Source organism: Pempheris klunzingeri, chromosome 12, assembly GCF_042242105.1.
Source record: "Pempheris klunzingeri isolate RE-2024b chromosome 12, fPemKlu1.hap1, whole genome shotgun sequence".
Lineage (NCBI taxonomy): Eukaryota > Metazoa > Chordata > Actinopteri > Acropomatiformes > Pempheridae > Pempheris > Pempheris klunzingeri.
Window position 1 is genome coordinate 8,597,684 of NC_092023.1, and position 53,704 is coordinate 8,651,387.

The 53,704-nt window shown below is 41.6% G+C and overlaps 3 protein-coding genes across 4 annotated transcripts; 2 read left to right on the top strand and 1 right to left on the bottom strand.

Annotated features, from left to right (window-relative positions):
- The first annotated feature begins 302 nt into the window (after positions 1–302).
- LOC139210884 (monocarboxylate transporter 9-like) lies at positions 303–8,042 on the top strand. Of its 2 annotated transcripts, none has more exons than XM_070841077.1 (6): positions 303–495; positions 1,294–1,551; positions 3,176–3,319; positions 4,317–4,412; positions 5,260–6,138; positions 6,393–8,042. In XM_070841077.1, the coding sequence occupies exons 2-6, from the start codon at positions 1,353–1,355 to the stop codon at positions 6,575–6,577; spliced, it is 1,503 nt and encodes a 500-aa protein (XP_070697178.1). In that variant the 5' UTR covers positions 303–495; positions 1,294–1,352; the 3' UTR covers positions 6,578–8,042. The 2 variants fall into 2 exon arrangements, with proteins under 2 accessions (XP_070697178.1, XP_070697177.1); XM_070841076.1 differs by lacking the exon at positions 303–495 and adding an exon at positions 1,056–1,154.
- A 1,518-nt stretch (positions 8,043–9,560) lies between these two features.
- Positions 9,561–27,411, top strand: LOC139211299 (protein FAM13A-like). Its single transcript, XM_070841590.1, has 21 exons — positions 9,561–9,572; positions 9,757–9,958; positions 10,137–10,346; positions 11,610–11,790; positions 13,428–13,602; positions 13,986–14,107; positions 18,391–18,615; positions 18,849–18,963; positions 19,300–19,397; positions 20,124–20,181; positions 20,763–20,846; positions 22,406–22,613; positions 23,490–23,739; positions 23,985–24,117; positions 24,528–24,609; positions 25,446–25,681; positions 25,770–25,853; positions 25,961–26,065; positions 26,331–26,545; positions 26,731–26,832; positions 27,285–27,411. Exons 1-21 carry the CDS (start codon positions 9,561–9,563, stop codon positions 27,409–27,411), a joined length of 3,024 nt encoding a protein of 1,007 aa, XP_070697691.1.
- LOC139210859 (phytanoyl-CoA hydroxylase-interacting protein-like) lies at positions 26,916–42,666 on the bottom strand. Its single transcript, XM_070841040.1, has 5 exons — positions 42,395–42,666; positions 34,951–35,147; positions 33,284–33,458; positions 32,221–32,338; positions 26,916–29,801 (listed from the first exon to the last, which is right to left on the bottom strand). The coding sequence occupies exons 1-5, from the start codon at positions 42,498–42,500 to the stop codon at positions 29,258–29,260; spliced, it is 1,140 nt and encodes a 379-aa protein (XP_070697141.1). The 5' UTR covers positions 42,501–42,666; the 3' UTR covers positions 26,916–29,257.
- Between the last annotated feature and the right edge of the window lie 11,038 nt (positions 42,667–53,704).

The window sequence follows — 53,704 nt, forward strand, 5'->3', positions numbered from 1 at the left end:
CGTGTGTGTCTGTTTGTGTGTTTGTTTGCGTGCATGTTTGTGTTTGTGTTTGTGTGTGCAGGCTCCTTTTTGAGTTCACTTAAAATAAGAGAAAATGAAAAACAGATCATTTGACACATAAACCCACAGCCGTCACATCTCTGAGCCTTTGTGCGCTCCAGGCGCGCAAGAGGAAACAGCGCTTTTCCTCCTGTAGCTGCGCTCAGGCTGCTGCTGGACCAGCAAGAACAGCTTTGAACCGGTTTGGTCGCCGGCTACAAAGCCATAAGAAACGGATGCACAATGCGCATTGTTGATGCTCAGCGCTGTCTCAACACACGGACATCACTGACTGCAGCTCAGATAGACACACAGTCCACGTACGAGGCTTTCTTGTTGATGTCATTCGCAGACATTCTGTAAGAAGGCATTTTGATAGGGGAAACCATCCTACATGGAAAGTTCCCGTTCACCGCGCAGCTCTGCAGGGCTGCTGCTGTTTTTGTAGATGCTGAGGTGAGTGGCGCGTGCATGCTTTTACCAGAATAACAAGCCAAGTGTTGATTTTTTTTGCGATGATTTTGAAATTTGATGAGAAGATCCAGTTTTTTTTGTTATTGGCGAGTGCAGAGAATCACGCATTGGCCTGTGGGGCATTCAGGGGTTTGCTTCAGGATATTTTTTTTTGGTCATAGATTATAATGAAAAGGTATCAGATTCACTGTCAGCACGCTCTGAGCATGCTTTGTGAGCACAGAAATCCGAGGAGCTTTGCGCCAACTTTCTGCCCCACTTTGAAAGCATCGTTGTAAACAAAGTGTGAGCGACGGGACGTAAAGCTGTCACGGTGATGTATAAAGTTGCTCTGACATCATTAATAATGGAAGGCTGCAAAACTTCAGATCAGCACAAGAGAGGAGCCTCTCCCGTGGGTCTGTAATGGAACAGAGCTGAATCATGGAAGAGTCAGGTTAAAGGTGCGGGTGGGGGGGGGGGGGGGGGGGGGGTAAATTTTCTTTACTTTCTCCTCCTCCTCCAAGGTGTGGTTATACAGACAGGAACAAAAGGCACTGTTGCCAATGGGTAAGTTGCAGTCAGTCAGTGTTCAGGACCTCACACAGGTGACCCAGGCCAAGTGCTGCGGCAGCCTTCACTACATCCAGGCTCTCCGTAAGGTATATTATAGAAGCTATTTTAGGCCCAGCTTAAAAATACTGTCATGGGAAATAACTGACGTGTGTCCCTCTTGTCATCGTCTGGCTTAATTTGCACTCAAGCTTGCGACTGTAATGTTTGTTGTTATGTCCCCACCAGGAACCTCACTTCTGTCAAGGCTGAAGCGGATCCCAGCGGGCAACAGTAACATCAGCACCATGACTCCATCTACTAAAGTGCTGGACGGAGGCTGGGGATGGGTGATTGTTGTGGCCTCCTTCATGGCCCAGCTGCTGGCCTATGGATCACCCCAGTCAGTGGGCGTCCTGTACCCTGAGTGGCTGCATGCCTTCCAGGAAGGCAAGGGCATGACGGCCTGGGTGGGCTCCCTTGTGGCTGGAGTGGGACTGATTGCCAGTGAGTAGCGCACAGTGTAATAATTTAATAATCCTTGCCATGGGCCCGCATTAGGATTAAAGAGCCAAAATAATGCCAGTTGAATTAGATAATTGGGCTTGCTGTGAAGTTTTGTGTCCTATTAGGAGATGGAAAGATGTTGCTTTAGATTATTGTTGAGCATGAGCAGTAAATTGATGTTTTGGGACTACGTATCATTATGGGCGATATATTTCCTGACAGGATTAATTACTATATCTACTTCGTACTTTCTCTCTCTCTCTCTATCTATCTATCTGGTAGATAAAGAGAGAGAGAGAGTGTGTACTTAGAGAGAGTACTAAGCAAATATAGTAATTCATATATTATTAATAATACTTTATATAATAATTAAAATTAGATGTATTGCCCGTGTAGATACACACAAAATATATAACCATGGAATGGCTATAGGTGTTAAAGTGTTCTCCTTATGTAATGGGGAGAAAAGGCGACGCTGTGATTACGATGAGCAATTTGTGGCTCCCTTGGCGGAGTTGCTGTTATTGATTTTCTAGGAGAGCAAAGCAAGTGCAAGTCATCCATGCTATGAATGTTGGAAGATCACTTAGCCCTTAATCTAACCACAGTGGGAAGGAAAGAAAGACAGATGGAGAGACAGATAGGGACAGAAACACAGAGGCTTAACAAATATTGTGTTTTTTGAGCAAGACTGTGTATATAAACTTACTTGAAACCCACCAGAAATGAAAGAGAAAAGCAGAAGAGGCTGAAAGTGAGGCAGCATAGTGAAGGCTGGCGCGTGAATGTAAGAATGATATGTTATAAGAAACAAAAACAAACAAACAAAAAAAACGCTAAAACTCAGTAACCTTTCCGTAACGTCTGGAAATTCTTATAAAGCTCTGTTCTACAACTGTGTTGAGCAAACAGGATCAGTGACAGATAGCGGTCTTGGATGATATTTCCGTCTAAGGCAGAGCTCACCCGCCAGCCGGGCCTCTTGCTTGCTGTCGTGTTTCGCAAAGGGTTGAGGTGAAAATCATGACTGCACAGATCTGGCCCTGGGCCTGGCCGAGTCCTGGACACATATCCCAGCTGTCAGACAGCTGCAGCATTGCAGTTCCTGCTACACCACAGCAGTGTCTTCCCCAGTTTAGAGAGGAAGGAAACAGTAAATGTCACATGATGAGTAAGTCAAACAACCTCAGAATATAGCAGTAGTCAGCAAGCACTGAAGAAAAACACTGTGCCTTGGGTTTCATTGCACTCAGTATATACAGCATGTACTGTAGCCCTGTGAAGGGACGGATTAAACCATTAAATACATGATACTGTCAGACAGTGAGGAATAAGCAGATTGTTCCAACTTTAAAACTAATTGAAGTGGCAATTAAATGAAACTGGGTTTTGACGAGTTAAAGTATTAACCGAAGAGCTTTAGAGGAAACGTTAACACTGAACCCTTTAAGATTCTTATGAGTGATGTGACAACAAGTCCGACAGGTTGCCAGCTTGAGCCTAATGTGATGTGGCAGTGGCCTGGTCTGATGCAGCAGCGCTTAAGCAGCAAAACATCACTATTCTTTGCTTCTTTAATAGTTTTGTTCCTCTGACACTCACTCCCCCCCCTCCCTCCCCCCAGGTCCTGTCTGCAGTGCATGTGTGGACAACTTTGGGGCCCGTCCTGTGACCATCTTCAGTGGTGTAATGGTGGCGGGCGGCCTGATGCTCAGTGCCTTTGCTCCAAATGTCCAGTTCCTCATCTTCTCCTATGGGATTGTGGTTGGTAAGGAAACACCTGATGATAACCTTGCAGAGCACCTTCCTGTGTATTTTATACAGTAATCTAGTTATACAGCCCTTGTAAAGTAAATACAGTACACAGCCTGGCGACGTAATTCGCCTGACTGTCAAAGAGACAGACAAGGTACAGGCTTTAGTCCTTGACAGAGTGGGAAATTTTTTTTTTTGATGTTGCCGTGGTCATGGGAGTTAACTAAGCTTCTTATCCTTGTAACATATGACATCCTCAGAACACATTGTATAATCATTTGAAAGAGGCAGGGGCACCTATCAAGTCCAACTATTATGCAACATCAGAGGCTGGCTGAATCGTAAATGGCCAGTTAATGAATACCTCTGCCACTTAAAGCAGGTACTGTAGAATCACACTGAGACAGTGCTCGCGTTTGAGCATTGCACCAAGGGTTTGACATCGCTGTTTGTATTTATTAGCAATGTTGACAGAATAATAACTTAATGACATAGCCTGATCCCCACGTGACCCTTTATTGCCTTAGCACCCTGAGCAGTGTGTGCCTGTGTGGGCCCAACACCACCTGTTATTGCGCATTAAGTGACAGCTCAGCCATGCTTAATCCTGGTAAACCCCTCGCAGTCAGCACTGCCTGCGCTGTAAGCTGTGCCTGAGAGTCCATGCATATTTGAAGAGAGTCATTTATTTTTAGAGATGCCCTTAGATGATGTTTGTGACTGTACTGCACATGCATGTGCAGCTTGTTTACTTACTCATCGTTGTGATTTTTTTATTTTTTCCTGGAATACACAGAGCACAACATAGTAGTTGAAGTATTGTATGACCTGAAACTAGTAATCTAATATGCACATTTCAAGAATTTGGAAGAAATGTATCACCTTTTCCTGATGTGTGCTGTGAAACTCTCATTTGTGTGTATTTTTGGAAGTGAAAAGCTTTTGCCCCCTTTCACCTGAGCGAACAGTAATTCACCTTCCATCTGTCCTTGTCCTTTCTCCTACCATAGGCCTGGGTTGTGGTCTGGTCTACGCAGCCACGCTGACAATCACCTGTCAATATTTTGACAAGAGACGCGGCCTTGCCCTCGGCATTGTCACCACAGGTACTGCCGCCCCCCCCTCTGAGCTCACTGGGTGCACACCAGTTCTCCATGCTCACTTCTTTCATGTATGAGCTGCTGGGAGCCTTGGGATGCTGAGGTAAACATTTGTAGTGTAGTGTAGCGGGCAGAGTTCTATTTTTGGTAGGGATGTGGACTGGTGAGCAGTGACTAGATCTGGGTTTGGCTGAGAGTCAAATCTCCAATGGTAATGGTTTGGGAAGGTTGACAGTAGACTCTGAAGCTATGTCAGACAGAATTGCCATCAATGAGTAGAGTTGCTCAAGTTTATTGCTCAAAGTTTATTTCTAAGTTTAAATCAGGCCATTGAGCTGTCTGACAGTCTAAATACTTAAGTGTAATTAAACATCCCATGAAAATCTTGTTCATGCTGACCTCTAATGGTTATACCAATAATGTAAATGTGTAAGCCAGGGCGTTGTAACCGATGCAGCAGAGCCAATGTCTGACCTCATCCATCAGTGATGCTAAGTGTGGCCAGACATGAAACTTTCAACCAGAGAGGGCAGTAAAACAGTGGTTATATGCATTTTGTTATGAAGTTATTAAAGCCACTGTGTATAATTTTTAAAAAATCTGACTTTGGCACCCTCCAGTGGCAGTATCAAAAAAGACAAATACAACCAGAAGCATATGAGACGAATGATCAAAAGGATCACACAGACTGCACCAGTTTCCATCAAGATGAAGTATAAATATAAACTCATCATCAAAATAATTTTAAAGGTGTTGTACTCACATAAGATTCTACACATGGTGGCTTATGTTTGTATTGAGCCGTCACTTACTTTCATAAATACTGAATTTCTCTTTTCCTCTGCTCACCCAGGTACAAGTGTTGGAGCTTTCATCTATGCCTCCGCTCAGAATGAGCTGATTGTGTTGTACGGCCTGGATGGCTGCCTGCTAATCATCGGAGCCGTAGCACTAAACCTCATGGCCTGCGCCGGCTTCATGAGGCCCCTAAACATGCCAGGGTACTACCTCAAGCAGAAGGCCGCCCTGGAGCGCAACACAGAGGAGCAGCTTTTCGAAAAGCCCCCATTGGATGACCTGAAGATCACAACGGGCTCCACAGCAACCACTCCGGAGAAAACTCTGATGGTGAAGGAGTTGCTCATCACCATCGATTCCAAGGACTTGGCTATCCAGACAGAGAAGAAGAAAGGCAGCTTTCTGTCTGGGTTGGCCATCATGAAAGTCATCAAGAAGAAGCAGCAGGCTTACTCCAAGTACATGCACTCCATGCATGAGATCCTGCAGGACCAAGCCATGGTGGCCTTCTGTATAGCTGTCTTCCTGTTCAGCTTGGGGGCATTCCCTCCTGTGCTCTTTATAGAGGATGTGGCGCAAAGTGAGGGACTCATCGAAGAAGTTAGCGTTATTCCCCTGGTATCAATAGGGGCCATCGCCACTTGTGTGGGTAAACTAGTGCTGGGGATCCTGGTGGACATCAGGTGGATCAACGGCATCTATCTGTATGCCTTCACCATGTTTGCAGGAGGCATCTCACTGCTCCTTATCCCTGTCACTAAGACTTATTTGGGACTACAGATCCTGTCTGCCGTCCTGGGTTTCTTCTCTGGAAACTGGTCTCTCACCTCCTACATTACCACTAAGATTGTCGGCTTGGACAGACTGACACAAGCCCACGGCATCCTCATGTTCTTTGGGGGTTTTGGGATCATGCTGGGACCCCCTGTTGTAGGTAGGTTTGTAAGCTACACCGGCTGTTATTGGTTAAATAGAGGAGTTACAGGCATTTTTATTTTGCGTGGAGATAAACCCTGATGTAAGGTCGTGTTTTCAGAGACATTTCAAGTATCAAAATGTTAACTCAGACAGGCAGACAGAGCAAGGAAAAGGGCACGTCAACTTCAGTAAGGAAAGGGCTTGTCATTATTTAGCTGACCGCTGCATCTGCTGACTGAGCTCACAATGTCTGTTTTTCTCACTTTCCAGGGTGGTTCTTTGACTGGACACAGTCATATGACTTGGCGTTCTACTTTAGTGGGAGCTGTGTGGTGGTGGGAGCCTTCATTCTCTTTCTGTTGACCCTTCCCTGCTGGAACAGGAAGCACTCTGAGACGGACAGGCCAGACGTCCATTACACCAGCAACTGCGACAAAGTTGCCTCTGTAGCCTGAATATGAGCACTTTTCATTAGAGTCAAATCTCACCCCTACTGCCCAGCAATTGCCCGCTGATAAACTATTCCTGAACCACCTTTAGGAGGAATTTTTTTTCTTTCTTATATCTGCTGCCAGGTTCTAATATACCAAAACACTTGCCAGAGGTTTTGAAATACAGGCCTTTCCTCTGTACTTAGCCTGCATTTCTCAGGTTCAAACCATATACTGCAGATCTTTGTCAAGGTTTGACTCTGACGCCTGTGTTGATTTTTTTTATTATTGCCTCATTTTACGAGGTCAACTGAACAATATCGTTCAACTCCCCCGATTCTACATTGTGTTTATGTAAACACTGGTTTTCACCTCACTGTAGCTCTGAAACAACAACAACATGGTGCCGTTCATAACACTGGGAAGAAAAACATCTGTAAAAGTGTTGGGTGTTAATTTAACACAATAACAACTCATGCACAAAAAAATCTCCCAGGAATCTTACAAAGGAGGGAGCGCTTTTTGATAATTGTTATTTTAGCAGCACATTTTTATTTTATATTTTGCTTTTAATATATATCCTTATTATACCACTATGTATCTTACCAAAGCAACAATGATAGTCAATGCCTGACAACACTCAATGCCTGTTGGAACAATACAAAAGCCTTGCTTTGTATATAATTTTTGTTTTCAAGTGCATTGACTCGATTTATACTTTTTAAAAAATGGTTTGAGTTCCACATACCTCCTGTTTTTGAATCAGAAGGAGACTTTTTGAATAAGTTATGCTGATTCAAAATCGTCTAAACATTGAAGAGATCCTACTGTGTTTCCAACCTTAACAGCATGTTGATTCTCTTTGTGGCATGATTATCATGACCTCTGCTGGCATTCATTTCGACCAGGCTGGTCCTTTTCAATCATCTTTTGTGTGTATGTGTGTGTGTATATATGTGTGTGTGTGTGTGTACGTTAGTGCGTTTGTGTATGTGTCTGCACAGGCATGTTTACATAGGTGCACAGGTTTGTGTGTGTGTGTGTGTGTGTGTGCATTGTTTGATAAACTTTTGTATTAGCACTAGTTTGTAAAGTACTATGTGCTAGAGACTTTTATATGCACAAAACCGGCCATAGAGCTGTAAAGAATCCTTTTGTTTAAGTTGAAACTTGATTATTGTGAACATAATTGTAATGAAAACATTGCAATAGGCTTTTAGAATCACTTGAATGTTGTTTATTAGACCACTACAAATGTATTTTTGATAGTTCCAGATTCAGGCGTAAGGGTAAATCTGGGACGTTGCTTTTTTTGTTTGTAGAGGACATTTACAAGGTGCAGGTGAGGTACAAATTGTACTGACCTTGAGAAGGCAGTATGTTTGGCTGTCACCTTTTAGCCACTCTAATTTTTTATGCCAGTATTATAATATTTATGTCTTGACTGTTCTATTATTTTATTTAAAGGTGCCAATAAAAGATATTTGGAGTACTGAGTGTTTGTAACGTATTTATCATGGAGTTTGAAACACATTTTGAATCCCAAGTAAGCAATGAATATATCCCATATTAGCAGTGACTGGGCACACTTCATGAAAATATTTTTTAAAAAAGCCTGGCTTTCTCCCAGAGCCCTTCAGGCAGTCTCTTGTAGGTTTAGGCTATTCTGACAATATGTTTACAACGTCTGACTATATTTAAAAGGGCAAAAGAAAAGTGTAAAAGTTTGTAAGTGTAACGTATAATCTAGATTAGAAATTACATTATTAGAAATCATAGTTTTAACAGAAGGCACTGGGATATTCCGCCCAAACTACACAGTGGCCGACTTTTGTGTACATTTTTAGTGAATAGATCCAGTCAGTTTTGATGAAAACATTTTGTTCCAAGAAGATGATATATTGTAGATGCTTCACAGATGGAAAATACACTGTAACAATACAGCATAGTCCAGATAGGAACATGATTGGAATAGTTGGCAGCATAATGGGCTGTTTTATAAGTCATTGATATGATATTATGTGATATTATATTATATTATATTACCAACAATTTACCAACTACCCCCCTCACATTTTTTCAAATGTTTCCATTATTGAAGCAATTGTAGGTAATAAAAACACACTAACCAGTATATTTATCGAAGTGCTCTGTGGATGCCACCGTTAGGATCAGTCGACCAATCCCGAGCCAGTCCGCTTCTCCTGGCAACCCTGCCCCCGGTCACCATGGTTACACAGGTGTCACGTGACTAGCAACATAAACAATTTTCCGGGGAGCTAACGTTATGGTGGGAAGTAAGCTAACCTCTACTCTGCTCCATTTCAACAACTATACTTTCCACTTACTGGAAGCCTTACGGTGAGAGGTGAGGGCGACGGCAGTGACTCTCCGCCGTGTGTCGGACCTTCCGGTAGTTTCTGAGAGTGGAGCATCATGTCGAGGAGGGAAAAATACGTCTGCATCTGAAAAATGGAGAGCTGTGTCAGTCCGCTGAGCTGAAAAATGGGAGCAAGCGCTTCAGTATCGCTCTGTGTGAGTAAAAAATGAGCAATTAGCTGCTGTCTTGTTACATTCTGTGGTGTTTTCGAGGTGATTTCCCGAATCGATTAAGTTGAACTGTGAACTCTTTGTGTAGGGCAGTTTTACCCGCTAATATTAGCTTTGAGGGGCAGTTTGCTAATTCCTCACAAAAGGCTAACATATGTTATAATTATGGAAATGTGGCGTGTTTGGGGGTTATATCTTAGTTAATGCTAGCCGGGTGCCTTTGCTAGTTAACTTAATATTATATTAATTTACATACAATTCCTGGACGTGTCGTTTCATCCAGGATATATTGTGTCCTGATTTATTCATACTTTTATATATTTATATTTTACTTTGTGTTTGAAGTTTATTCTTATTCTTATTCTTTTGGAGCTGTGTGTAGCAAAAAGCAATTTCCCCCTGGGGATTATTAAAGTAATTCTGATTCTGATTCTGATTCTGATTCTGATTCTGAAACATGGATCCTCAAGTAAAGCAGTGGACACCTCTAGATCACATATAAGCATTTTGAAATGGAGGGTTTCAGATGAAGCCCTCACTTGCCACTTTTCTGAAACACCTCTGGTCATCCAGGAATGTGACTGTAGTGAGTTAATGATGAAACTGTTATTTCTGTGTTTTGGTCAGCTGCTGCTTGTCCTCTTTCCATACAGAACGACCCATCTTCAGTGAGGATCCTGAGGCCCAGTGCTAAGGTCAGCCCGGAGCCCATTGCTCCCACCCTGGTTTCAGGGCCCGAACAGGCCGCCAAGTGTGTGTTTGGCGTCCCGTTAGATACACTGAGAGAGGACGGGCAGACGGTCCGTGGAATACCCCTTGTGCTAAGAGACATGGTGGAGTTCCTGGATAAGAATGGTACTTTCGGGACATCCTTGCCAGTATTTTTCTATCCATCTATATGCACTGATACATCTACTGCCCTCTTCTCCCTTGCTTCCCTCTTTCTTTCTCTCACTCTCTCATGCAAAACAGTACTCAAACATCACCTGTGTGTGTGTGCTGACTGAATCTACTTGTTTTTTTATCACCACAGGGATGCACCATAGAGGTCTGTTCCGTCTGTGTGGCTCAGTGGTGCGGACCAGGCAGCTGAGGCAGCGGTGGGACCGTGGAGAGAGGGTGGACCTGGAGCTCGAGCAAGATGTCCCCACTGTGGCCTCGCTGCTCAAACTCTTCTTTCGAGAGCTGCCCACCCCCATAGTTCCCGAACCCCAACGCAAACAGCTGGTTCTGAGCCTCACAGGTATTAAAGCTAATTAAGACATAACTAAATTAGTGTCGTTATTTAATTTTTATTTGGATTTCAGCAAGGCACTGGTGAATCAATCAATATGTCACTATATGTCACCGTGCAAACATTATATTTCTGAGACAAGAGTTGGCAGAGTAGAGAATTTTTGACTATAGGTCTGTTCATGTCAAGCCTCTGCCTGACTGAAGTGTCCCTTTGCAAGAGGTTGAATTCATTACAGATTCAGGATCGATATTCTCGAGCCAATCTTGCATTCCAACTTGTATCTGGAGAAAGACAAGGGCATGCCCCAAAGAATATCGTATTCACAAGGCTGAGGTAATGCTAAAAGTTGCAATTCTGGGCAATAAAACTTTCTTTTTTCAACAGTTGTTAGAGATTCAAGACACTGTTGCATAAACAGAACTTTATGGTGTTGAATATATGTTTTAATTAGAAATACAACTGATTTCTTGTACTACAATTTATCATAAGCAAGATATCCAACAAAAAATCCAAAATAATTGCTACAGAGTCATTTAAATAAATCAATAATAACGGGGGTGTAGACTCTTCCCTTCAAGGCACATTATTGTCATCTGCAGTATGTTACTGTTGTATATGAACAAAAGTATTTTAAACTCAGATGTGTCTAAGCTGTGGGTTAAATATCAAATGATTGAAGCCAGTATGAGAACCTGTGGGATAGTCATTATTCTCATAACAATTTTATTGGCAGTCCTTGTATTTCTTGGTATGTCTCTACCTCTCCAACACTTCTCCTTCTATAATGGGGAGCAAATCTTTGTTTAGACATTAAGGAAGTAGAAATGGAAATGAACAAGGTTGTACATTCCTGAGCATGAATTAATCTCAGTCACCTTTTGTGCTTAATGTGTTCTCCTCACTACCAGAAATAATAGACACAATCAGGGCTTCCAGTATGACTTAATGTAATGATTGTGCTTTGAGTACAAATTAATTATCTCCTCAATATAATGCTGCAGCCACTGACAAATGCCCATCTCAAATTACTAGAGTTCTTAATTAATTATTTAGGGTGAATTTAAATGCTATGTCGTTTTCTGTGTGCATGATAGCTGTTTATATGCATTTTGCTCCTCCTGTATATGGTTTATGGTCTGAAATTTAATGCTATGTTTAGGGGCCAGTAAGACTCTTATGCCCATTATATACTGTATATCCATATATTCCAAAGACTAGTAATTCAATTGCAAGTTAATAAAAACTTTTAATGTTTTTACAAATTTTTAGGATCTGCAGATGAGGCAGAGATGAACCGGTCTCTGAGAGAAAATCTTTGCCACCTCCCTGATGACAACCTCCTTATTTTTTCTTACCTCATCCACTTCCTGTCCAGAGTGGCTGCTCACAGCCAATCAAATCACATGCCTGTGGAAAATCTGGCAACCATCTTTGGGCCTTGTATATTCCAGTAAGTTGCTGCTGTTAATGCCACATTCAAATCCTCTCCAGACCTGTATTGGGACACAAGGTTCCTTCAGTCAAATGAGTACAGTCTGGGCACACTCTGACATTAAGCTTGAGCAGACAATTTAGTGACTGTATAACTTTAACTGTTCTCCTACCTACCATTTTAAAATGTTGGTTTTCACACAGTTTTGAAGAGAGATACAGCTGGAGAGAGTTCTCTGAAAGTATGATCTAAGTGAGAACAATCTAGAGTCAAATGAGAGTGCAAATGTTCATCTCAGAATGACTGGAAGTGAATAGTTATGGTCTCTCTTCAAGATTGTCTTTGTCAGATCCAGATGTAAAAAAACCTCACTTTTCTCTGTTTGTCATGAGAGCAACCGAGTAAGTGTTGCTTTCATGGCACTTCCTCAGCCTCAGCGGTTGTCTGCACCAATACGTCGGAAATGGGTGTGTATCATGGTTGATAACACAGAGCATGGCACACAAAAAAAGACGGACAGATCTAACGGAGGCCATCAGGATTTTGTCGGTTGCTTCTCCCCTCCTGTTTACAGAACTCAGCCATCATTGTAAACAAACGCAATCTCTAGGGAGACGCGCTTACAATTAGTGCTGTGTTGTTTCAGTGTCTGCCATAGTGGAAATTACTTATCATATTCAGTCAACACCCTTTCAACTGCTCCCCGTTCTTTGATCGCCCAGTCTCATGTATGTCACCTCTGTTTTCTCCAAAAGTTGATGGCATGTCAGGGGAATGTAATGTCAGTCACGCCTTAAAGTTTGGCATATAGGGGGAAAATGTCAGATGATTATAGCTACAGGAGGAAGAGTTGGTTTGGGGGGTGTGGTGTTGGCAGCAGAGGCCTGGAAAAAGTTGGGGGTGGGTTTGGGTTGTGGTCGCTGCAGAGAGTTAGAGAATGTCCTGTGCTGTCTGTTTCTGCTTCCACAGACATCAGAAAAACACCACTGGAAGAGAGGAAGGGATTTGCAAAAGAATTCTACTTTATTTTCCTTTTCTCTTCCTTTTTTGCTTTTTCAAACACGTTAATAATTGAAGACGAAAAGGCTTGGGATGACAGACATTGTAGCACATGTTCTTGTCATGCCGCATGTGTGACTGCTTCTTTGGCTGAGCCCCTGTCCCCATAACTCATGCATATCTGTCATCCAAGCCTCTTCCTAAACAGCCTGCTGCCCTCATATGTGTCTGTTATGTAATCCATTTGACAGGCTTCTCCTGTCCTGTCATTCCAAATTGACCTGCCTGCCATGTAAACACACATCTATTAATACTCAAATGTTTCACATTCTCTTCCCGGGTTGGATGCTCTCATAATCTTTCACGTGTATACATTCAGAGACGAAAAACAGTATGGATGATGTAAACAACAGCATGGCACATAGAAAACAGAGCTGGCTTTTTGGTGAGGTCAACTTTGTTCTGAGGTGGTGCTTACCTCTGTAGTGTGAATGTAAGTTAGAAATTGCCAATGTCAAAATGAAGCTTTACAAGCTTATACTGCCAGGCTGCTGTGTATGCTCCTCTGTTATGTTTGTTACGAGGCTTAACCGAGGACCATTTGAAATGCAAAAATAATGATTGTGTTGTCGTTCCTCTTTCTCTTCTTCATGCAGTGTTCCAGCAGGACCCAGGATGCTGGAGGAGCAGAGTGTGTGTAATACCCTGTTGCTCCATCTTCTCAGGCATCAGGAGGTTTTCCTTCCCATCTCAGCCGAGGACACAGTGGCTTCCTCGATCGCCTCCTCCTCGCCTCCTCCTCCTACTCTCTCGGCTCTCTCACATTTTGAGGTGAACCACTTTTTTTTTTTCCTTTCCCATGATATTTCGTCATTGATTCAGTTTCATGGTCTTTTTACTCTTTTTGATTATATCAACATCTCAGGAAGTGATGTTGTTACAGCATTTACCAACAAACAGAACAATTTAATTTATGGGGCCACAGTTTTGAACTCATGTACTATATACAGTGTATATAGCGGCTGTTTAATCCTTTTCTGTGGCATTTCAGTTGGTGCCATTACACCCATTGGCAACAGTTTTGCTTATGTATGACCTTGAAAACAATATTAAATATTTTTTTATGATATTAAAAAGTTGACAATGCAAAAAAAATGCTTTGAAGTCTCTCTATAGCGATGTGTGTCTGTACTCTGTCTTGTTGTCCTTGGTAGGTGCGACCCAGCAGCTGTCCCTCAGAGCACAGTAGTATGGAGAGGTTGGAAGGAGAAACCACCTCAGTCTCTTCGACCAGTGCTTTTAACCAAACAATATGGATGCAATCTCAGCTTAGCAGGTACTGTCATCATCTTAATATCAGTAACTCTGCAACTTCACTAGATGTGGTTTGATTATACACAGGCCTCTCCCTATCTATATATCTGGTCCTGGTGGGAATAATTAGGACCTGACCTTTTTCCCTGTAGCATTTCACTCTACTGTATATTTAGCATCATTTAATCAGTTGTCAGGTTGATGGTTGTATCATTGGTGATAAGGCCGGGATGTGATTCATAGAGAATTAAGGCCAACCTCTGGAGCTCTTTGCACTCATGGGAGTCACAAAGATGTCAAACTGTGTCACTTTGTTTTATCAGTGTTTGACAGTCCCACTTTTTGTATGGGATGGGTCAGTAGGCGCAGGTGACAAGTTGCCGAAAAGAAATTCTTACTTTAAAGGCAGGTGGCAAAACACAGTTGGCTACACAGCAACACCTCCCTGTGACACCCAGTATCTATAGTCAACAGGAAAAGTGCTGTCGCTTATGCAGCTGACTGACCTCTCAGTCTAATGGCAAGTAAAAATAGCATCACAGTTTTGCTGCTTGAAGGAACAGAGAAGTGGAACAATGGCAAACTGGTCACCCAGACAGAATCTACATATTGACGGCCATCTGCTTGTGGGGAACTTTTCCCACTCAGAACTTGGAGGCTATTGTGCTATTTTCCATTTTTAAATTGTGAGCGTGGGTTGCCGCGAGGTTGCAAAGCAGACATTGAATTACATTTATATATTTTCTATTTTTGTCCGCCACTAGTCAGCATGTGATACGGCATTCACGTGCACTTGGTGATTAATTGTGTAGCTCTCACACACGTTTGTGTAAGTATAGCTGTGTGCTGGTATCTTACTTTTTGTTTGAGTGGGAGTTCGGCTTGATACTAGTGAAGATTAAAACACTTGTGTTGTGATTTTAAGCAGACGTGTGTAGTGGCTCTGTGTACTTTGTGATGAGTGGAACTCAGGTTAATGAAGATGTTATGTGAAAACAAACATGAGGTTTCACCAATAAAATTGTTGCCAACTGAAGGCAGACTTAGATGTGAAGGTCACAGAAATATTCAAAGGCAGCATGGCAGCCAGATATCAGGCTGGTCAGACCGTAATTAAACTACCTACGCGTGTCAGTTTAAAGAGGAGTTATTAGATGTAGTTGTTCTGGCCTAACAGGTGACATGAAATGTGGTGTGTGTGTGTGTGTGTGCGTGCGTATTTCCCAGATGACACCCAGGTCTTTGCATATCAGTACACAGGCAGCCACAACCCTCTATTTGTTTAGACAGCTCACACTGATGCACAACATTTAATCCAACCGCCCACCTGCCAAATGACTGTTTTCGTCCGTCAGTTTGCCTCACCCTTTTTAATAAAACCAGATATTAAGGGCAAAATCTCAATGCAGGGCCGACCAAGAAAGGTTCATGTGTATAAAAATGGGGTGTTCTTATGCAGGAATTAGGCACCGTCGGTGTGCGTGCCATCTCGGGTCATGTCATACAACAACGCCTACACGTATTAGAATCTGAGCTGCAAAATGTGTCACACCTGCCGAGAAAGAGTGCCAAGCTTCATGTCAGTTTGTGTGTTCTCACAGCTTCTAAGCATTTGTAGGGTAAATAAATATCAATAATTTTTCATGTAACAGCTTCCCACTCTCATCTGTTTAGCAGGATGCTGCATCATTCCAACTGCCTGTCTTTCTAGATCTGATAAATTTTCATAAATCTTAGGCACACAGCTTTTCACAGCTTGAGGTTTGAAAATGTAGTTTCTTCTTGTATTTATTTAATGTCCTCATGACAAAAGCAGCAGCACAGGATCCAGAACACGTAACCAGATTTCTTATGGTGCCTTTGTTTAAAAAATGTGTGACGTTGGTTTATTTGGCATTAATATATAATATATTTTTTGGTTATTTGCTTCTGCACATCAGACTGGGATTTGTCACCGGGATGTTATGCTTTCACCAAACATGGTCTGGCATTTGCATGCTGCTCCGGCTGGCCACGTCTGGGCCACTATGCTTCCCACTAACGTCACAGTCCATATTGATTCTAGTCTAATTATACCTACAAAGGATATGATTTTTAAACAAGAGTCTGTTTTCTGTCTCTCATCTGTTATACAAGCTAATATTAAAAAAAAACACACAGATTTGATTGTAATAAAAGGATTGTAACAAAGATGTTTATTTCAGTAATATGTTATAATAAATGGCCTTTTCATGCCAGTAATTTCATGTATTCTAAAATGATTAACTTTCAGGTCAAGTCGAGATATATAGGTCAAGAAATATATTTAATATAATGGGGTTTGTTGGTTGATATCTATGTAATGACATTTTTTTAAATTAGTATTGAACCTTTTAGCAGTAATTCTGATTCTGCGTGTCAGTCAGTGTTTAAACTGTGAGTGTTTGAGTGTGAATGTATGCAGCTGTGTACACCCTTGTATTTATTTGTCAGTCTCTCTGGCCTACTTGCACTTATATTATAGTGCTAGAACTGGCATGTTGACCCCAAATACGACAAAGTGCTGCTTGTGTGTGAATTTACATCTGTGTCTGTATGCATGCTTGTACGTAAGAGTGTGTGTGTGTGTGAGCACGGGTAATTGAAAGGGTTGGGTCAGTTCTCTGCCTCGGGGTGTCACTCGTGCTGTTGACCATCAAGTACTCAACATCTGTGCTCTCTTTTCTTTATGTCTTTGGCTTTCTCCGTCCCTCCAAAGCAGCAAGCTGTTCACTGTCGCATTTAATGCCAGACTGCTGTGAGTTTAGTCGTTTTGGCAAAGGATGTTTTCTTGTCTCATCTGCTTCAGCATCAGTGAGAACAACCATGGGTCTACAGTCCTTCACAAGTGAGTGACATAGTGCACGGCAGTCTAAGATCCAGACGGGAAATGTAGTTGTTGTAGAACTGAGGTCAATAATGCATAAAACTATTTATAGCATGTTGTTATATCTCAACAAAGAATTGTGTGGTTTGAGAAGCAGGGGCTTATTTGTGCATCTTGCATGTTAACTTTACAGTGTTTACATTATAGTCACTGTCGTCTGCAGGTCTGGTCTGTCTCTCCTAGTTATCCATGTAAAATTTGGTTTGTTTTTGCTACATCTGACAAAGCTCTATTAAGATGAAGGGTGTGTGAGGAAGGACAACTTGAAGCAGAAAAATAACCCATGTTTTTAATGCAGGCTGCTGTCTGCTTGGGTCATTCTTTGTATCCTAAGCAGCTATCATCAGTTTGGTGCTGCTGCTGTAGTGACCCATCTGCTGTAAGGTTACAGCTGTGGAGTCATTCACCGCTTTAAGCAAAAACGTGACCGATGGGCTGTTTTTGGTTCACGTCCCTGCAAATCAGTTGTTCTTGTTTTTGCTGGGAGCTGCTCATTAGAGCTTCATGAGACGTGCCATAGAGTAGCAATAGATTAAGCACCACGGCTTCGTGACCTGCTGGGTGTTTGTTTTCCAAACTACCTTGTACAGAGGTTTCTCAGGGATTAATTGCTGGATAGATTGCTACAATCAAAATCTGTTACTCTAGATTTTACATGTACTGTATCCCTGATAACATAACATGGATATATCTCAGTGTTTTCCAGCACTATTTTCATAATATTTATTTCATATTCCCATGATTTAATTAGAATTTTTAGTTCTTTATTGTCTATCTATCTATGTACTGTATCCCTGATAACATAACATGGATCCATCTTAGCAGTATCTTTTTTTCCAGTGCTATTTTCAAAATGTTTATTTAATATCCTGCTGATTCAATTTGATTTTTAATTTATTGTCTTCAGGTCTATCTATGAGTATCTTTGTGCCTTTAGAAGTTCCTTGTTATCCTTTCGGTTGCCATGTTGTGAGAATTCCTTTGGCTGGTATTTATCCTCCTGCAGTGTGACATTTGCTTTATAACACCAGTCTTTTCAGCAAGCCCTTTTGTTCCTCAGGAAGACCTCTTTAATAGACTATTCAACCACTTGCCTTCAGGATAAAAGGGCCACAGATCAAGAATTTATCTACTTATAAAAAAAAAACGAAAAATGAAGAGCCCTATAAAAGTCTTTATTAAATTTTGTAGCTGCAGAATAGTAGTTCTTATTAATGGATTGTTATTGATCCATTAAGCATTAGTAGGTGATTTACTAACCATTGATAAAGACATTACTTACAACTTGCACTTATAGCCAAATGTTATCTTTATCCCCCCCCCCCGCCATCTCCTCCCGTGTGTGCACCCCTCTGTCTATCTCTCTCCCCCTTCCCCTTTCTCTCTCTGTCTCTTCATAGCCCTGACATGCTGGTGCAGGGTTGTGAAACCAGCTCTGACGTCAGCGCTGACATTCAGAAGCTGACTCGAGACCAGGAGGCTCCAGAGGAGAGCATTGAGAGTGCAGAGACAAGCTGGGTGCTCTCCTGTCTCACTGACCCAGGGTCAGAGCAACACCCGCATCAGAGCAGACCAGCCCAATACATCCGGGAAGAGCCACCGGAGTTGCAGTGTGCCACACACGGGTGAACGCTTCTTCTGTTTGTTTTTGCGTTCCTTTGTTACACACGGATAATATTTTTATCTTATAAATGATTCGAGAAGGTGATAGCAGCATCACACCTGTTCACAACATTTTGAGAAAATGAGGAACATTCGTGCCTTCACCTACTCTCTCTGGCTTTATTAAAAACTCAAAATGTCAAAAACAGTTTTCATTGATTTCAACATTTAGGAATGTTTTTTTTTTAATCAACAGGACCTTTTCACAGTTCATGATACCATTCACCTCCTTATCGAAACCCATAGAGGAAAAAGACAAGGTAGAGAATAGAGGGACACCTTCCTCACCCATCAAAGACGACTGTTCAACAGTAGGCATTGTTGATTTTCACGCTTCTTAAAAAAATCTCACATTCTTTGTTTCTTTGTTTTTTTCTTTTCTTTCACATTTTTCTGTCTTCAGCTGTTGGCACTCAACATCTCTAGCTGTGAATATCATTCACTGACAAATGTTTCTATTGTTTGTCACTTTTATTTCTAAATCTGTAAAAATGTGGTAAATGCCTGTATGTGCTGCAAAACACATCATGTTGAGCGTGTAATGTTACATGAAGTAACAAAGCACAATTATGCTTTTAAAATTTAAAATCATTGAGCTCATTCGGGGTGTGGAAGGTGATATAACATGGACCAAATTGTTTTTTCAGGCTTCCACAGGTGCAGGACAGACATCTTTTTTTTCAGACTGCTGCATAACAAATGAATCACAGAGCAAAACCCAAACACAGACTCAGTGCACAGAGAGGTGAGAGGAAGATTTCTGCGCAAAGACAACACAAGATGACATTTTGTTACAGCTGTGTTTCCTTGCTTTGATCCTGCTTTGCACCGTTTCTTACAACAGAAACCATTTGTTCATGGGTCTCGACAGACAGCATCCAAGGGGAATAGAAACGCCTCTTCACGCTTTGTTAAATAAGCTATTTTAAATTTTAACTGAGATTCAAACACAGCCTCAAATCAAAGAGAAGAACCATTAACAAAACTGTCTGTTAGTAATTTTGGAGCAGTGTTTGAGAAGTAGGTTATCGGGGCAGTTTGCTGCTCACAGTCATGGTTTTGATATGATTCGAGTCCGAATAACACTGACTCGCCACAGGGGCTCACTAACTAGATTTGACGACCTTAGCATGGTGGCACACTGACGCTTTGTTCGCGCTGCCTCCACAGAGCCACCGGACAGGTCATCTCGGTTAATAAATTAGTGTCAGACATGAATCAGCCATAACCTTAATGACAGTCTGGCCTCAAAGCTACACACAGTGCTGGGCAGTCCTGCCTGTGAGCAGATTTGATATAGTATTGATTATGAATACAGACAGAGCACAATGTGTGTTGAAGTCACATGGACTGTGAAACAGGGGGAGAAACGGTGCTGTCATATCTTTCTTTTCTTTTTTTTTTTTTCTTTAACAAATACTTAATATGACTTTTTGTACTTGCCAGTTATTGATAGAATTTTGTTTTTCAGCATCCGTTGCTGCCCGGAGTACAACACAGGACACAAAGCCACTGTGTCTGAGTCGAAGGTAAACAGGCCTTTGTGAAGTGTATGGCTGCCATCTCCAAGTTCCTCTTTATTTCTAGCCAGTGAGGATCATTCTCTCAGAGTTTTAGCCTTAGGCTTGTTAGCTAGCAAAATGTAATTCACTAATGCACATAAAAAGACCACCTAGATATCTGTACAATTTAGTCAGTTCACCAAAAATGTTTGATGAAAAAACAAGTTTAAAAATGTCATGAGTGCTTGGTTAAATTCCCAGCACAGGCAGAGGAAAAAGAACATGATAAACCACAATAATAAATTACTTTCTTAAGCAGTAGCTAACAAAATACACTCAGCAAGCCCTTTTTAGATTTGAGGGTCACAAAGTTGGATGATGATACCTTGAAAATAAATTGGTCTTGACTTTTGTCTTTTTACTGTTGATTAAAAACTAACAGGGTCTGTTGAAAAATATAAAAGGAAAGCAATCCATTATCTCTCTTTATGTGTCATTGTAACCTACATTTTTGCGTGCACATTGCTGCGTGCCCACACTGGCATGAATCAGTAAGTGGGATTCGGGAATGAGACTTCATCAGTGCGTATGCTTGTCTCTTCCCTCAGGGAAGAAGAGGAGGAGGAGGAGGAGGATGTGGTGGTTCTCCTGGCAGAGACAATGATTGCAGAGGCAGGAACAACAGCCGTGATGTAAGTTCTCCTTCCCCACAGCCTTTTTAGATGCACAAATTAACACTTTCTTTAGGGTGAGGGTATCTATGACAACAGGGCTACTGATGTCTCCAATGATTTTGTGTGTGTGTGTGAGTGTGTGTGAGTGTGTGTGAGTGTGTGTGAGTGTGCGTGTGTGTGTGCGTGTGTGCGTACCTGTATGTGTATTGCTAGCTGTGAGCCTGCTTGCCTGCGGGTGTTCTGCTTCAGCAATAGCAGCCTCACTCCTTCCCCCTCCCTTCCATCCTTCCACCTCCTCTGTGTGACGCACAAAGCTGTGTTTTTTTTTAAAAATTTTTTTATGAATGAACAGTCGACAAGGGTGAGAAAGGAGAAGCCAATTCCTAATCTGCTGCTGCTGCTGCTGATGATGATGATGATGATGCTGCTGCTGATGCTGATGATGATGATGATGATGCTGAGAATGATGTCAGAGTGCCTAAAGGAAGAACAAAACAATGCTTCAAACCAAACTGCATTATATTCCAACCTTCCCACTGAGCCTACACTGTTTTTGGTGCAGCTCAACTCCAATTTTTTTTTTTATGCTGTATAGCACCATCAGAAATAATTGCGCACACACATACACACATACACACACACACACACACACACACACACACACTCATACAGAGGCAGTTACGTGACTCCCAGCAGCTTCATCAGATAGACTCGGTAGCTCGGTCTGACAACGTTGCCGTGGAAACGCCTCGTCATATACAGTACCTCTCTCCTCCCTTGCGCACATCGCACCACACGCACCGTCATACGCGGTATTCCTGTCGCCCCCCTTCTTCCGTGCATAATGAATAACCCATGTGGAGGCAGTACAGCAGCAGAAGTGACGGGAATGCCGGTCTGAAGGAAAACCATGTGGATTTAGGGACTCCACACTCGCACACCCACAAACGCTCCCATCAGGTGATTCGGGAATCACAGCGATACTGCTAATGGAATTCCAGCATGTCGCTCATCAGGGATCCCATGCTTGATGCTGATGCACGAGAGGAATCTGACTCACTGACTGACAAAAGACAGCGGGATTCTTGTCTAGCTGGTTCAATGCTTTCCTGGCTGACTAGTTTCTAGTCGCACGCAGACCTGAGGAGAGTTACAGAGCTACGCAGCATCTCACATATGCTGTGTGCAACGACCATTACTATCTGTTTTTCTAACTGACAAGGAGCCTCAGACGATCAAAGATTTTCTTTTGTTTCCTGAGAAGTTTGTTCCTCGTACTTCAGCCAGCCCCGAAAGCAGCGTGCTCATTGAGCGTTTTTCTTCCTTTTGAACTTGTTCCTTTTTTCAGGAGGACAAGGCAACCACTTATCACAGCAACTCTCTGCTTAACCACGCTTCAGCACCAGAGTATTTTTTTTCATAGGAGAGAGGAAATGCTTTTACACGACTTCTCGAAATTCCTGAGCAGCATGTGAAACGCTGAAGACTCCCTCCACGCAAACTACGACGGATCTCTCAGACTTCTCCTGTCCCTGCCCGTCTGCATCTCTGAAGCCATGTTCTGCTTCTGTTTTCAGAGCCCCTCCCTCAAGCTACAAGCCCTGGAGGCTGACTTGGGACCCCTGCCGCCACCGGCAGACTCCCAAGCTCAGGAAAACCTACCTACCCAACAACAGCCTCTTTTTGCTGAAGAGCAGAGCCTGTATTTGACCCACAAGCTGCTCCTCCATCCGCCACCGTCACCACCAGCTCAGGATCAGCACATCATGGACTCATCACAGCCGGGTAAGACAACGGCAATGAAATGCTGGTGCACTGAAATGTTAATATTCAAGTTTCCTAACTTCCAATGTTAAATATTTATGTGGAGCTAAGAGGGAAATTATGTTTTAATACTTTCAGCAAACTACGACATAACCCTATCAGTGCACGAGCTGTAGTTCATTCATCCCTATTTGTGCCTTTATTTATGGTATCTAATTCAGCATCCACTTTCATTCAGAGCATCTCCCTGGTTGCTGTAATTCCTTTGGTACATGTTAAATAACAGTCAATAAATCCTGACAGCAAGCTATGAGCTTCATCTTTTCCCAGAGTTGGGTGTGTCTTTTCTTGATATCAGTGAACCAAGCTACGATGCTGTTACTGTTACATCAATGCACAGCCTCCTGTGACCTGAAAAACTGGTAGATTCAGTGTATCTAATGATATGTAATATTTTGGACATTTATTTTTCTTGCCGACCCTCTTTCTGTCCTTGTCTTCTTCCGGCTAAACGTTCGGAGAAACAAATGTTTTTTAACCACCGAGATTATAACTGCTAAAATTAAAACCATTCAGATGAGTTGTTACCATATTTGTCACAGACGGGCCTAATCAAAATTTCCCAGGAAAGTTTTTGCATATAAGTAGCTTGAATATGAAAGAGCTGTTTGTTTGTTTTTTCATCCACCTTCTTTTTTTGTCCCCATCTCTGTCTCTCCCTCCCTTTCTCCTTCCTGTTTTCTTCTCACCTCCCTATTCTACCCTTTACCTCCTTTTCTCACATCTATCTTTCTTAATTTAGTAAAAAAAAAACGATGATTACAAACATTCCGACTCTAAAAGTCACATTTATTAAAGATTTCAGTTAATATTCTGTCCTCCCTCTCTTTCTTACAGTGCACACTCCATCCCCTCGTTCAGCAGAGCCAAGTCCTGTCCTCTCCACTGCCGTTCCTTCCGAGGGGACATCAGGAAATAACACCCCGTCGAGCCCATCAGGCCCTAACACCAGTCCACTCCTCTCTCATTTTGCGACAAACGACTGCCCTGTTCCTTCGCCGCGCTGCCCCAACCTCAGTCACAGCCTGCGCTACAACCTAGACCCTGATGCAGCCCCTTCTCCACCGTGCGCACAGCCCATACGCATGTAAGACAACCGTTTCCTCACTAATTTTGCGTAGGAATAGTGGCTCGCACATGAGATAGTCTTTTTACTCTTGCCATACTGCTGGGCCTCAAATAAGAAGTGCTTTAAACATATGCAGAGTTGAGGATTTCTGAATGGCTACCATGTGATTATTAAATGCATGTTATGAGTATGAGTCCGTCTGTCATAGAACCATATGCAGAATGTAAAGAGTTGAGACATGACATGAGCTTTTCCGTCTCCAGGGCTCGCAGCGGTGTCCATACAGAGCCGGATGAGGGCTCTGTGTCCATCTCAATGCTCAACAGACACATTCACACCCTGAGGAAGAGGATCAGGCGTTTTGAGGAGCGTTTTGAGCAAGAGAAGCACTATAAGGTGAGGGAGGAAACCAGAGCTGCTTGGGCAGCTGGATTCTCAGTTATAATTTGAAGTCATTATTTTATTAGAAGTTATTACCTCAGAGTGTGAAGCTGTTGTGAAGAGTGTTGCCTTTAAGCGATAAGCCAATAATCAGCTCTCCCTGGGTGTGAATTAGCTACTGTTAAGTTCTAAAATGATGCTGTGGAAGCTAACCACAGACATTATACTGGAGTGGATTACACCCTCTACTGGTGAATTGGAAAAATTACTTTTTTTTTTACACAATGCCCAATCCCTAATTAACTGGTCGATAGGGCTGCTACAGAACAAAATAATAATGGTAAAGATTAGCACCCACCAAGGACAAGAGACAAAGTAAATAAAGGCCCCTCTTCTGTCAGTGATGAGAGTTTGTTTTTTTTCAGCCGGCGCACAACGACAAGACAGCACATCCAGAGGTGGCCAGACTGATGAAGGAGCTCATCAAGAGTCGAAAGCAGCTTAAAGGTCAGTTACATAGCCGTCGATACACACTGACACACATGAATTAATGATTACAGGGGCGGAAGAAGTATTCAGATTTTGAGTAAAAGTACAACAATGTAAAAGTACTCCATTACAAGTAAAACCTGCATTTAAAGGCCTCCTAAGGTAAACATACAGGAGTTTATCAGCTTCATTAAGCGATACTGAAAGTATCAAAATCACTCATTCTGCAGAAAATGACTGACATAATATAATATATGACGTTATTAGATTGTTATTGATTCATCGATGCAAACCATTTTTCTGTTGTAGCCAGTCAAGGTGGAGCTAGTGTTAAGTACTTAATACACATTTAGTTTAGTTTAGTGGTTCCCAACCCAGTGATCTGCCCTTTGAAAGGATCACTAGTTAAATTTTAGGAGTGGTGAAATTATTAGTGGTTTAGAAAAGATGAAAAAACAAAGTTCAGCTACAAAAGTCTGTATTCATTTTTGGAGTATAGTTAACTCAAACTGTTAACAGTTTGAACAGATGCAACTGTCTGAGTGGTTCAGTGAGGAAATGACTCTTTGGTGGGCTGCTAACAACTCAGATGTCAGAAATGTGAGATCCAGCTGCAATTAAAATACAATTTATTGTATTTTGTAAGCAAAGCTCTAAGCTTTTATAAGCTGATTTTAATGTAAAATCTTAATCGGAAAAGTAACTTGTCAAATAAAAGTAGCTGAGTAGAAGTTTAAAGTAGAATAGAATGTAAATAGTCAAGTACAAGTAGCTGAAATCTGTACATAAAGTACTTTTACCACTGAATTGTAGCAAAAATACCAATATGTTGACCAACTGCTGTCCTCTGTTAGAGCTGAAGATGAGACAATCTGAAGATGGGGGTCTGAGAGGGCAGAGAGGCTTCAACCCATCAGCTGAAACATGCAGGACCAACATAGACCAGAGGGAGGCAGCACTAACGGGGACTGAGCTGCAGCAACTTAACAACAACAGCAACACCAAGCCAAATGTGGAGGAGACGGTCAACGTTATAACCAACAGGCTAAAGGAAAGACGAAGAGAGCTGGGCCTGCCTGACAGCATTAAGGTCCGTATCTACACAGTTAGTATTGTTATATGGTTGTTATTGTTTTCCAATTACCTGCTAACACTTTTCACTGTGCTTGTATGAGCAGGAGATGTCCCATTTCCAGATGACTATGGAGAAGACCAACCTGCAGAAGTGTTTGCTCTACTTTGAGAGTCTGCATGGACGACCAGTAAGACCAACCTGGATGACTTCCTGTGTGTCGCTCTCATGTTTTAATTTCATGGCCCCGCTTGAGTAATTCTGCTCTCTTTTTTTCTTCTGCCTGTGTGTCTCCAGAGCACCAGACAGGAGCGGACTCTGATGAAACCTTTCTACGATCGATACCGCGTGTTGAAGCAGCTGCTGTTTTCCTCTGCTACAGCAACAGTCATTACAACCATTGTGAGTAAGCATCTAATACTGATTTGTTTTGTTTGTAGAGAGGAATTAGATCTGTAGCACAACACAAACCCACTGTATTTCTATCATGTGGATAAAACTGATCATGGCTTTGAGACCGATACAGGAGATATCACTCTACTGCTCTCTAGTGTTTAGATATGAGAGCTACAACACGCTGTTACATTGCTGCTCTACGCTTTTATATGATTCACCTCCTCATTGTCAGATTTTTGAGCAATTCCTCTACTTGTCTGTGTATACGTAGGAGGAAGAGGACGGCTCAGATGAAGAGCATCCCAAACAACGAAGCCCCAGGCAACAGCCTCTCTGGCTGAAATCTCCCAGGTATTTGTCTTCGGATGAGTCACTGCATCTGCCTTCACTAGAAATGTCAGAAACACCTCTGGTGTCCCCGCTGGAAGAAGTGAAGGGTCTCCAGCCACAGATCATCACCATGGCAACACTACATGAAGCTTCCAGGTGTGTGTGTATAGCATCGATAGTTCTGTGATGTGGTTTTCATTTTATTTCACCACATATAGCAGGGAGTTCAGTTATTTTGCTTTATACCATTTGTTGTCATCCTTAGTTCAAAGTTAATTTAAGTGCACACATTGCCTGACAATTTAAAAGATCGAAGACATTTTTTGATTCTTTCTTCACAGACAAGAATTACTGGATCACCTCAGGATGGCACGATTAGAGAAGCGGAGACTTCACCAAGCGCTCCGAGAGTTTGAGGACCATTTCTACCGGCAGACAGGCAGGTAAAGGTTACACACACACACACACACACACAGCACATCCAAACTACTTGGCTTTTGAATTTTATTTTGTCTTTTAATAAACTTGGAACATTTGGTTTTCAACAATGCCTTGTGAAAAACAAAGAAAAAACATCCACAAAAGAAATTTCATCGTAATGGTACGACAGTGTAATGCACACTCACTTAACGTTAATACAGCACAGAGAGCTCAGGAAAGAGACGAGGAGATAGATGTTTGCTCTGAACTGTACACATCCCATCCTTTGTACTGTACATGTTAATCCTTCAAAGTAAATACAGTAAGTTTTTGATTACAATACACACTGTACAAAGCTATCTGAGTAAGGCAACATAGGGACTATCAACCAGTTATGGAAGCTGCTGCAGGTTGTTTGAAACTACTGAAGTTTTGCCTTTCGTTTGCATCTTTTTCCTCCGTGTATTGTTAACAGGGCTTGTCAGAAGGAGGACCGTGGACCTATGGCGGAGGAGTACTGCCAGTACAAGAACCTCAAAGCGAAGCTCCGTCTACTAGAGGCCCTGCTCAGTAAACAACAGGACTCAACCAAGACCAGTTGAGTTAACTCACAGTGGGACTTTTATCTAACTTAACAGGAATTGATCATTTCTGAAAAAGAAAAAAAAAATCAGGTGAAGTCTGGTCTTGTTTCATGCCATGCTCATTATGTTGATGGACTTCACACAAAGAAAACCGATGGAAATTGGTGACAATCTGAATTCAATGCTGAGCAACTGCAGAGTTTTTATTCCCAAAAAACACATCCCTTGTCATTCATGACGCAACTTATTATAAACCTGATGTAGCAAGTGTATTTTATGTAGCACTAATTTATGTCAAGAATGAAAAGCTGTAACAACTTGATGTTAGGTACATATTAGTAATTTTAGGATTACTGTACGTATATTATGGCACTTTGTTACTTTTTTTTCCCCCTGTGCCAAAATACTATTTTTGGACAGTTTTGTCCATAGTTAATGTGAAAACTGCATTTTTAAAAAGTGCTATCTTGGCAAAAAAAATGGTAAGCTTAAATGCAATCAATGAGACAATCCCGTAGTGTTTGTGCATGTCAGTTTTTTAGTCTTACATTGTGCTATGATATGCATTAATTCATAGTTGATCTAAATTATTCAATTTAGATGTTCACCTTGGAAAATATGTGAACGTTGACATTGTAGTGCAAGTTATATCTGCTGTCAAATTTGTGATTTACCCCCCATTTTGCCTGTATGAAGATAATTCCCCCTAAATGCAGTTGTTGACAATGATCAGAGCTTTTGACATTGTGCACTTCTGGTTTATATAATTTTCTATATATATTAGATATATATATGAATGTATCAATAAAAATAAATATTTTTTCACATTTATTCTGCTAAACACAGTTTATGGTTCTACTTTCTTTCGTTCCACTGACTACAATAAAATAACAGCGACTGTTGCAAAAAAGGTTGCAATGGTAGAGGTACTGACAGCTTTCATACACATGCTGCACAGAACTGCATCATGCTTGTTTTTTTTTTTGTTTTTTTTTTTAAAAGGTTAACAAGTAGTTCACACTTGGTCATCAAAGACTAGTGAATACACATTTTAGAGGCTGTTGCATTAGTACTGTTTAGATTCCACAGCAGTTTCATGTCTGGTTTTTAATACCTTTGGTATAAAGAAAGATGACTCACTGCCACAGCCCTAGAAAATTGTAATACCAGTCTGTGCCACAGGTAGGAGGTAAATTCTACCTGAATGTCTCTACTGTGGATTGAGAACATAACATTTCTAAAATGTCAAACAGTCAAAGTAATTGGAAACAACAAAATGCCTGCCCACACAGACGGTGGACACTCGACCAACAGTATATCAATAATAACAAGGCAAAGGTCATTATTAGCAAAATAAGGGACAACTTATTAAAATAAACAACAGGAAATTGAATAGAAGCAGCCCGTGTTTGTTAGTCTAGTTAAAGGGTTTCGTCAGTATGCCGGTGTTGACTTGCAGGATGGATGAATGGATCTGTGTTGTTGGTTGCAGGTTTAGTTTGCTCAGTTTTATGAATGTTTTCAACATATATATATAGTAACCCTTTTCAGATGAGGAGACAACGGTGCAGGTGTAAGAGTGTGTACCCTTCTCTTTTTTTTCCTCCACTTTTCTTTGGGAATGATGGTCTCTTGAGACTACAGAACGGTGTCAGAGATAGGTTGGTGTGCATGTCTGGGAGCCTACTAAATCTGCTGCTTCATGCATGTGTTGGTCTGCTTCATTAGTACATGTGGACTTCCTGTGTATGTGTGTGTGTGTGTGTGTGTGTGTGTGTGTGTGTGTGTGTGTGTGTGTGTGTGTGTGTGTGTAGAGGTCAGTCACCTCCAGTCCTTCCCTCCCTCTCCTACATTCTGACTTTTCTTAGCGTCCCACACTGATGTTGCAGGTCTTGCAGCTGGGGTCCTTCTTGGCATTTACTGTGGACATACTCATCAGCTGGTGCCCGCTGATCTCAGCCACCGTGCCCCATGCCAGGTCCACAGGCTCTGTGTAGATCACCTCCAGGATGACATCCTGGGCGTGGTGAAACACCAGACTGCCGTCACCCCCTTCATCCTGCTTGCAGGTAAGGAAACGGTTGTTGGTGATGTCGAGCGCAGGAAGCCTCTGCTTACAGAACTCGTCACCCCTGGAGCCCTTTGGCGCCAAGACCAGGATAACATAGTGGTAGGCTGTATACATGCAGTAGAAGTCTCCAAAGTACAGGTTGGTGTCTGGGTTGAAGAGCGCATCGGCCCGAACCTCAACGCGTTGGCGGCCGTAAGGGGAGTCCTGTGGAGGCTTGCCTGTGTTGAACTCTGTGTTGCAGCTGAAGAAAATGCCCTCCAGCTTGCCACTGATGGGTGAGCCGTGACTGCCACTGTTGTCTTTCACTGATGGCAGCATCCGGTTCCCCTGCACCTCCCTGGAGTTTTGAAAAAAAAAAAAGAGAGGTAATGAAATTGGCTATGAACAAATGGCAAATATGTTATCAATTTCACAATCAGTAACAAATCTGCACATTGTTATGTCTGTCGTTTTTATGCTCACCCTCTGCTAATCAAAGGTTTGATTTTGGAAATGCCAGAAGGTGGTAGGAGCATCACTTAATCAAGTTTCATTAAAATATCATCAATAGTGTCTGAGACAGTGTGACACATGGGAAAGAGCTGATTAAATGTTGAAGATGCAGCCCGAGTCTCATAACACACTAAACAGAGTGAACTCTCAGAATAGAGTACATATCTAGTTTCACTATTTCTGGAGCTGTAACCCGTCCAGTTTGAGAGAAAAACATTTACTCATCAGTGTGAAAAACTGCTAGAAAACAAGAGGCAGCTTAAGGAAAGCAAATTAATACATGAAAACTCGTAGCAATGAATGTCTCTGTGGCAGCTGCATATCATCCCCACAGAGTAATTCTGAGCTCCGAAACTCCAATTATGAATTGTAATTATGCCGCTATCACTCCAGAGGTTGTCATTATATCCATAATTGATGCTTTATTGTGGGCATTATGGAATTATTCAGCTCCCTCCCCAGGTCACGAGAGCAGAGGCCTCATCAAGTAGTAACATCAGTACTGTTGCTCCCCACATGATGGTGCAGTTTAACAGAAGTGCTTTCAGCACACTGTAGCAGATGCAACTCAGCAAAAGGGAGAAGTCTATCGAGATGACGTCATGCTGCAAAGCTCCAGCAAAACAGTGCTCACAAGCTTTGGCTTTAATACAGAAATTGCACGCTTTGTTGGGCGTAAAGTATTTCTGCTGAAGGAGGGGAAGGAGAGAAGATATGAGGAGAAAAGAACACACCATAACAGGAGGAGGACTGGACAGAAAGGTGGAAATAAAAAGCATTCGTATCAATCCAGACAAAAGCCAGCACACACTGTAACTGCACAAAGCTACAGTAAACAACGAAAACTGGCGACTCCATTGATATTCCCTCTCTCTCCGTCTGTCACACTCGCCTCTAAGCATCAAAACAGACTTCTGCAGCGTTTGCTGCCACAAGCATCTTTTTTTCTTTTCTTCCGTCTTTCCCTCGACATCCCCTACAACTGTCAGCTATTGTCTGGGCGAGTTACACCAGGCGTGGGCCTTTGCAAAGAAATCACAAGCCAGAGGAAACAAAATGGCTGTATTTTTTTTTTTATTGTATTACTGCAAGAACCAATCTTTGATTACCATTAGTAGAGCTGACTTACAGCAGTTTGACATACATATGTGGATTTATGGAACTTAAACTTGCTTTGTGCAGCTGCACCCTTCAGCTGAATCTCTTTTTTTCTTCAGAGAGGAACACATTAGCCCAAAATGATGTGGTTTCATGCCATTTGCAGACAGACAGGTGCTGCAGTGTTATACAAAAATGTTGTAGGGGGGGCAAGGACAGATGCTTTTCATTGCAATTTCCTCGTCAAAAATATTCCATCAGCATCACAGCAACACTTTATGCAGTGCAGTCCTAGCTTAAAGGTCATATTAGCATCAAGTAACATCACAAGGCTCTAAGGTCAGTAAGGACACCAGATGCTGAAGTTGGTGTGTATAAAAATATCAAGATATCAAAGTAGTTGATGAGAAATTATTTATTCAAAAGTAAAATACTATATGCAGTATTTTATTGTCATTTACACAAATGTAAAGTGATGTTTAAATGACTACATTACCTATAAGTCTACAGACCAGGAAGGTCAGGGTTTTTGGAAATGTGTGTTCAGGCAAGCTAGCCTCTGTGGCAGACACGTGTTGACTCAGTCCACTTATTCTAAAAAGATTCAGAAATGTAATAGTCCAGACTCTCACTTCGTCAAGTATTTTTGAGCTACAAATGCAGAAAGCGCGACAATAAGCTATGCTACATAAATGAGAACTGGATCTTCGATAAATTAAACAAAAAGCCAACCCAGAATGTAAAATCTGTGACATCTCATTTCAATTTCAAATGCAATAATAATCCTAACATACCATGAATAGAAAATGACGGTTGTGAAACCACCAAATTAGATGCAGATTAGATTAATAATAGATCCTCAAAACTGGATAAAAATAAATACTGTGGTGAAACTGGTAAAGCTTGTTAACGTGATTAACTCTGTGAAACACAATCTGGCTAGTGACATTTTCAAAAGCAAAGAAATTGGAGTGAAGTAAAGCAAGAGACAGACAGACAGACAGACATATTTAAAAACAGCCAAAAAAAACACCTAAATAGATGAATTCAGCCATTTTCACATAATTGTGATTGTTTTAAAGTGGTCTCAAAATCAAAGAAAAGATCAAAATGAAACTGAAACTGTGAACACTATATCTCAGTGATAACTCAGGTGGGTTGCCTACCTGGCGTCGTCGAAGTACTCTTTATTCTGGTTCCTGTAGAAGACAGAGAAACGCAGCATCCGGCCGGCGATGACCTCTGCCTTTTCCAACAGCTGGTTTAGGTGCACTGTAGAATAATCTGGCAAACAGACACAGCAAATATCAACATGAAATATCAACAGCAAATATCAACATGAAAATGAATATCAGGAGAATTGAAAAACAATGTACAGATGTCATTAGTAGAGATTCAACTCTTTGATTATAATGGACAACAGTGCCTGTGTGCACTGGCTGGGATGGAACATGGACTGTATATGTGTACTCAAGGACCCATGAGATTCTTCCATCCTTAACCTTCTCATATTCATAGCTTGAAATGACTCAGTGTTTAGACCAAAAACATTTTAGTCCTGTAATGTAATCTCTTTTCCCTCACCGCCGTGGAAGCAGGTCTGCCAAATGGGTGTGGATCTTATCCAAAGCATTGAAATAAGTTCCATAATGATAAAGTCTCTTTCTCCCATTCCAACTTTCCTACAAGCACTTGAGCACACTGAAAATTAAGTGGATTTGGGATGTAGAGGATCAACAACACCATTAAGCATTCTTCCTCATCCATTTCCTCTTACTACACCTTCATCACACACACACACACACACTTCCCCTGTCTGTTGTCCTTCCTCCCATCTCAGCTGCTCCTCCTCATCCCTTTTAAATGATGAGTTCCGCCCTCCGGTCTCCATGCCATCATCTCTTCCTCCTTCTCCCCTCCCCCACTCTAAGCCTCCAGCCAGCAATGTTGAACTCTGTGACCTTTACATCAGAAGATATACAGCACAACTCCCCTCCTTCCTTTAATCCCTTTTTCCCCCTCCTCCATCTTTCCCTCAACTCAGTATAAAAAAAGCCTCCTTTAAATACTGTGCTCGATCCTGTACTTCATTATATTCCTCTCTCATAATGTCCTCTGCTACCGTCCGCTGTAGTTCAGTAGTTCACTTGGTCAAATAGAGGCAAAAATCAAAGGCACCACTGATGTCACACATCTTGGAAATGTATGCACTGGTGGCCCTGTGCTCACCAGCAGTGCAGAACTCGATGATCTCGCTCCACTCGGAGATGGCGTAGTCCCCGTCGGTCTGTTTCGACGCGGTCTGGACGGCCACGGTGTACTCTGTGCGTGGGCTCAGGAACCAGTGGCCCCGGACCGTCATGGGCAGGGGCACTGCTTTGGCCACCAGCTTGGTAGGAACATCCTGGAGGGAGGGAGGAACGGAAAAAGGGGGTGAATGATGAAAGAAGAGATACTCCAGTTATGGTGTTGTTTCAGTCAGACGCAGGGATTTACAGATGCCTGCCTGTAAACTTTCACCTGCACACATTTCTCAGTTTATACCTGCGGCCGCTCTTTTGTTTATTCATGTACGCTATTCTGTACACTACTCAGTCCCTCCTCGAGTCACAGTGAGCCTCAGCAGCTCATTGATTGGACCAGGAGCCACTGCCTAGCAACAGAGTCAGCTCATTAATGCACCAACACAGTTGCTGCACACTAAAATCAAAATACTAGCATAAAGGTAGAAGAGTGGAAAAATGGGAAACACTCAACTACACAGCACCCTGGAAGCTGATGAAACCAGTCTGTAAGATTACCAAACCACATCACTGACTGTCCACTCAAAGAGCTGCAGTCTTCCTGTTGCTGCTGCTTCTGGTGCAATTACTCTCAGGCAGAGAGGGCCATGGGAGTGATACTAGCCTATTAGAGCTCGGAGCAACGGCTCGCTGTGGAATCTTTGAACAAATCCACCTTGAAATGAGTCTTTTTACCTCAAGCATGCAAAGAGCGGTTATCTTGAGGTAAAACATGGTGTCATTCTAGGTCCGAACATCAAGGCTTATTGTACCTCCAGATGTTTATAGCACTGTAATAACCATCTTTGTTACCAATATGACATTACAGAATAATTATGCCCATGAAATATACATTACTTACAAATACATCTACTGTAGTTGTCAAAATTTACCCAAATGATTATATTTACATCGGATTACCCTGTAGAGTCTGTATTTTTTAAACACATTTTAAAATAAAATATATTTGAAGAGCATTTGAAAATACATTTGATACGTTTTGGGACATAAATTCCATGTCAATGTCACTAAACTACTCCACAAAAAGAATAACAATAATACTAAACTGACCTGTTTATCTTTGTACATATACATATGTGAGGAAATCATTATGGCCTGCATTCTCACAATGTTCTACATCAGTCGTTTTTACTTTATTTTGATAGTTTTGGAAACTCAGCATGTTTAACTGGATATTCTGTATACTATTACTGCTACTTTAACATGTGTGTCTTGGTCTGATTATGTTGCCTGTACTTATTGTTTAACAGGTGTTGCCCTGTTGGCCAGGTATCTGCTTAAAAAAAAAAGGGAATTTAATCTCAAGGAGACGTTTACCTGTTAAATAGGAATAAAAGGAATGATAAAATGCTTCTGGACAGTTATCAAGAGAATTATTCATCTTTATAAATTGGGTACTACACCTCGCTATGCTACCAAGACTCATTGTGATTTTCTCACTCACTGAATCACTTCAACACAAAACGCTTCACTCTTGACACATTTCTTCCTTATTTATGAAAGACAGCGAGACTACACAGAGAGGCCTTTCAATGAGTCATCTCACCGTATGTTACCTTTAAAAGTGTTAATCTGTGCTGAATCAAGCGTTACCTTGTGCTTGAACTTGTTTGAGTTTTTGTTCTCCTTCTTGTTCAGGTCGATGAAGTAGTGTGTGATGCGCTCCTTGCTGCGCGCCTCCATGTCCCAGCAGATCTTGAAGGAGTCGCAGGTGATGTTGCTGATCTTGATGTTCTGAGGAACAGGAAGCGCCTCCATCTCGGAGATGCTGCCATCCTGGGATTTACTTCCTGTGAAAAACCATGATGATACAATCGACATCAAATAGAATAAAAAAAATCAAATGAAATGGTTGGTATTTTCTGTAGAGATCCTTTGGGATCGCACATCGTGTTCTGGCCAGTAAAGCTTATTTCAGTTTAATACCTTGAGTATCAGAATCTTAGCTTCAGAGTTGTAAGATATTGATCAATGATTGTAAATCATTTTTATTATCTAAGAAACTTTAAACCATATTAAGTCAGTAGTGCACACCTTTAAATCCTGTATCTATAGCCAGATTTCTTCTTTTTATTCTCTTATTTTTCTTTCTGACTTTAAATCTTACACACTACTGCAGTTTCTCAGTAAATATTCCACAAACGGCACCTACAATAGTACATTCACCATATCACACACACTCTCACACACACAAAGAGCTACCTGCGTTGCCGACTACCATATATGTTGCCATGGAAACACATCAGCCCTTCACCACACACACACACACACACACACACAGCTATTTGCTTTCCAGAACATACGCAGCATTAAATATTTCAAACGCTGCTGATTGAATCTCCTCTCCTCCCAGCAGAGCCCATTTATAAATCGGTAGTAAGAAGAAGAAAAAAAAACTCACACTGCAGGCAATACACATGACTCTGCAACAGTAGCATTAAAATGCTGTGAATGCCTTACAACTTCAGCCATTGGATAAACTTACATAGTGTCAGTTATCATTTCAAACTATTTGGCCATACAGGATGACCACTGCAAAATAATTTTCCATCAAATAAGTTTGTATCAGTCAGGTCTCTGTAGACAACATCTAAATCAAGACATACAACCCAGAGTGCACACTGAGGCCAGTGAAGATGTCAAAACACGACTGAATGAGAGCTTTGTAGAATTAGGATGAATATAGGCTTCACGTCACAGGCGGAGACGCCCACTTGGCATGGCAACAATGTGTTTTCTGTGCACGCTCCGCGCTCTAAACATGAGAGTGAGTAAAATGCAAGACTGAAGAATTTGGGAGTAACACACAGCACGGCTGGACTCAATAGTGAGAAACAATAGCAAAAGCAGCGGAGCATGGAACACCCATCTCCGCTCATCAGCTGAGAGAGAGAGTGCGACATAAAAGAGCAATCCCATAATTGGGCTGTGTGGACTCTCCTGTCTCGCCTCCACACAGCACTCTATCTAACAGAGGAGCATTTGTAGATTGATTGATTTTAGGAAATAGCCGACCAGGAGGTAATTCCAGCTAAAAGCAGCCGCGCCTTAGAATTTTAAACTTAGCTTGGCTCTTTTTTCAAATCATGGCTCATCACTTGTCCTTAAGTAACATCCATAGGAGTCAAATGTATGTTCACCACAACCAGACCAGACTAGACCCCCCACTAGGTTTTGTCCTAATCACTACTCCCTAATCACAACCAGCCGATTAACAAAAATCATCATCTTCAACCTAAAAAGAAAGACCACCTATTTAAAAAGGTGCTTGGGCCACACTGCTGCCCATAATAAATTAAACTAAATATATCTTGTGTATTTGGACTTCAACTGGCTTGAACTAGAAAGGGGGTAAGTGAGTCCTCAGCCTAACTGTACTATGCTTGGCTCTCAGATCTAATGCTGCTCTCCGCTTTTTTTTTTTTTTGTTAAAACATCTCGTCCGGCTGCTGGTCCACATTTAAAGCCCATCTCATTACAAATAAACCCCACTGAGCCGTTGAGTTTGGCTCAGACTGAGATGGCTGACACGAGACACAATAAAACAGACTTTCATCAGAAAATGCTCCAACAAGTCAGCCCGGACCAGACGGTGATGTCAGCACTGCAATGTCCCACCTGAGACTTAATGTTTCTGACCTTTAACAAAAATAAGAAAACGATAACGTCTGTTTCCGTGATATCTGCATCATGGAAAGATGAAACTCACGATCAGGAGGTGAAATCTCGCCAAACATTTTTCAAAATGCTGAAGTGAAGAATTCTTAAAGGCTGAGTGATACAGGCCTTAAAGAACAGACGCGTTTCACATTTAAAAGGTGGCCATTACTGCATATTTGATAGGGATTAATACCATTTATAGGTTTTTCACCTATTTTGTGCCAATTCATGTTCATCCTTCATGATGTTCATCCTGAGCATTCAGTGATCATAAATCATAAAACATAAGCTTTCAGGGCACTCACTGTATCCCGAATCAGAGGCATCACCTCTACCTCAGGGTACCGCCAATATACAACTGTAAACACAAACCAAAACCAAACACTGGAGATGAAAAACCTGCTAACTCAGTTTCTGCGTTGTGCCTGAAGCAGAGTAGCTTCCCTGTCCTCTGCTTTGGAAAGCGTTTAGGTCAACACTGATGTTTTCCTTAAAAACTCGGAAACCCTGTGCAGGTGTTTGCCCTCCCAGCTACTTGTGACTCCACAATGCTGATTCAGCTCCCATTTACTCTAATGCTCCCCTAATTAACCTGCAAATGGAGGCATTAGACTGACAAAGTGAAGCTTTCCAAATGCAGTCAGCAACTGCCTACATGACAATCTTAAGGATGCACAGCTGAGCTAAAAGTGATGTGATCATGGAAAACAAGCTCTGAAGGCAGCAGTTTACAGGAGGGGAAAGACATCTGAGGAAAAGATCATGAGACAAACAGAAACGTGCAACCACCACTGTTCACTGTCAGATAGCCATTCACGAACTTAATACATAAGGTTGAAGAATTGAATTATGACTCAGGGTGCCAACATACGAACAAACTAATGATCAAAATTAATAGACAAATCAACTACAACTTGCTGGCTCTAAATCACATTGCCTGCGGGTAAATACACAGGCTTGTGATAGCCAATGCTAAGCTGTGCTCTGGATCCTCTGGGACTCTGAGAGCACAGGATGAAAGATGGAAAAGTGAAGAGTGAAGGTCAAGCAGCAAGGGAGAGAATAAAACCTTTTACAATGTCACAGGGGAGGCCTGGACTCTTAGTTGGACTTAAATTTACGGTATATGCTAGTATTGTACTTAGTGCTACTGTAGCCAATATTCATTCTCTTGAGTCATAATTACTTGTCTTACTATTTTTTTGCAGCGTGGGGGATTATTGCATCATCATGACCAAGCAAAAATCGGGTCCGGGTTTACGATCTTGAGTACACAGTTCACATGCTGTACACACATGCATAGGGGTTCAAAATGATAAAAGGAGCATTACACATGCTTTAGCGAAGCACCAAAATGCAGGACACAGAACTATCTGCAATATAGCAAAAGGATTAAGCTTCAAAAGATGGAAAGTCTATTCCGCTAAATCTACTTAACCCTGTTTAATGGACCTTATTGGGCATTGCCCTTTTACTCAGCTTGTAGTCAAATGCCACAGTGTGGAATAGCAATAGATGCCGAAGGATCAATAAAAATCTTGTTAACATGCATGCATTGGGTCATCGTAATGGCTCTCTGTGGTAGGATTTGTTCCAGTCACACCTGGGTTGATGCTGTGAATTACTTGTTAGCACGCTTTACCAGTGAGAGAAATGTGATTTGATTTCCATTCAAGGCCATCTAATAGCATAATGTAAATGTATTTTCTCATTGGTGGTTGGTGATAAAAGTGTCCACCACTTCAGACTACGGTGCTCCATTTGAGGGTCCACACATTCGATTTCAAAACAAGTCAACTTTCAGTCAAGGTTACTGCTGAAAAATCAATTCTCCAAGTACTGTTGGCAGTTATGTTATGTGAAAAAGCAACTGGCAGATGATAGTAGCACTGATTGTCTCTGACTGCACTAGTGGGCACTCAGTTCAGACAGACGAGCCTCCTACTTTTTAAGTTGCAGTGTTCGCTCTAAAATTGAACTGTAGACATGAGCTGTGCAACAGACACTCAGCAGGCATTGATGCTCGCCAGCCTTTGAAAATCACGTCTTTTGTTCCTCTCGATGCACAGGCTGGAGGGAGACTGACAGCATAAACAATGCTCTGTTCATCAGGGTCACACAGCCTGCGTTACCTTTTACACATCAATAAGCCCCTGACCAGCAAACAAAGACCTAGTAAAAAGGTTCAGAATTGACCCGTTCCTGTTCTTACAAATCAATTCAATTCAAGACAGATCTGTTTTTCAAAACTTGTCCAAAACCTGAATGAGTCATCATTTTCTCATTTGCATAGAATTTGGATTTCCAAACAAACAGGCTGTTAACGTCTTCAGCTGTGTTTGTTGTGAGACAAGTGTTGAATTACTCTATAGAAGGATTTCAAAGACCAGAAATCAGGCACTGACCAAATTTATTAAAAAAACAGGAAAATTACCATGAAGCAGATTTTCAGAGTCACACTACACTTCAATCAGTCTCAAAGAAAGTTTTGATCTATGTCATACAGTAAAGTCAGTAAAGTCTATTTAATTATGCAAAACTTCTCACACCATCTCTCAGTTCCACTGTGGGTTTGCAGAGATTGAGAAGTAAGCCTTTTGTTTAACAGTTGCAGCACTGCATTTGAGGAAACAATGCCATTGTCAACTAGTAATTGGCAGGCTCAACACCGAGGGAGCTTTTCTTCAACTTGACACAGTTACTTGTGACGTTAAGGCACCTTTAGCAGATTTTAACGGTTTCCTATCAGTCCGTCTGTGTGTCTGTCATGGGCACACACACACACACACAACAAGACTGAGGGTGTCACAGCAAGTATTTTGGGCAGATGGGTCTCAGACAGTGCAGCAGACACACTGCCTGGTTGCATATATGGCAGTCATTCATCTTGGCAACTTAATTGTGTCACCAACCATGGCACAAAGGCCTAGCACGACATGTAGTGTGGATTTCATTACCCCCTTTAAGTCCATCCATTAACTGTGGACATAAAATCAAAATGGTGGTCCGAGTCAGCCTTACAGAGGTTGGTAGCAAATTTGTGTCCAGTTCAACATCATGGAAGCAGCTCTCTGTCTCCCCTGACCTCCACACACCAATTCACAATTTCCCACTTCACATCACTCTTAGCAAAGCATTCTCTACCCCCCTCCCACTAATTCTCATCACCATAACTGAACTGAACCATTAAGTCTGTAACACCCCCTCTAACACATAACACACATAAACAACTTGTATCCCACCATTTCTTTTGTGCATTGAAATGCCCAAACAGTCCTCAGTGTGTGTGAGAGAACGCTTTCCCACAGACAGTGGGCCTACTGAAGCTGCATGCATTTCCATTTGCTAGGTCAGCATAGGCACATAAGCCTCTCATGCAGGCAATTAAATATTAATGGATTTGGGAGATAAATTTAGAAAGCTACGTGGAACTGAAATGAATATGATCCTTGGAGAGAAAAAAATGCGTATTGACCAGATGATACATCAATTTCTAAGAAAGCTAAAAGTAGGCTATGCAGTTTTCTACATATAGGGTGTGGCAGCTAAAGTGTCAACCAGACAATATTCCTGGAGGTCATATTAGTTAACAATCTGCTACATCAAAATTCAGGGGGTGGTCAAAATAACAGGAACACTAATAGAACCCAATCACCACGACAAACCATTCTCAAAATAATTCAAAATTACAAACTTCACTTACTATTACATGCAAATTGTTTCTCATCCCACATCATGAAGCTCAAGTGTGTTGTACACAAGAATGAGCTCATTTATAATCGGCAATATGGGTAGAATATGATGGCATTGGGGTGCATTGTGCAGCAACATTACCTGAACTGGACAGATAAGAATGAACATTTACAGAGCATGAAATATCAGAATTAACAATTCTTAGAAACTACTCAGCTATATGACAACCAACAATTGCTCGGCAGAATCTGCACAGAAGGCAGACCATTGTGGCTGTGTTGCGCCATAAACAGAGCATGTGGGTGTCTCAAGGACACAGAGACACTATTTACACTGGGCAATCTACTTGATAAATAGGAAAGTGGTTGTTGTGCTGCAAAGATCAGGCTTATAAAAAAGGTCCCCGGTAAACCTGCAGCAGGAAGCACAAAGCCGGCACAGGGTCCATTAGAGCACCAGCCTATACACCATTATTAAAATTACAGCTTTAGAATCAGGCCAGCAAAGCACTAAGAGGATATAAACTATGTCCTACTGTATTACATTATGAGGAGCAGCTCTGGCAGATGAGGAAATGAGGCAGTGTGGTACAATGACTGCACTGTGATCAGATGCTGGGGGTCTTAAAGAGGCTCAATGAAAACACACCATTGACTCCAAAAAACCCCAACCAAATCAATTCAGCTAAGAAAAAGGTGTGATCTCATTTTATTGCCATGGACACCAATTTATCTACAATCCTAATTTAAAAAAAATGAACCTCTGTGGTCTGAATTCAGATGTGGGATCAGCTGTGTGTAATTGCACTGATGGGTGTGTAGGGCTGCGCAGCCTGTGCACACACGTGGGTGCAGCCATGTTTGAGCCTCCCATTCTCTCCTGGTGATGACTTGCTTTTTTTCCCTCCCCACCATTAAATTCGCATCAGGGTGAAGCCTGCTCGTGTAAAAAAAAAAAAAAAAAAAGAAGAAAAAAAAAGCCTATCCGTTTTGACATCATAAAACTAGCTCACAGTTGCCCTCTAATCCATAATCTAATGTATATCAACTCTTTGTTTGATGCTAAATATCCAGCAAACTTTTGAATTCAAACTCAACCACAGTCTATCCAGCATGGATGCAGCTGGATGACTTGATGAATTATAAATGTGAACGCAGGGGAGAGTTATTCGGGACTTGAGGATGGATTATATGTATTATTTGTATACATAAAACGTGCAGAATATCACTATGAGCAAGTAAATTGACTGAGGCACCTCCCTGATAAATAGACAAGAGCCAGCGGTTGAAGGCGGGGTGGCTGCCGGTCTCTGTCCACGTCTGTGGTGCTGAAATGAAGCCTGTGCATGTTCATTTTGCAGGAATATACATTTCCTTTGGGCACAGCCCCTCTCTTATGAATGAACAAAACCGTGCTGCCACTGTAAAAAGACACTCAGCTATTCCACACACGCACAAGCGCACCATCCATCCTCCATCCATTCATCCAAAGAACCGGCGGAGCGACCGGCCCCTGCTCCCTTCCAACACACAATAAGGGTACAGCATGCAGCTAAAACCAATGGCATAACAGGCTGTGCGCGTTGCAGCGGAGCCCAATGCACCCACATTGTGCGCAAATGTCTCAACATCCCATAAAAAAAATTAAAAAAAAAAGAAGAAAGAAAAAAAAGATTCCTCCTTACCATCTCGCTCGCATAACTGTATGGCGTCCAAGCTCAGGTCCTTGATCATCCCCTCGCAGGGACTTAATGGACTGGTGATGTTGTGCGCCAAGCCTGGTACCTCCATCTCTGCAGAAGAGTCCGGGTGATGCTGCTGGTGAGATGCCGTCGCTCGTTAAATGTCGTCCGCGGGACTTGCACAGCTGCGAGCTTCCGTGCGCGGCCGCCAAGCAGGGAGAAAAGAAAGAGAAAGAGAAAGAGAGAGACCGGTTTCCAGTCAGTCCCCTGCTCGTTCCGTCGCTCACAGCTCTCCTCTCTGTCTCCTGGGTGGTGCGGTTAGTGGCGCGTCAGCGGAATCGTCACGGGCGCGAACAGCTCAAGCCGCCAGCTCTGGTTTGAGCAACGTGAGACATAGCAGCTTCTGCAGGGGCGCGTTTAAATGTATCAATGATAATCAATCTGTGCGTTTGATTCGATTTCATACGCTCCCCGCGTACGCAGCACTTCTGCACCTTCAGAGCCACAAGTGTGTGTGTGCGCGCGTGTGTGCGTGTGTCCTGTGTGTTATTCCGCCGCGGGACAGTTGAACATGAATAGTTCAGAGGATTAGTGCAGAGACGCTCCGCAAATTCAATGGGTTCTTATGTAACCAGATTAGCCCGGTGTTCCCCCTCTGGTTTAGGTCTCCATCTAAACCATCCACACACTCCTGTTCTTCCCCGTTTCACGTCCAACGTCATCCCAACAGGGGTCTCTCACATGTCCTTATTTGGTGAGGTGTAGCCCTCTCTAGCAGGAGCGCAGGTGCAAGTAGACCACACAATAATGAGCCGAGGGACGACACATAATGAATGAAACAACCTCTGCTTTTCGATTTTCTAGGCGATCCTTCTTGCACCTAATGACACATAATAAAATGTAAAAACCACGTCAGTTCATTGGAAGAGGTCCATAATTTACGCTTGGCTGTCGGGTGTGTGTTTGTAATTATCTCCCCTAGACTGCTCCACCCTTTTTTTTATCAGTGGCTCCCAGGATCAGGGTCGCCAAAGCATGAAAGGTCAAGTGCACTGGTAAACTGTGGCTAAACACACATATAAGGCTGCAGGCGCCTCTTATGACACAGTTTGGCCATCATGGATCATTTTCATTCCTATATTTCCCAAAGCATTAACGTCCCCCTCCTCCTTTCTCCATGGGGGAGCATCAGAGTGAGGCCATGTCACTTTATATTTCTTTTTGTCTCTCTCAGTGTTATGCAAGGAGGCCTGAGGAGAGGCGACAGAGTGTTTATCTATTCGGCGGACAACGACTTCTGCAGCTGCGCCCCTGGGACCCCTGAGTCATGCTGTTCACAACTGCCGCATTACAAGCTACAGTGCGAATCATAGGAGGTAAGCCACCCTAACTCATCTCTGTGTGAGGCGTACTGACACAGCATCATCATCATCATAACCTCTGAAGTTACAACAGTGCATCTTTACGCACAAACAGTTAACTATTTGGTGAGTGTTTTCATGCACATTGGAGGATTAGGAAATGGGGTTATGGCGGGCAGGCGAATTAAAATCCTGGTAAGCTCATAATCACTGTGGCATTCACATTCAGTAGGAAACATATTAGAGGCACCATCGAAGGCCTGAATTTATTCCACGCACAGATATCATAAGGGCAATGCTGCATCTGGATCAAATTTCCTGCCTGGGAAATATATCTCATTAAAAGTGAAGGTCAACATGCTGATCACTCCCTGCAAACACAGAGCCATCTGTGTCTGAGGAGAAGACGCTGCAAGAGTCAGTATCAACAGATGAAGGCGATCTGTCATTTGAAAGCTATTTCCGTATGAAAGTTGTATGTAGCTTTGTGCTTTTAGTGTCTATTATGCGAGCATGGCTTACCAACTGCCCCCCTGGCTGTCTAAAATGGTTTGATTGCTAAAGAGCTTTGCACTGATATTCACAGATTAGCACAGCATCTGTTTAAATGACTCTGTTTCCACTGTAATAACATAAACCAGTAAGTGAGCTCATCAAAAGTCCATGGGCAGTGACTAAAAACATAAACAAAAGGAACTAGAGCTCAGCTAATGAAACGCCAAATTAAAAAAAAAAAAAAAAAAAAGAGCTCATTGTTATGTATGCCATCATCCATTTCTCTGTCGCCCTGTCTCCCTCCCCCCCTCTTCCCATTTCCCCGCTTCGCCTGCTGTGCTTATCTGGTATGGGAGAGGAGGATGAGGCTGACCAATTCTGGAGGGTTCCTTCTCATCCTACTTCCATCCGTCCGCCTTGCCAGCCCTCTCTCCACCCACCCGTATCCCCTCCAGCGAGAGTCATCATGTGTTAGCGTCAGTGTTTCCAGTAGAGCTGCAGGAAGATGAGGGAGAGCGACACTGTGCCCTATGTAACACACACCCAGCCAAGTCCATCCCCCTCACCCACCCACCCTTCCTCTTCTCCTCTTCACCTCCTTTACCTTCGTTCCTCTTTGTATTCACTCTCCCCTCTACCGTCTTGTCTCCTTTTCTCTCACTTTCCCTACATTCTCTCTGCTGTTACTCCACATCTCATAGTGAGCATATTGCTTTGCAATGTCAGTGTGTGTTTGTGTGTGTGCACTATATACCGTAGTGTTCTCTGTACTGGCAGTCCACTCTGATTTGCTCACTCTGCTGTGCTCAGAGCTCAGAGGCCACATGAACACACAGTGACAGATGGAGAAATAGCAGGGAGAGAGGGGTAGCAAGACTAGGAGAAAGCAAGCCAAATTGGTTTTAAATTTATACAAAGGTGGAGACAGGAGTCATCCAAATGCAAATATCTCTCTCATTATATTTACTCCGTGCTTTCTGCATCTCACACACCCACAAACACACACCCTGCGGCCACTTCTCATCTAAGAGGTCAGTTAAAAGCCAGTATATGGAGCACAGGCCACAACATTTTACATTAGCAGAAAACAATACCAAGTCCCGAGGGTTCAGTGAATTTGTGTGTGTGTGTGTGTGTGTGTGTGTGTGTGTGTGCGTGCATGTGTGTGTGCGTCACTGCGTACCACAAACACGTTTGTCTGAGGGAAGCAAATGAAGCGTGTCATTGATTTGCAGTGTGAGCTCTGGCCTCAGCTTGGCTGCAGTTTGATTGATAACCACCAGTCTCTCAGTCTCCAAATGAAATCCTAGTTTATCTGAGCTTTTTGAGAATGAAACATCTTCAGCTTCCATCCTGTTATTACAGCAAAATCGAATGAACAATGAAATTCATTGTTGGCCAACATGCAACAACAAGCCATCGTGTTTTAATCAGGAGAAACTAATTAAAAGCAGGGCTGAAAGAGTTATTAGTATAATGACTTTAATTGAATGAGGGAGCGCAACAAAAGCTTAAAGGAACTGTGTGACATTTTGGGGAAATATGCTTATTTGCTTTATTGCAGAGAGTAAGATGAGGAGGTTCTGTTCCCATGTCTGATTGATAAGTATGTAGCTAGAACCAGCTAACTTAGAACAAATAGCCAGCGGGCTCTGTCTGAAAGAGAGACCACCTTCCTGCCTGCACCTCTTAAGCTCCCTAATTAACATGTTATTTCTTCTCTGTTCAATTGGTACAAAAACCAGTGTGTAAAAATGACAATTTGTGGTTTTAAAGGAGGTTATGTGCCGGACTATTTCTTGGCTGAGACCATAAATATCCAGGAGTCTTGGCTGGTTGCTGGGCCAACCTCTGGGCATAACCTCTGATAAAAACACAACTTGTTGTTTTCATATTTTGGTTTTTGCAAGCAAAAAAGAAAAAAACATGTGAATTAGTGACCTTTAAAAGGTGTTGGTTTTTGCTGCCTGTGGATAGAGCCAGGCTAGCCTTTCCCTCTGTTTCCAGTCTTTATGCTGAGTTAACTGACTTCTAGCTCTAAGGCCATGTTTGGCGCAAAGACTTAATAGTTGTAAAGATTTTCTCATCCGTCGGTTGGCAACAAAGCAGACTTATTCTCTAAAATGATTCCTTTAAGAGATATCATGTGTATGAAAGGTATTTGCCTACCTCGTGTACAATTGTTATCTTTGTCAGGAGCTGTATAGGAACATCCCCCCTCAGAGTCCAGACAGATCTGGATGGATGAAACCCAGAAGGGGACACCTGGGGATCTCATGACTGGATCCAAAGCTGTGATGCTCTCTCACTCTGTTTTTCCAAGTGTGACAGCAACAAGACAATTGGTTAACAGAGGTCAAGGCACACTTGGATTGGTTGAGCTGAACATAATAAATGTCCTCAATCAGCAGATTGAGTTTGAAGGGGAAAAAATACATAAATAAGAGAGAGTACAGCTCTGGAAAGTAGCGTTCCTAGTTGAACTGAGCTTCACGTGCAACTGGACCAACATTTTCCCTCCTAAGAAAATATGCCTATACGGTTAGATCCAAAATATTGTTTTGGTCTGGCTTATCCTGGAAAATAAATTGTTCATTACATCCATATTTGAAGCTATTAAAACTTTGAGAGACAAGTTAATGAATGTAATAGAAAAATAACATTTTTGGTCTGAGGTTGAAAGAGCTTTGTGGCCTCATTTCTTAGAAACAGAACATTACAAAAGGAAAAGCCATAAATAATGTTTGAATTCAGTATTAAGATGTTCAGAGAACGGCAATAAGTCAATGACAGTCAGTTTCCAACATTAATTGCGTTGTCACTGCACAATCTCATGCTGCAATCATGTTACTGGATGCACTAAGAGCCTCAGCTATGCAAACCATAAGAAAATGTTCCGCCTTAGAGAGACTGGGTGTCACTTTGCAAAAGAATGAATGAACAACGAGGGGAAAAAAGCAGATAGACGGACACAATGAGGCAGACTTATCAGACAGTGTGAACATATTGTCTACTGGATAAAAGCCAGGTATGGTGAGGTAACAACTAAGTCACAGCTCTTCTCATTTACACCTTTCCTGCAGAGGCAAGCTGTCTGTGAGAACAATATGTGATGCTTTGGACTCTGCTGCTCTTCAAGCGAGGAGGCCGCCAGGATGCACAATAAATGCATGGTTGGTTAGTGATAAAAAGCCCATTGCCTCTTTTCTCTGCAATTTAGTCGTCTTTCACTCTCTGTCCCTCACAATAGAACATGAAATTGAAATTAGTCATGCTGGGCACTGAGAATGATTGGCAGCTGTGCCACATATAATTGCCCTAAATGAGGCAAAGAGCTTTTTTCTAGGACTATTATGCTTATGAAGCACATGGGAGTGTTTTATGGGTAAAATTTAAGTGTACTTGTTCCATTTCAGTGGTGCGATTAGTGAATTAATTCACATCCATTCTGCACATTACCCTGAGCTTCTCAGGACAACATGCCAGTATTTACATCCCATCCAGTGTTGTGGTGTTAACACGAAGGTGTTCGGTGCTCTTTACCTCGTGAAGCTCCTGTGGAAAATAACAACAGAGGAGGAGAAAGTGAGTGAGTCACAAGCCGACATAGTTCAGTGGCACCACCTGTTTCTGTTAAGGGCTAATTTGCGTTGGATGAAAGTCTCTCTTCTCTCTCTCTCTTTCTCTGCCATCTGAACATTAATTCGGTGCCATAAACAGAGAGGCCTGCAGATGAGGTTCGAGCATAAATTAAATGTAAAATTGAATCACCCTCCTTATGTCATGCAAAAACAGGCGGAAAGAGTTTTTGTGTTTTTATTTTATGCACATTCATGCAGCACACAAAACACAGACATTTCAAAAAACTAATTTCTGATATTTAAAATGACGACACAAACCATATATTGGAGGTGATACATACCTATGAACTGTATGATACAAAAACAGCCAAAGTCTCTAGTATCATAAGTACATTTTGTTTTTGAAACATGCATGTTAAATTGCACAAATAAACCTCCAAAACCTTTGCAATGCTGTCTAGACATACAATAGTCGGTTGCTGAGTAACTATTGTATATGATTTACTGGAGAAGTATCACAACACTGCCCCCTGGAGGTTTTCAGTAACACTGCCCGTGTTTTTGCAACGCAGAGCAAAGCCTTCAGCAGGAAAACAAAGACAAGAAACAAAGCAGTAAAAAATAAGCAAATAAGAAAAAAGAAATAGAATCAGAATAGTTTCCACTAGATTGATGGTCTGGTAGCCTGGTAGGCTGCACAGATGGGCAGTGATTTAAGAGCCCCAGACTTGAGACTGAGCTTAAAATGAATTAGTTCTCTAGCATTACAGTCTATATTGTCTTTGCCAGAATCAGTCATAGCAGATTCATTTGGGTGGATTAAGCAGATCCTGGCTATGCGGATTAGGCCTCATATAGGCATGCATGGCACTGTCACCACATGGCACGGGGCTGGGTTGTTTCTCAACCTGCAGAGCATGACCTCGGTGAAGTGAGGTTTAAGTTGGATATTCCACTCACATTTACTCTTGATTCAGCTGTGTCTTCTTACTTAGTTTGGCAGCAGGAGGATGATGATTTAGGGACCATCATCAAGTTACTCATTTTGATTGCTAATGTGTAATCTATTGATTTCATTATTTTTCAATAGCTGCTGTAACTTACTTCTGTAATGTGACGCAGTGACTCAAAATCAACCCCAAAATGCACCACTAAACAAGACAAAAAGGACACACCTCATCTACAACTGCAGTTCTACTTCACAGAAGTACACGCTCCGCACTTTAAAGCTATCTTTGTTTATGATGTGAAACTTGAAGCATGACTTTAAAACCTATTTTTTTATCCACTGATTTTATTTTTTTTCTGAGGAACTGCAGACAGCCTTGCAGATAATAATTCCAGATAATAATATAAGAAAAAAACATCTGAAAAGATACAATGCAACTGTGTTTCTTAAATCCACCACTGTGAAACCAAAATACAGTCTTAAACAATTGGGCATTTGTTGGTTATGATGGAGACAAGCTAATCCCATACTATTAAACAGCGAGTGAGTTAAATCACAATGAGAATGATAATATGACACTTAATCCACTGTTGTTAACACAAGAGATGAAGGAAACCTTTACAGGAGCATGCATGCATGAAGCCCCTCTGTGTTTTCTTCTTGTCCATCTTCACACCAGAGGATCCTCATCATCTTTGTTGATGCTTTTTAGCACAGCAAATGTAACTGAGGAGCGCTGCTCATGTGTAACATTTACCGGACTAAAACATACAGAACTATTAAAAATGTCAGACATGATGATGAAATCTCTTCCTCCAGCTTTTTGCCAGAGGTCTGTACTTTTCTGTCTCTGGCTTTTTGTGAAGCTCCCTAATTCTGAGATTAAACAACAAACTTCTTCTCCATGTCCTAATATGTCTTCCACTTCCTTTTTCCTCTTTCAACTTCAAGTGCATTATCGCCACCTACTGCTCACCTAGTGATTTCTGTCAACCCGAATCATTGCACAGCCCTGCCCCACATAGTAAATATTCATATAAAATAGAAGGCGCTCTAAAATTCAATATGAACAGGTGTGTTGTATATGACCTATCCAGTGATGCATTTTGGTACTGATTTAGAGTCACTGCATCACATTTCATGGAAGCTGCATGAATGGAAACATTAATTCTCTATGAAATATTAATATAAATTTGGGTAGTGATTTAGAGTGACTGTGTCAGATTACATGGAAGCTATTAAAAACCATGACTTTTCCATTGAAATATTTATGAAAATAAAAAGAAGTCAGGTTTCACGGTACATTTTGGTACAGTACTGATTTAAAGCGACTGCGTCACATTACATGAAAGCTATTGTGAAAAAATACAAGAACTTCTGAAATCCAATATTAAGATGTTTTTCCTATTTGTCAACTTTAGTGATACATTTTGGTATTGATTTTGCCTCCATTGGAATCAATTTAAAAAAAACAAAATCACATTATTTATTAAAATATTTATTAAAAAATATAGAAGAGGCACTTAAATCCACTATGTCTGTATAACAATAATTCCTGGTACTGATTTGCAGTCATTGCACTGAAGCGATTTGATATTTTATCATTTTTTTCAATTCTTATTTCTAAAAAATAAATTACTCATTAGCAACCAAAACAAGCACCTTACATGTATAATGTAATAGTATCATTTTTTAAATCACAATTTTCACAAATATTATGTCAATTGAATTAATTTATTGATGGTCCCTAAATCAGCATTAAAGCACAGTGCGGCTGGGAGGTGAGCTAACTCTCCTTCTGCTGCCAACACTGGAGGAAGCCAAGTAAGAAGACGCCGCTGGGTCCAGAGTGGATGTCTGTTCAATGTCCAACTTGACTTTAGCTGCGGTCGATGTATTTATGCATTTTTGAATATGGTCCGCTGTGAGGCTTTCAAACAGAGAACCGAAGATAAAGTCAGTGTAGTGTGTTGCTAAGCAATCAGCTCACTGTTTATGGGCACTACATGTATCAGCTGTATTTATAATTTACGACATACTGATTTCATAATACCATGTTAAACACCGGCTGCAGCAGAGGCTTTAGTGTATCTGTGCTCTGGTACAGCCATTTCAACACTTTCTGAGCACTGCTTATCTGCTCAACATGATTATTTTGGCAGTGGCAAAGTTAAGGCATCTAACAGATACTGAGAGGATTGAAAGATTAGATCTAGCTGAGAGCTACTTTCATCTTCTCTCCAATTTTGAGACCATGGAGAACACTTGAGATGACTGGACACAGATGATTTGTCAGTCCTAACGTTTCTGTGTGATGTGCAGAAAACAAAAGCAGAGAATGGACTTTGTTTGCATACATTTATTACCTTCATAATGTCACTTGAATGTTTGAACAAACATTATTTTTGCCTGCTTGACAGTTTCTCCAAAAAAGTCCTGTTTATATCTGTACTACAATACAGTTAGAATAACAATAGCATCAACAGATGCAACAGAGAACAGAGCTTTGGCCTCATGGCAATGTTTACACACAAATTATTCTCTGGAAATTTGTGCAGAATTGTACCTTTCTCATACAAAAACAATGGTTGTATAAGATGAAAAAGTCGTACAAACGTTACGTATTACATCATTTCCTTAGTGGTTTACATTTATTATAAATGTAACATTTGATTGCAGTACAAAGACTCAAATAAATCCCTTTGGGAACAACAATATGACTAATACAACAAATCAAAGACATAATTGTGAAACTGTTCTATCAAGGGCAAAGACTAGACAAGCTGGCGTAAACGTTTTGACTTGAGTCCCTTCACTGATCCGTAACAAATCTGCAATAACATGCATCGATATTTTTTTAAACAACATTCACTTGATAAGACAAGAACCTCTACTGCCCTCCGAGCAAACACATCCGAACAAGGTGAAGGATGAAAACAAATGTCTGCTAGGCAGGAACACGAGTCACAGCACTGGGAGAATCAGTGCTCAACAGTTTTAATGTAGTACCATGATGAGTGGGGGCGAAGCAGCCCCGGGTTTCCTCTCAGGATCAACAATCTCTTTCTATATTAGCTTTCTCCCTCTTCATCTCTTTTCTTAAGACTTCAAAAGGAAAAAAAAAAAGACAAATACTTGGTTGGTGTTGGCAACCATGTCAGAATACTATCTAGTATAGTGTTATTAACTTGACAACCACATTGAGAATGGCTCAAATCAGATGCGAGAAGGTGGAAAGTGGTTAAAAGTGACATGATAAACAAGTCACCTTAAAAGGGAGTCATTTTGAATCTAAGACAGGCGACTATGATGTACTTGTCTCTGTTACTGTTACTTAAATTTGTCAAGATAAATGTTCATGCACTGGACAGTGACCATTTTTCAGGAGCATCCTCTACATGCCCGATAGATTTTATACACTGTTCTCTCATTTAAGCCAAGATAAGGAATTCGTCAGTTTTAGCTTTTATACTTGAATATGAACACATTATCCCAGAAGAAAAAAAAAAGAGGCACTTAATTGCACTTGATACAAAATGCTCAGGACCTTAAGAGATAGATCAGCTTGTGGGCTAAATCCTCAGACAAATCTTGAGAACATCACACAAAAAAAGCACTCGAGTTATCCAAAGTTAATGAACTGTTGGAAAAGGATGTTTTCCTTTTCGAAACTCATGACTGAACATTATACAGGAGCCCAGAACAAACAAAAGCTTTGATGATAAACACTGCTGCTGCATGCATAATCCTGTTACTTCATTAAACACTGCTTAACCAGGTTTCCTGGATATTAGATTGCACAACTGATAGTACAAAACTCCAGATTTTTATTTGTTTTCATCTTAAATCTCACAGTCCTTCTGGTGACTTTGGTTCCTTATTTGTGTCTCTTGCAGAAATGCTTATGAGACCAGCTTGGCTGTGAATATACTGGTTCTTTGTGTGATGCACCTCCTATCTGGAGAGTAAGGTCAGACCAAAATATTAGTGTTCTTAACGAAATATGTCCCTGCTGAAAAACTAGTTATGTACATTGGCACTTTTCACTACAAAGGCAAGACCACTGTTACAAAGTATTTTCTTGCTCTAAATGCAGCCAGTGAAGAGGAAGACAAAAAAAAAAAGGCGTAAGCACACTGTTCTAGCATAGCAACTCATATTCCGAGTACATGGAGGAGTGCTTTGTGAGATTTTAGGCACACAGAAGGGGCCACAGTGAGGCCAACACTGACAAATAACAGATGAGACAAAAGACCATGTACTATAAACAAACAGAGAAGGAAAACCACAGAAAGATGCCTGTTGACACAAACAGAGAGAGGCCTATAAAGCTTAAGCCTAACTGCCTCATGTCTCTGCTGCTGTCTAATGGCACAGCCATATTACGGCTCCACAGATTAAAGGGCAGAAAAAAAAAAAGTAAAAGATGCTAATAATCTAATTACAAAATCATAGAAACTCATTCATGAATGTATAAAAAAATACATATGTAAACTGATTACCGTTAAACATCCCACCCATTCCCCTAAAATAGTAATAAAAACTAAAAATAAAATCATAATGCAAAATGAGTACAAAATATTTGATTTTTTTTGTTTTGTCTAGAAATACACAGACACACAACAAACACTGACCTTGAAGGAATGTCCACCAATCACAACACTCAAGGCATCCAAAGGTCAAAGGCCACAATGAAACTTTCCTTTGGTATGTGTTAAAGTTGATGAGGTCACCACTTTGGCGTGCTGAGCTATTCCGCACTTCATTTGGTGGTGCCCTAATCTCACTGGCTAAGTGCTTACATTTGGTTTGGTACAAAATGCATCTGTGCTTTTACTCAATATAAATGCATTGTTATCATTATTTCAATCTAAGGAATTAGGCTCTCACAGGCAAAAGTCTAGTATTATTAAAGTGCATGTCACTG

Bases quoted from the DNA above. Each gene is read 5' to 3' on its own strand.
- LOC139210884 (XM_070841077.1), top strand. From the start codon at position 1,353: ATGACTCCATCTACTAAAGTGCTGGACGGAGGCTGGGGATGGGTGATT. The intron at 3,320-4,316 runs GTAAGGAAACAC...CTCCTACCATAG, and splicing joins CTCCTATGGGATTGTGGTTG to GCCTGGGTTGTGGTCTGGTC. The intron at 4,413-5,259 runs GTACTGCCGCCC...CTGCTCACCCAG, and splicing joins CCTCGGCATTGTCACCACAG to GTACAAGTGTTGGAGCTTTC.
- LOC139211299 (XM_070841590.1), top strand. The intron at 10,347-11,609 runs GTATTAAAGCTA...ACAAATTTTTAG, and splicing joins GCTGGTTCTGAGCCTCACAG to GATCTGCAGATGAGGCAGAG. The intron at 23,740-23,984 runs GTAAGACAACCG...TTCCGTCTCCAG, and splicing joins TGCGCACAGCCCATACGCAT to GGCTCGCAGCGGTGTCCATA.
- LOC139210859 (XM_070841040.1), bottom strand. From the start codon at position 42,500: ATGGAGGTACCAGGCTTGGCGCACAACATCACCAGTCCATTAAGTCCC. The intron at 33,459-34,950 runs GTAACGCTTGAT...CCCTCCCTCCAG, and splicing joins CAAACAAGTTCAAGCACAAG to GATGTTCCTACCAAGCTGGT. The intron at 29,802-32,220 runs GTAGGCAACCCA...TCAAAACTCCAG, and splicing joins GAGTACTTCGACGACGCCAG to GGAGGTGCAGGGGAACCGGA.